Source organism: the organism of the source record quoted next, unplaced genomic scaffold (assembly GCF_019419815.1).
Source record: "Pyrus x bretschneideri cultivar Hongxiangsu unplaced genomic scaffold, Pyrus_bretschneideri_v1 Contig75, whole genome shotgun sequence".
Taxonomy (NCBI): domain Eukaryota; kingdom Viridiplantae; phylum Streptophyta; class Magnoliopsida; order Rosales; family Rosaceae; genus Pyrus; species Pyrus x bretschneideri.
In genome coordinates this window covers 1,816,192-1,888,280 of record NW_025999815.1, presented here as the reverse complement: position 1 = coordinate 1,888,280, position 72,089 = coordinate 1,816,192, and the positions used below count along the sequence as shown (strand labels likewise).

Genomic DNA, 72,089 nt, shown 5'->3' with positions numbered 1-72,089 from the left:
ATCAGCTGGCATAACCACATCCTCTACTATCACTGGACATCCTGGGTACACACAATCTACTATACATCTCTCCCCTCTAGGCATAGCGAACTCTAAATCATACCCTAGAGGTGTGGGGCGAGGTTGCGTCACTTGAGCAAATGTATGAGAAATCACAAAATGTGTAGCACCACAATCAATTAATACTCTAGCAAAATAACCAAGGATATTTAACGTACCCATGATCAAATCCGGATTGTTCTGAGCATCCTGCAGAGAAATATTATGAATACGCCCCTGGGTCTGCGATCGTCCACCTCGACCTCTACTCGTCTGGCCACCACGACTCTGTGTGCCACGCCCCTGACTGGGCTGACTAGACTGCCTCGAAGACCCAGCACTACTCGTAGCAATCTCTCCCTGCTGGAACTGTCCTCCCTGATACCACTGAGAACCACATACCGGTGTCGGAGGATACGACATATAGCCGCCAGAATACGGAAGATAACCACCCTGGGAATACGGGTCCTGGGGATACTGATATTGTCTCGGGGCATAAGGAACAGCATCACCCTGATAGTGGTAGGCACCACCTCGACCTGCCTGTCCATAATTACCCAGACCCTGAATCTGTTGAATCGGCGCAGGTGGCGGCAAGAAGACCTGCTGCGGGTTTTGCTGCTGACTCTGGGGACAATTTGCAGCCCGATGTCCCATCTGCCCACAAGTGAAGCAACCACTGCTACCACGCCTGCACTCACCAAAATGTCGGTTATTACACCTACGACAAACTGGGGCCCTGCCTCGACCACCATCACCCTGTCTCTGCCCTCTGGCACCACCAGCAAACCTACCTCCTCGTCCCTGACCAGTGGCACTAAAACCACAGCTAGAAGAGCTAGAACTAGTGCCACCCCTCTTGAAGTTCTGCGTCCGACGAGGTCCGAGCGACGCCTGACCTTTACCCTTATCATCTTTCTTCTGATTACCATCATTCTCTTCTTCCTCACTCTCGCTCGGCATGTTCTCTGAATCCTCAATCCTCAACAATATTTCGTAGAAATCCTGGTAGGTATCACAGTGGGTAGTGGTCGCCATCGAACGCCACTTCTTCTTAGTACCTAGGCGGAAACGACGAAGCATCTCCGCCGGATTACCCGCAACATCTGAATGGTAGCGAGACAGATCAGTGAACCTCCGATAATACTCATTCGCCGTCATCTTCCCCTGTTTCAGCTTAGTGAACTCCTGCTTCTTACGATCAATGTACTCAAGAGGCACAAACCTTCTCCTGAACAACTCCTCGAAAACATCCCAATCAGTCCTCTCAGCTAGAGTTAAACGATGAGATTCCTGCTCCCACCAAGCTGCAGACTCCTTACCCAGAAACCAAGATGTCGTCTCAACCCACCTCTCAACATGAAGGTTCCCCTGATTGTGCAACACATGAAAAGTCTTCTCAATATGCTACAACCATCTCTCTGCACCCTCATGACCCTCACTACCTTCAAACTTATCCAATTTCAAATTGTACATAGTCTTCAGAGGAGTCCTCTGAGGAGGGCACATCACCGACTGAATGGCTGTAGCAATAACTTCCCCCAGCTGAGCAACATCGGGGAAGCTAGGCTCAGTAGAGCGACGTGGCTCCCGACGAGGCGGCATAATTCTGACAGAAGACACCAAAACCAGTAAAATACTCACAAAAGCACAGGACTGCCAAACCTAGGCTCTGATACCAAACTGACACACCCCGATCGAGACCAGGGCACACTGGCCGTCACATGGAAGTGACGTAGCCATGTGCACAGTGCGAAAGCTAATAAAATAATAGTGGAAATAGTAATACGAATAAATAAAAACTGATTTTACAATAAGTAATAATAATAAGTGCGACGCCTAGTTAAGAGCATAAGCCTAAAGCAGTCTAAATGAAAATGATGCGACAACTGTACACCCGAAGGTGGCCCTACGCTGATGAATGTCTGTCAGAAATGCCGGGAAGCCCTCTGGGAAACCACCGAACCTGCTACTCAACTAGAACTTGGAGGGGCGCAAAACAAAAGCGTGAGTGGGCAAAAACAAAGTTTTTCGAAAACCATTAGTAAATACGTTCTAACCCCTCGCCGTAAAACCTGTATACTTCCCAGAAAATAGATATACGTATATATATATACCAATCATACTCAAGAATATGCCATGCCAAAACCTCGTAATGAAATGCAAGTGCTCAGGTATAACTCATATCAATAACATATAATCTGGCAGCCGAAGTCACCTAACGTGACCTGTACGGCTGCTGAAGGAAGATTTGTGAAAAACAAGTTCATTTGAGCAACATCAACAACATGCAATTAACAATTAAAAGGCGGAATCATGTTTATATGCACTCAAAAACAAAACTTAACCCATGAACTTCAAAGCCTAGTAGATAGGTGAACCAAGACTCAACTCAAAACAAAGTGAGTTGAGAAATCAATACCTTTGTAGATTCCTCTTTGCATAAGCAAAGGCTAATCACCCAAAGAGAGGGCCTTCATTCCTTGCATCTTAGATCCATGGATTTGGATGGATGAAAAGGTTTCTCCAAGTTCCCAAAATTGAGAACCTCTAAGTCTCCACACCAAGGCATATTGTAGAAGAAATGAGTGACCTTGGAGGAGTTTGATTGTTAGATGATCCCTCCAAGGTGGCCGGCCTCTTTGAGAGCAAAGGGAGGTTTGTGTTCTCATCTTTACTCCTTAGAAAAACCCTAAGGATGAAATGGCTATAAAGATGTCTTTATACCACCTCACAATGGAGTGGCAAACTTGCAATTAAGCCAAGTTCACTACCCTCCTCTAAATGGCCGGCCTAAGGGGATTTATTGGGCTATTTGGGCCTTTGTGAATCATTATTCATTAAGTTGTCATACAACTTAAGTCAATGGACTTGACGTTCGAAGCCCATTGGGCCTTAAGGTCCAAAACTATCCCGAGGTCTTTAACGAACTTATTCGTTTGATTAATTAACATATTAATTAATTCTTGCCATAAATAATTAAACCATTTAATTATTCTTACTCATCTTCGTTGAATCTTCAATCTGTACCTTACACGGTGTACGATCCATTAGGTTCCTTTTAGCGAGGCAGTGGGCGATTCAAACTCTTTCAAATCGATTGTGAATTGAAACTTACTTTCAATTCTCCCGTTAGTGATAATACACTTTTAGGGCTTCCACAAACCATGGTTGACGCCTAACAGCATGTCATGGTTACCCAAGCTAATCAGAAGAGGTGGAGAACCTATTCAGTTTTAGGATTACAAATGCAATACAGTCTTTCTCTAATACAATACTCTTGACCACATTGTTTGGTTTGATAGTTTATTCATGTCTACTATCCAATGTGAGTCTTGTGCTTATATGATTACCTTGAATTGGATTTGGAACACATTCCTAAATCTCATTCATACTTTGGCCAAAGATTCTTAATCATATCATAGAGTATTCTCCCTCAAACAGTTTGAAGGTTAGAGATCCCTTGTTGCGCATTCACTTGCCTCCATGGCTAAGTGGCTTAACCCCAACGATGCCGTGGACACCCTCCTGATGGAGTGATGATGCGAGAATTATACGCGCACAAATTAAACCCTCGTTTGACAATTGTAGTAGAATGGATAAGTGAGGGATCGTTCTAGACCAGGGATTAGGAGGGCTTGCTAAAACCTTCTAAATTGACTTAAAAACATAAAAACACAATATAAAACACTATTTAATGCTCGAAGAAAGCAAAACTAAAAATAAGAAAGATTAAGACTAAGACTTCAACGAAATAGGGGGGAATTGGATTTGGACGAATTTAAACTAAAATGAATACTTGGAAACAAAACCAATTGTAAATATGGTATTTGACGGAAATGAATGGATGGGAAGCTAGCTAAGGGTTCTTTCTCTACACATGATATTTATGCATATGAATCAATTTCCAGTTATTCCTTCATTGAATTATGAACGACAATGCCCCAAATTAACCGTGACATCACTAGTTAACCCTCAGATTTTCCTTATATTATTGGATTGGATGGCATCATTCGACAACCCAAAACATTCTCAAAAGTTCCCTACATGTCATCATAATAGAGATACAATCGAAGATCATTAAGAATAATGAAAACCATAAGCATTGACAAAGCATTTGCAACTATGACATCATGTTACTCATGCTAAGAATTAAACTTAACGCGATCGTAACAAGCGACCTTTTACTACTTTCAAGTATAAGTTAGTAACGATTATGTGAAACCTCCTTAAACTTTAGCCACATATTTATGCATGCTAATTAAGTGTCGACCCTCAATCAACAAACACAAATAAGTTAATCATCAAATAGTTAAGCCAATTGCATTCACGAATCAAGAGTTCATAACCGGAATTCATCAATTCATATCACATAAATAATCATGGTATTGAAATCACCCCTAGCCAAAAAGGGTTTAGTTCCTCATAACTTTGAAATCAAAGAAACACCTAAACATTCCAACAACTCAAACTTGAATTGTATGAACGTTTAGGCACTCTTCTCTTCCATTCCTCATACGTACAAAACAAAGAGAATTGAATTTAAACTTTGAAATCAAAGAAACACCTAAACATTCCAACAACTCAAACTTGAATTGTATGAACGTTTAGGCCCTCTTATCTTCCTCGTTATTGTAGCACAAGGTCTAAGGTGAGGTTTGGGGGATTATGGAAATGGTAGAGGAGTGGTTTGGAGGGTTGGGAAGTGGTGGAAATAGATAGATGGTTTTTGGATTCTAAGGGAGACTCACGGCTAAGAGAGAAAGGGATGTGTTTGTGGTGTGTTGTGTATGAAAATGAGATGTCCATGAATGAATGAATGCAAGGGTATTTATAGGAGTAGTGGAGGGAACATATGGCTATGTCATTTGTAGGTGAAGTAGGTGGGTGTTGTAGGTGAAGTAGGTGGATGTTGTAGGTGAATTAGGTGGATGTTGTAGGTGAAGTAGGTGGATGTTGTAGGTGATTATGAGTGATAAGTGATAAGTGTATGATATGTTAAGTGATAAGTGAATGATTATGATAAGTGATAAATGAATGTATGATATGATAAGTGGTGAATGATAAATGATAAGTGGTGATGATATGTGATAAGTAATGAGTGGTGATGATAAGTATGGAGCATGTGAATTAACTAATGAAGGAAATGCATGTGCAATGACAATGTGTTAGAATGGATGTGTGTTATGCATGGCATGATTGGGATTAGGAAAGGTTTTAAATGTCCTAAAACTAAAGAGAACAAGGTTCCAACACTTTGGTCTTCAATTAGGTCTTCAATTTCGTCCAACACTTTGGCTCCAAGCATAAGCTATCCATCCTTAGCCCAAAAGTGCTCCAAAAGTCTCCAAAATGTATCTTTTTGCTCCTTTAGCCCTTTGGACCTATAAACACACGAAAATAGCTTAAAGTACTAAAATAACTAAAGAAACATAACGTAAATGCACGAGAACAAGCCATTTAAGTCGCATGAATATGCTCCTATCGAATACCCCCACACTTATCTTTTGCTAGTCCTCGAGCAAAACAAAACAACAAAAGAACACGAAACTAGACAAAACGAACAAAACACAACCTACACCTTCCAACAATCGTATCAGGGACTTCCAATGCACATGACAAATTAAAAATCATTATTCTCACAGATTTGAGCCATCTTTACACTTAAGTACATTCTTACTCATAGTCACCACATACTAGTTCACAATTAAGCATTTAAAACCATGTTTTGAATGTAGTAACATGCCTTAGAGAATTCCCTCAATTTCTTACTAGATGTACTCTCGTTTTTCACACAGATTTTCTGACTACACACCCTACACTAGGTATATGTGAGAAGATTGATGTAAACATGTAGACGAACACTCACATATGTTATAATAAGGAAAGCATTTTCTGGAGTTAATAAGCATGTTTAGATATGATCTCATGAATGGAATGCTACTACTTAGACGCGAGAACCAGTGACACCATAAGCCCATACCAAGTTCAAACTCCACAAATTGAAATACACAACACTCAAGATAGAAGTCAAGGGTTGTAACGGGGCTTGGGGTATGTGGATAACAAAGAAGGGATATGGAAAACAAAGGTTTTTAAAGAAATAGTGAGCAAAGCATTTGAATCAACTTAGAATTCACTTTTGAATGAAAACTCAACTTTTGAACAAAAAGGGAGAGTTTAGACAATTTACACCCAGAATTGGTGTTTTGGAACCTTTCTTCAATCACTTATTCTTTCATTTTTTTCTTTTCTCTTTTTTTTTTTTTTGGGTTTTTCAAAAGATTTTTTTTTTCTTTTTAATCTCAAAACATCAACACTTAAACATTCTCTCCCCCACACTTATTTTTTTTCATAATGTAACTCAAAAGGAATTCAATTAAGTCATGCTCACTATCTTTTAAGAACAAGGGTGGGGATTGTCCTAAACTAGGCTAGGTGAGGAAAATGTGGGTAAACAAAGAATAAAGGCTAAACAAGGCTCAACGGGGTTAAAACTTACAACATATACGAAGTATGGGAAGTAAGGCTATTTGGCTATGGTGGTGGTCACTACACAACTTCTTCTTGAATATGTGTTATGCAAATCAATAACATGCTTTGAATGAAATGGGCATGAGTTCTAGCATTTGGAACTATATGATGAAACGCCTTCTAAGTAGTAACCAAGCAAAGAATAATGAGATCATGCAACGACTTTAGAAAACAAGAAATCACAGATTAAACTCTCCAAAGAACGTTATAGGCTCAAGTCTCTCAGGGTTGTAGCGTTTGTTTGAGTTCCTTCCTTCAAGCATGTTACAAAAACGAATTTTTTTTTCTTTTATGATTGCATGTGAAGTCATACATTATAACCATAACCAAGCATATACCAAGAGTAAATCATACTTTTCTCTATGTTTATAACTCTTTCTAACCGTCATGCAATTATAAACCAAATCCTTGTCATTGTGTTGGAAGGTATCCTAAGACACAAACACACAAAAACGACTCAAAACACTCTTTTTAGGCTTTTCAAAACAATTTTTTTTTCAAATTTTTATGGTATTTTCGGAGTTATAAAAACAAAACATACTAAAATACTCTAAAACAACTTAAAAACGCCTTAAAACAGTAAGGAACAACATTTGAAGTTATGGGTGATAAAATCTCACGAATTTGTATCAACAACATTAGTTACCCCCCCCACACTTAAATCAAACATTGTCCTCAATGTTTTAAGCTTAAAATCACACCAAACAAAAGTAAACATAAAAACAACAACTAAACATACTAAACATGGCAGAATGTAAATAACAAAGAGAAGAGTTTAGAGACGCAAATCTGGTTGTGGAATGTAAATTCCATCTTCTCCTTGTTGATTTCATTGAGGCTTGATGTTGTTGATTCCACAGGGGTTCCTCCCATCGTTGATTTTCCTTTGTGCTACTCTTGAACTGGGCAGCAGGATTCTTTTGGTCTCCCCCGGAGGTCTGAGCTTTCCCCTTTTATCTGTTTCTTTGTTCAATCTTTGCAGGAGTGGTCCCTTCTCTGGAAGTGTATCAACCGTTGAAGATGACTACTCGAGAGCAACGCTAGGTAAGCAATCAGGAAAAGATTTCAGGCAGTTGGCTCCAGATCGGAAGACTGGTTCCAAGTGCCGGCTGATTGCTTCTTTTACCTTGCCATGCGAGTAAGAACAAGGACAAAGAAAAAGACAGGGAAAGAGCATGATATGAGATACTTTTGCTTTTGACCTTGATGATATGAGATACCTTTGCTTTTGAAGAAGCGGTGAATGAATCAGCACATGTATTTGTTGTGCTGTTTCCTCCTGGGTCATATGTACTCCAGACATCTGGTATCATCTTTGGGGAAGAAGAAAAAATTGAGTAATTCGAAAGGCTTTGCTGGGAGTGCGCCCTCAGAGGTGAGGGAGAGTTGGGCATTTTCTTCAGGTTTGCCCTGCCATAAAAGACGAAGGTCGACATATATAGAGATAATATCAAGTGGTGGTACTTTTTACCTTTGTCGACAAACGTTTTGATCCCGCAAATCTGGCTTTTTGAAATAATGGCGCCTCTTCGATCTCTGAACACGCCTCTTCGATTTCTGAGCAGGCGCCCCTTCGATTTCTGAACGACGCCCATTTGCTTTCTGAACGACTGATAGGAGCATATTTATGCGACTTAAATGGCTTGTTCTCGTACATTTACGTTATGTTTCTTTAGTTATTTTAGTACTTTAAGCTATTTTCGTGTGTTTGTAGGTCCAAAGGGCTAAAGGAGCAAAAAGATGCATTTTGGAGACTTTTGGAGCACTTTTGGGCTAAGGACGGATAGCTTATGCTTGAAGCCAAAGTGTTGGACGAAATTGAAGACCTAATTGGAGCCAAAGTGTTGGAACCTTGTTCTCTTTAGTTTTAGGACATTTAAACCTTTCCTAATCCCAATCATGCCATGCATAACACACATCCATTCTAACACATTGTCATTGCACATGCATTTCCTTCATTAGTTAACCCACATGCACTTATCACTTATCATCACCACATATCATATCACTTAATCACTTATCACTTATCATCACCACTTAACCACTTATCATATCATAACCACATATCATATCACTTATCACTTATCACTTAACATAACATCCACCTACTTCACCTACAACATCCACTTCACCTACAACATCCACCTATTTCACCTACAACATCCACCTACTTCACCTACAACATCCACTTCACCTACAACATCCACCTATTTCACCTACAAATGACATAGCCATATGTTCCCTCCACTACTCCTATAAATACCCTTGCATTCATTCATTCAAATTCACATCTCATTTCATACACAACACACCACAAACACTTCCATTCCCTCATTGCCGTGAGTCTCCCTTCCCTTATAATCCAAACACACCACTCCTCATCCATTTCATCCACCTACTTCACCTACAAATGACATAGCCATATGTTCCCTCCACTACTCCTATAAATACCCTTGCATTCATTCATTCAAATGAACATCTCATTTTCATACACAACACACCACAAACACTTCCATTCCTTCCCTAGCCGTGAGCTTCCCATCTCTCCCCTTATAATCCAAACACCATTTTTCCATTCCCCTTCCACTTCTCAACCTCTCCTCTTCCATTCCACACTTCCATCCCCCAACCAATTATCCCTAGACCTTATGCTACAATAAAGAGGAAGAGAAGAGGGCCTAAACGTTCATACAATTCAAGTTTGAGTTGTTGGAATGTTTAGGCATTTCTTTGATTTCAATGTTTAATTTCAATTCTCTTTGTTTTGTATGAGGAACTAAACCCCCCTTTAGCTAGGGGGTGATTCGAAATATATGTTTATACTTGCAATATAATTTGATTACTTCTAATTGCGTTTCATAAGTTGTGGATTCAATTTGTTTAACCGTTTGATTGATAACTTATTTATGTATGTTTATTGAGAATGCGCGCTTAATTTTCATGCATAAATATGACGCTAGAATATAAGTGAGTTTCACCTAATAGTTACGAACTTATATTCACAAGTAGTGGAGGTTGCTTATAAACAATCGCGTTAAATGAATTCTTGGCACTAGTTTCATGCGTATTCCATAGTAACGAATGCCTCGTCAACACTTATAGTTTTCATGATGCTTAATGATCTTTGATTGTATCTTTATTGTGCTTTTCACGTAAAGGACTTTTGGAGAATGTTGTGAATTGCGTTGCGCTAACCCATCCAATTCATTAACTTAAGGAAAACTTGACGGTTAATTTAAGCGGACCTAATTGACCCAGGGCGTTGAGAATTAATGATTTGTTGAAACGCAATTGGAAATCTTTTTATTATGCAAGTGTAACATGTGTGGAGATGAACCCCTTGGCTAGCATTCATTCCATTTATTCCATCATCCATATTCACATTTACATTCTGCTTAGTTTATTAACTTGTTTTGTTATTTCAATTTTCGTCAAATCAAAACTCTCCCCCCCCTTTTTCCTTATTGTTCAATTTAGTTTATGTTTTAAAGCATTTTGAGTCTTTGGTTTGTCTTAGTGATTTAAAGTTTAGTTTTGCATTCTTTGAGTCTAGTATAGCGTTTTATATTGTTTTTACGTTTTTGTGTCAGTTTCCAAGAGATTTGCAATCCCTCCTAATCCCCGGTCCAGAACGATCCCTACTTGCATACTTACTACAATTGACAAAAAGAGGGTTTAACACAAATTAAACCCTCTTTTATCAATTGTAGTAAGTATGCAAGTAGGGATCGTTCTGGACCGGGGATTAGGAGGGATTGTTAATCACTTGGATTTGACTCAAAAACGTAAAACAAACGTTAAAAACACTAAACTAGACTCAAAGAATTCAAAACTAAAAATAAGAAAGATTAAGACTAAGACTTAAACGAAATATGGGGGGATTGATTTTGGACGAATTTAAATTAAATAAACAAATTGTAATTAAAGCAGAATGTAAATATGAATATGATGAAAATATGGATGAATGCTAGCTAAGGGGTTCATCTCCACATATGTTACACTTGCATAATAAAATGATTTCCAATTGGTCTTTCGATAAATTATGAAACTCAACACCCCGGGTTAATTAGGTCCGCTTAAATTAACCGTCAAGTTCTCCTTAAGTTAATGAATTGGATGGGTTAGCGCAACGCAATTCACCACATTCTCCAAAAGTCCTTTACGTGAACAGCACAATAAAGATACAATCAAAGATCATTAAGCATTATGAAAACTATAAGTGTTGACAAGGCATTCGTTACTATGATGAGCATGAAACTCGTGCCAAGAATTCATTTAACGCGATTGTTTATAAGCAACCTCCACTACTTGTGAATATAAGTTCGTAACTATTAGGTGAAACTCACTTATATTCTAGCGTCATATTTATGCATGAAAATTAAGCGCGCATTCTCAATAAACATACATAAATAAGTTATCAATCAAACGGTTAAACAAATTGAATCCACAACTTATGAAACGCATAGAAGTAATCAAATTATATTGCAAGTATAAACATATATTTCGAATCACCCCCTAGCTAAAGGGGGGTTTAGTTCCTCATGATTACAAAACAAAGAGAATCAAAATTAAACATTATAATCGAGGAAAAGAAACACCTAAACATTCCAACAACTCAAACTTGAATTGTATGAACGTTTAGGCACTCTTCTCCTCCTCTTCGTTGTAGCATAAGGTCTAAGGGATGTCCTTTCCTAATCCCAATCATGCCATGCATAACACACATCCATTCTAACACATTGTCATTGCACATGCATTTCCTTCATTAGTTAACCCACATGCACTTATCACTTATCATCACCACATATCATATCACTTAATCACTTATCACTTATCATCACCACTTAACCACTTATCATATCATAACCACATATCATATCACTTATCACTTATCACTTAACATAACATCCACCTACTTCACCTACAACATCCACTTCACCTACAACATCCACCTACTTCACCTACAACATCCACCTATTTCACCTACAACATCCACCTACTTCACCTACAACATCCACTTCACCTACAACATCCACCTACTTCACCTACAAATGACATAGCCATATGTTCCCTCCACTACTCCTATAAATACCCTTGCATTCATTCATTCAAATTCACATCTCATTTCATACACAACACACCACAAACACTTCCATTCCCTCATTGCCGTGAGTCTCCCTTCCCTTATAATCCAAACACACCACTCCTCATCCATTTCCATAATTCCCCAATCCATTCAACACATCAACAACATCCCTTAGACCTTATGCTACAACGAAGAGGAGGAGAAGAGTGCCTAAACGTTCATACAATTCAAGTTTGAGTTGTTGGAATGTTTAGGTGTTTCTTTTCCTCGATTATAATGTTTAATTTTGATTCTCTTTGTTTTGTAATCATGAGGAACTAAACCCCCCTTTAGCTAGGGGGTGATTCGAAATATATGTTTATACTTGCAATATAATTTGATTACTTCTATGCGTTTCATAAGTTGTGGATTCAATTTGTTTAACCGTTTGATTGATAACTTATTTATGTATGTTTATTGAGAATGCGCGCTTAATTTTCATGCATAAATATGACGCTAGAATATAAGTGAGTTTCACCTAATAGTTACGAACTTATATTCACAAGTAGTGGAGGTTGCTTATAAACAATCGCGTTAAATGAATTCTTGGCACGAGTTTCATGCTCATCATAGTAACGAATGCCTTGTCAACACTTATAGTTTTCATAATGCTTAATGATCTTTGATTGTATCTTTATTGTGCTGTTCACGTAAAGGACTTTTGGAGAATGTGGTGAATTGCGTTGCGCTAACCCATCCAATTCATTAACTTAAGGAGAACTTGACGGTTAATTTAAGCGGACCTAATTAACCCGGGGTGTTGAGTTTCATAATTTATCGAAAGACCAATTGGAAATCATTTTATTATGCAAGTGTAACATATGTGGAGATGAACCCCTTAGCTAGCATTCATCCATATTTTCATCATATTCATATTTACATTCTGCTTTAATTACAATTTGTTTATTTAATTTAAATTCGTCCAAAATCAATCCCCCCATATTTCGTTTAAGTCTTAGTCTTAATCTTTCTTATTTTTAGTTTTGAATTCTTTGAGTCTAGTTTAGTGTTTTTAACGTTTGTTTTACGTTTTTGAGTCAAATCCAAGTGATTAACAATCCCTCCTAATCCCCGGTCCAGAACGATCCCTACTTGCATACTTACTACAATTGATAAAAGAGGGTTTAATTTGTGTGCGTATAAATCTCGCATCAAATTTTGGCGCCGTTGCCGGGGATTAGAAAATTTGCTAATTCCTTGGATTGTTCGTTTTTATTATGTATTTTAGTTTTAGTTTCTGATTTGTGTTTTGTTTCTTGTTCTAGGTACTAGTTTATGACTCGGAGTTCTCATCCGATTCGTGAACATATCCTGGAGTGATTGGGTTCTTCGTCCGGCTGCAAGACGTAAAAGAAAGCGCTACTTGGGAGGCAACCCAATGCACTAAATAAAACAAAGCATTTCATAAAAAAAAAAAAAAAAAAAAAAAAAAAAAAAAAAAAAGGATACTAAACATGGAGAAAGATGGAGCTTCACAAAGGTTGTTTACGTGAAGCCCCACTACGAGGCGTCGGAGCGGAAGGCATAGGAGCGGGAGGCATAGAAGCGGGAGGCATCGGAGCAGAAGCCATCGGAGCTAGAGCATTCCAGGCCTCAATACTTGGCCAAGCGCTGGATGACCCAGGAAAAATATGCCTCTGGAAGTAAGCCGCAAGCCTTTGACGGTCACTTTGACGGTCACTTTGCATACGACCATTGGATTCTTGCAGCTCATCAAGCTTCCTCTTCATGCCCGTCGAATAGTTGTTTGCAAGCACATGCAAACTTCTATTCTCGTACTTAAGCAGTTTGATCTCTTGCTTAAGACTTTCCACCTCTGCCATCAATGATTCCACCTGACGGGAGCGGGCAAGCAGGCGTTGGCCCATGTTGGACACAGAACTCGCACACTGAACACTAAGTGTGAGGGACTCTTGAACGGCCAACTCATCGGACCGTCCTGACAGCAGCCTACTATCTTTTGGAGTGAGGAGGTTCCTAGCTACTATTGTAGCTGTTGTGGCGTCCTGCATCACAGAGTCTTCACCTGAAAGAGGACCGTTAGAAGATAAGAAAGAAGGGCGCCATACATTACCTTGACGCGGCGCGGCCGTATCACTGCTAAGGCTTAATTCTAAGCTAAGGTTCGATGAGTTTGCCATTTTTCAAAAGTGTTCAAAGAGATGGGGTGGATGGAAAGAATTCTAAAAGGGCCGGAGTCGATTTTCAAAGAATGGGAAATCTTCAGAGTGTGTTTGTTGCGGTGATCAATGCATCTATAAGAAGCCAAGGCGACGCGTCCATCAATTCAAAAAGCCGGAATTTCCGGCGTAAGTTAGGCGACGCGTTCTCGGCTTTTCAGAAACGCGTTCAACTTTGTCAAAAGTTCACGTGGAGGTCATCATCGCAGCTACACTTTTGCCGACAAGCGTAAATTTCGGCGACGCTTTCTCTGCTTTTCAGAAAACGCGTGCGACTTTGTCAAAAGAGCTCTGACTGAGCCGCATACGCACTACTACGTGTCGTTCAGAAATCGAAGGGGCGTCGTGCAGAAATCGAAGAGGCATCCGTTCAGAAATCGAAGAGGCGTCCGTTCAGAAATCGAAGAGACGTTTGTCGACACGGGTAAAAGAACAATACCACCACTTGATATTATCTCTATATATGTCGACCTTCGTCTTTTATGGCAAGGCAAACATGAAGAAAATGCCCAACTCTTCCTCACCTCTGAGGTCGCACTCCCAGCAAAGCCTTTCGAAATACTCAATTCTTCCTTCTTCCCCAATGATGATACCAGATGCCTGGAGTACATATGACCCAGGTGGAAACAGCACAACAAATACATGTGCTGATTCATTCACCGCTTCTTCAAAAGCAAAGGTATCTCATATCATCAAGGTCTAAAGCAAAAGTATCTCATATCATGCTCTTTCCCTATCTTTTCCTTTGCCCTTGTTATTACTCGCATGGCAAAGTAAACAAAAGCAATCAGAGGCACTTGGAGTCAGTCTTCTGTTCTGGAACCGACTGCCTGGAATCCATTCCTGATTGCTTACCTAGAGTTGCTCTCGAGTAGTCATCTTCAACGGTTGACACACTTCCGGAGAAGGGACCACTTCTGCAAGGGGAGCAAGCAAGGCAAGTGAAAATGATACATTGAAGCATGTGGAGACAAACATAGGCTGAGTTATCCTCCAACTCTTTTCAATACGAATTGGAAAGATTGAACAAAGAAACAGACCAAAGGAGTAAGCTCAGACCTTCGGGGGAGACCAAAAGAAGCCAGCTGCCCAGTTCAAGAGTAGCACAAAGGAAAATCAACGATGGGAGCAGCGCAGTTCAAGAGTAAGCCTGTGGAATCACAAAGATCAAAGCCTCAATGCAATTACCAAGGAGAAGATGGAATTTACACTCTATAACCAGATTTGCGTCTCTAAACTCTTCTCTTTGATTAATTACATTCTGCCATGTTTAATATGTTTAAATGCTTTTTGTATGTTTACTTATGTTTTGTGTGAATCTATGCTTAAAACATTGAGGACAATGTTTGATTTAAGTGTGGGGGGGTAACTAATGTTGTTAATGCAAATGCGTGGGATTTTATCACCCATAACTTTAAATGTTGTTCCTTGCTGTTTTAAGGTGTTTTTAAGATGTTTTAGAGTGTTTTATTATGTTTTGTTTTTATAACTCCGAAAAACCCATAAAAATTGAAAAAAAAAAAAAAAAATTGTTTTGAAAACCCAAAAAGAGTTGTTTTTAAGTTGTTTTTGTGTGTTTGTGTCTTAGGGTACCTTCCAACACAATAATGAGGATTTGGTTTGTAATTGCATGACTGTTAAAAAGAGTTATAAACATGGATGAAAGTTTGATTTACTCTTGGTATATGCTTGGTTATGGTTATAATGTATGACTTCACATGCAATCATAAAAGAAAAATTCGTTTTTGTAACATGCTTGAAGGAAGGAACTCAAACAAACGCTACAACCCTGAGAGACTTGAGCCTATAACGTTCTTTGGAGAGTATAATCTGTGATTTCTTGTTTTCTAAAGTCGTTGCATGATCTCATTATTCTTTGTTTGGTTACTACTTAGAAGGCGTTTCATCATATAGTTCCAAATGCTAGAACTCATGCCCATTTCATTCAAAGCATGTTATTGATTTGCATAACACATATTCAAGAAGAAGTTGTGTAGTGACCACCACCATAGCCAAATAGCCTTACTTCCCATACTTCGTATATGTTGTAAGTTTTAACCCCGTTGAGCCTCGTTTTGCCTTTATTCCTTGTTTACCCACATCACCCCTTACCTAGCTTAGAGTAGGACTTTCCTATACCCTTGTTCTTAAAGTTTAGTGAGCATGACTTAAATGAATTCCTTTTGAGTTACATTATGCAAGAAAATGAGTGTGGGGGAGTAAAAGTTTGTTCTTACGTTTATATGTATGTTTTGAGATTCAAAAGAAAAAGAAGAAAAAAAAAAAAAAAAAAAAAAAAAAAAAAAAAAAAAAAAGTTGAATATGGCCCTAAGTTTTGTGTGATTTTCCCTTGGGTGTTCAAAGTTGACTTCTGCGTTCTTAAGGGAATTCTAAGTGTCTAATTCAATACTTTGCTCACTATTGCTTTAAGAATGTTTGTTTATCCTTCACCTTTCATTGTTAGCCAATACCCTAGCCCCGTTACTACCCTTTGACTTCTATATTGAGTGTTATGTATTTCAATTGTGGAGTTTGAACTTGGTATGAGCTTATGGTGTCACTGGTTCTCGCGTCTAAGTAGTAGCATTCCATTCATGAGATCATATCTAAACATGCTTATTAACTCCAGAAAATGCTTTCCTTATTATAACATATGTGAGTGTTCGTCTACATGTTTACATCAATCTTCTCACATATACCTAGTGTAGGGTGTGTAGTCAGAAAATCTGTGTGAAAAACGAGAGTACATCTAGTAAGAAATTGAGGGAATTCTCTAAAGGCATGTTACTACATTTGAAATGTGTTTTAATTGCTTAATTGTGAACTAGTATGTGGTGACTATGATTAAGAATGTACTTAAGTGTAAAGATGGCTCAAATCTGTGAGAATAATGATTTTTAACTTGTCATGTGCATTGGAAGTCCCTGATACGATTGTTGGAAGGTGTAGGTTGTGTTTTGTTCTTTTTGTTTTGTTTTTCTGTTTTGCTCGAGGACTAGCAAAAGCTAAGTGTGGGGGTATTTGATAGGAGCATATTTATGCGACTTAAATGGCTTGTTCTCGTACATTTACGTTATGTTTCTTTAGTTATTTTAGTACTTTAAGCTATTTTCGTGTGTTTGTAGGTCCAAAGGGCTAAAGGAGCAAAAAGATGCATTTTGGAGACTTTTGGAGCACTTTTGGGCTAAGGACGGATAGCTTATGCTTGAAGCCAAAGTGTTGGACGAAATTGAAGACCTAATTGGAGCCAAAGTGTTGGAACCTTGTTCTCTTTAGTTTTAGGACATTTAAACCTTTCCTAATCCCAATCATGCCATGCATAACACACATCCATTCTAACACATTGTCATTGCACATGCATTTCCTTCATTAGTTAACCCACATGCACTTATCACTTATCATCACCACATATCATATCACTTAATCACTTATCACTTATCATCACCACTTAACCACTTATCATATCATAACCACATATCATATCACTTATCACTTATCACTTAACATAACATCCACCTACTTCACCTACAACATCCACTTCACCTACAACATCCACCTACTTCACCTACAACATCCACCTATTTCACCTACAACATCCACCTACTTCACCTACAACATCCACTTCACCTACAACATCCACCTACTTCACCTACAAATGACATAGCCATATGTTCCCTCCACTACTCCTATAAATACCCTTGCATTCATTCATTCAAATTCACATCTCATTTCATACACAACACACCACAAACACTTCCATTCCCTCATTGCCGTGAGTCTCCCTTCCCTTATAATCCAAACACACCACTCCTCATCCATTTCCATAATTCCCCAATCCATTCAACACATCAACAACATCCCTTAGACCTTATGCTACAACGAAGAGGAGGAGAAGAGTGCCTAAACGTTCATACAATTCAAGTTTGAGTTGTTGGAATGTTTAGGTGTTTCTTTTCCTCGATTATAATGTTTAATTTTGATTCTCTTTGTTTTGTAATCATGAGGAACTAAACCCCCCTTTAGCTAGGGGGTGATTCGAAATATATGTTTATACTTGCAATATAATTTGATTACTTCTATGCGTTTCATAAGTTGTGGATTCAATTTGTTTAACCGTTTGATTGATAACTTATTTATGTATGTTTATTGAGAATGCGCGCTTAATTTTCATGCATAAATATGACGCTAGAATATAAGTGAGTTTCACCTAATAGTTACGAACTTATATTCACAAGTAGTGGAGGTTGCTTATAAACAATCGCGTTAAATGAATTCTTGGCACGAGTTTCATGCTCATCATAGTAACGAATGCCTTGTCAACACTTATAGTTTTCATAATGCTTAATGATCTTTGATTGTATCTTTATTGTGCTGTTCACGTAAAGGACTTTTGGAGAATGTGGTGAATTGCGTTGCGCTAACCCATCCAATTCATTAACTTAAGGAGAACTTGACGGTTAATTTAAGCGGACCTAATTAACCCGGGGTGTTGAGTTTCATAATTTATCGAAAGACCAATTGGAAATCATTTTATTATGCAAGTGTAACATATGTGGAGATGAACCCCTTAGCTAGCATTCATCCATATTTTCATCATATTCATATTTACATTCTGCTTTAATTACAATTTGTTTATTTAATTTAAATTCGTCCAAAATCAATCCCCCCATATTTCGTTTAAGTCTTAGTCTTAATCTTTCTTATTTTTAGTTTTGAATTCTTTGAGTCTAGTTTAGTGTTTTTAACGTTTGTTTTATGTTTTTGAGTCAAATCCAAGTGATTAACAATCCCTCCTAATCCCCGGTCCAGAACGATCCCTACTTGCATACTTACTACAATTGATAAAAGAGGGTTTAATTTGTGTGCGTATAAATCTCGCATCAACGACGCCCCTTCGCTTTCTGAACGACACATGGTAGTGCAGATGCGGCTCCTTTTGACAAAGCTGCACGCGTCTTCTGAAAAGCTGAGAAAGCGTCGCCGAACTTTGCGCTTGTCGGCTAAAGATGTGTAGTTGCGATGATGGCCTCCACGTGTTGTCTGAAAAGAAGAACTCTTTTGACAAAGTTGAACACGTCTTTTGAAAAGCTGAGAAAGCGTCGCCTAAATTACGCCGGAAATTCCAGCTTTTTGAATCGGTGGACGCGTCGCCTTGGCTTCTTATTGAGGTATCGATCACCGCCACAAACACACTCTGAAGATTTCCCATTCTTGAAAATCGTCTCCGGCCCTTCGAAATTTAACTCCATCCACCCATTCTCTTTGAACACTTTTGAAAAAAATGGCAAACTCATCGAACCTTAGCTTAGATTTGAGTCTCAGCAGCGATCCGGTTGCGCCCCGTCAAGGTAATGTATGGCGCCCTTCTTTTTTTTCTTCTAACGGTCCTCTTTCAGGTGAAGACTCTGTGATGCAGGACGCCACAACAGCTACAATAGTAGCTAAAAACCTCCTCACTCCAAAAGATAGTAGGCTGCTGTCAGGACGGTCCGATGAGTTGGCCGTTCAAGAGTCCCTCGCACTTAGTGTTCAGTGTGCGAGTTCTGTGTCCAACATGGGCCAACGCCTGCTTGCTCGGTCCCGCCAAGTGGAATCGTTGATGGCAGAGGTGGAAAGACTTAAGCAAGAGATCCAGCAGCTTAAGTACGAGAATAGAAGTTTGCATATGCTTGCAAATAACTATTCGTCGGGGATGAAGAGGAAGCTTGATGAGCTGCAAGAATCTAAGGGTCGAATTCACAGTGACCGTCAAAGGCTTGCGTCTTATCTCCAGAGGCACCTTTTTCCTGGGTCATCCAGCGCTTGGCCAAGTATTGAGGCCTGGAATGCTCTAGCTCCGATGGCTTCCGCTCCGATGCCTCCCGCTTCTATGCCTTCCACTTCTATGCCTTCCGCTTCTATGCCTTCCGCTTCTGCGCCTCGTAGTGGGGCTTCACGCAAACAACCTTTGTGAAGCTCCACCTTTCTCCATGTTTAGTATCTTTCTTTCTCTCTGAGTTAATTTTTTTTTTTTTTTTTTTTTTTTACATAAATAAAATCAAACGGCATGGAATTTATCTTTGAATGGGCGGTGATACTTGAAATGATCCGGTAATAGTTTAAATTCCAGATTGGGTGCCTGAATCATTAACCACATGTTAGTATAAAAGAAAATTGAAATTCGGGGAGGCGGCTTACCTGTGTGCTCCAAAATGAACTCCAGAATAAACACCCCTTCGAAAGTTATGACTTGTCCCGTGTCATAAAATCCAACTTCCTTAGGAATTGTGGTTTCAAATATGTCCTCTTTGATGCCTTCTACATCTTCTCCAGCCACTACCTTCTCTTGAATCATTCTTCTTGGTGTACAAAGTCCTTTGAAGAATTCAACACCATCTAAAACTTGCTGTGTTGCACCAAGAATTTGAATAGCATTTTGCTCCTTTGGGAAGGCTTCCACGATGTCCTTTTTACTCTCTTCTTGGTTGGGAATCAAAAACCTGCTAGGAAAAGGGACATTGGGTGGAATAACATCAGAATAACATGGAATTGGGACGTCCTTACTGGTGGTGGGTGGTTTAGAGGGCTTAGGGGGCTGCGGCAAGGGTTGTTCTACCCTTGCCGTGTGCATGTCTTCTTCCTCCTCCTCAATTAGCAGCTCTTCATCCACTTTTAGGCTATGTTTGGACATTTTTAGGTCAGCTCCAACCTCCATAGCACTTCCCAAAGTGATAGCATTATGGATTTCAAAATCTTCCTTCGAGTTTTCAATAGTTGAGTTGGAAAGTTCACTTTGCTCTTGAATTTGTTTCATGAACTCCATAATCTGCCCAAATTGCTCGTCCAATTTACCCAACTTCTTGTCTTGATTTTGTTCGTCCTGCGTCAAAGAGGTTAGTAATTTATCATTATCCATGGACATACTTGAACTTGATTGGAATTGTTGTGGGGGAGGTTGTGGTGGCTGCATAGGTGTTGTATTGAACTCCTCATATGGTTGCCAATATGCTTCTTGTTGAGCCTCCTTGGCTTGATTTTGTGACCCCTGCGCCAAAGAATTTATTTCATTAAGAATTTGAATATAATCTATTGGCGAACTTGAATTTAATTGAGCATATTGCATATGAAGTTGTGGTGGCTGCATAGGTCTTGAATAGAACTCCTCATATGGTTGCCAATATGCTTCACGTTGAACTTGTTGATCTTCCCACCATATAGAGTTTGAATGATCCCTCCAATCTCTTTGTGGACATTGATTGGCTTGAAATCCTTGCCTATATGAAGCACCAAATGTAGGGACACTCTGCATTGTGGTCCTTTCGGCATACGGCGACAATTTAGAAGTAAGATTTGCCAATTGAGCTTGAATGCTAGCAAAATCCATATCTTACTTCTCTAGTACCTAAAATCAAAGAAAGAGAACTAAATCAAATATCAAAAGTAACAACAAACAAAGAAAACAACACTAAGTTAGAAACTAAAACGAAAACAACTAAACCAAAAAAAAGAAAAGAACCAAGGGATTAGCAAAGTTGCTAATCCCCGGCAACGGCGCCAAAATTTGATGCGAGAATTATACGCGCACAAATTAAACCCTCGTTTGACAATTGTAGTAGAATGGATAAGTGAGGGATCGTTCTAGACCGGGGATTAGGAGGGCTTGCTAAAACCTTCTAAATTGACTTAAAAACATAAAAACACAATATAAAACACTATTTAATGCTCGAAGAAAGCAAAACTAAAAATAAGAAAGATTAAGACTAAGACTTCAACGAAATAGGGGGGAATTGGATTTGGACGAATTTAAACTAAAATGAATACTTGGAAACAAAACCAATTGTAAATATGGTATTTGACGGAAATGAATGGATGGGAAGCTAGCTAAGGGTTCTTTCTCTACACATGATATTTATGCATATGAATCAATTTCCAGTTATTCCTTCATTGAATTATGAACGACAATGCCCCAAATTAACCGTGACATCACTAGTTAACCCTCAGATTTTCCTTATATTATTGGATTGGATGGCATCATTCGACAACCCAAAACATTCTCAAAAGTTCCCTACATGTCATCATAATAGAGATACAATCGAAGATCATTAAGAATAATGAAAACCATAAGCATTGACAAAGCATTTGCAACTATGACATCATGTTACTCATGCTAAGAATTAAACTTAACGCGATCGTGACAAGCGACCTTTTACTACTTTCAAGTATAAGTTAGTAACGATTATGTGAAACCTCCTTAAACTTTAGCCACATATTTATGCATGCTAATTAAGTGTCGACCCTCAATCAACAAACACAAATAAGTTAATCATCAAATAGTTAAGCCAATTGCATTCACGAATCAAGAGTTCATAACCGGAATTCATCAATTCATATCACATAAATAATCATGGTATTGAAATCACCCCTAGCCAAAAAGGGTTTAGTTCCTCATAACTTTGAAATCAAAGAAACACCTAAACATTCCAACAACTCAAACTTGAATTGTATGAACGTTTAGGCACTCTTCTCTTCCATTCCTCATACGTACAAAACAAAGAGAATTGAATTTAAACTTTGAAATCAAAGAAACACCTAAACATTCCAACAACTCAAACTTGAATTGTATGAACGTTTAGGCCCTCTTATCTTCCTCGTTATTGTAGCACAAGGTCTAAGGTGAGGTTTGGGGGATTATGGAAATGGTAGAGGAGTGGTTTGGAGGGTTGGGAAGTGGTGGAAATAGATAGATGGTTTTTGGATTCTAAGGGAGACTCACGGCTAAGAGAGAAAGGGATGTGTTTGTGGTGTGTTGTGTATGAAAATGAGATGTCCATGAATGAATGAATGCAAGGGTATTTATAGGAGTAGTGGAGGGAACATATGGCTATGTCATTTGTAGGTGAAGTAGGTGGGTGTTGTAGGTGAAGTAGGTGGATGTTGTAGGTGAATTAGGTGGATGTTGTAGGTGAAGTAGGTGGATGTTGTAGGTGAAGTAGGTGGATGTTGTAGGTGATTATGAGTGATAAGTGATAAGTGTATGATATGTTAAGTGATAAGTGAATGATTATGATAAGTGATAAATGAATGTATGATATGATAAGTGGTGAATGATAAGTGATAAGTGGTGATGATATGTGATAAGTAATGAGTGGTGATGATAAGTATGGAGCATGTGAATTAACTAATGAAGGAAATGCATGTGCAATGACAATGTGTTAGAATGGATGTGTGTTATGCATGGCATGATTGGGATTAGGAAAGGTTTTAAATGTCCTAAAACTAAAGAGAACAAGGTTCCAACACTTTGGTCTTCAATTAGGTCTTCAATTTCGTCCAACACTTTGGCTCCAAGCATAAGCTATCCATCCTTAGCCCAAAAGTGCTCCAAAAGTCTCCAAAATGTATCTTTTTGCTCCTTTAGCCCTTTGGACCTATAAACACACGAAAATAGCTTAAAGTACTAAAATAACTAAAGAAACATAACGTAAATGCACGAGAACAAGCCATTTAAGTCGCATGAATATGCTCCTATCAAGTGACTTTGACATAATCAAAGATTAAGGACCTAACCACAAGGCAACTGTGATGCCTCAGGTCAAAAGACTAATTTGCATTATCCCAACCATGAGTTCTCATGTGACATGAAAATGAGAACTCTTCGTTGATCGTGTTCAGTGAACTCATTCTCTATTGAGCACCTACGTACTTGTCTTGATGTCACACACACGAATGACTCGAGACTAGTCACTCTCCCTGAGAGAAGACATAGCACGTACTGATCTTAACGGACTGTCAATGCCCAATTGACAATCCTATGATCAGGAACGTTTAGGATGTGTCAACGAAAGAATGGTCTCATGAATCTAACTTCTTTATATCGCATTCTTCCAATCACATATTCCTTGGACTTATCGTTTAAGCATATAACATTTATATGAGACGGCTCAAACAATAATGTTTGCCCTTAATATTAAACTAGATTAGTTTAACATGTGAAATGTCCATAAAGTATCATCATATGATTGGTTTTAGGGCATATTTCCAACAGCTGCATCTAGAGCTCAAATCTCAATCTCACTAGCTGGACCTGCGCACGAGTCGGAACCACCTAAAGCGGTCTGTACGACAGGCCTGGGTGTAATACATGTATACGCTCTAGTGCTACGATCACGTGAAGGCTGGGCGAATAATCGCGGGTCACCTACGAGTCGGAACCACCTAAAGTGGTCTGTACGACAGAACTGTGCACCTAACTTGGATCCAAGCTGAGCGTGTGGTGCGGGAGGTGAACATCACGTGAAGGACTGTGCCCTACTCTGGGCGGGAGCACTAACACCGAGGGTCCAGGTTATGAGCTCTCTAAGCATCTCGAATCACTACTGAATGTAAACATGAATTACACTTACCTGGCACTTACCTGTGCGTCCGCAGCACCAATACATACACATATATAAATGCAGTAACCATGCATAACCAACGGCAATATAATATATGGCATATAGCGAATAAACAATCTAGATCATTTCCTGGGAAAATATAAGTATATAGGTATTGATTGGTGATTTTCCTTCTTCGTGCTAGAATATGTTTAGTATAATGGCACAAGTAAGGGTGTCGAATCCACAGGGACTAATTGGACCTATACAATTACTTGTTTTGCAAGAACTCTATAAGAGAAATAAAACTAATCAACTTAGGCAGATTTGTTGTTGTAACTTGAAAGCACAAGAAAATGAAGTAGACACAAATAAATGAATCAACAACTAATAAAATGAGATAGCACAAATGGAGATGAAGCTAGGGATTCGGTTTCACCATTGCTAAGCCAAGTCCATGCTTGTTGAATCAGATTATACTCATCCATCTACCTATTTCTTGGTTTTGTTTCACTTAGATATGATCAACCATATGATGTGTGGACTTGATCAAATGTTCCTAATCATGAACCTAAGTGTGATGTGCAACTTTGGTCCCTAATCAAGAACATGACACGCACAAGAAACTTTCATAAAACCAAAGGAAACACTCGGCAGGTTGTTTGCAAAGTATTCCCTTCATTCATTCACATATCCACCAAGAGTATGCATGATGTGTGCTTTACTCTTGGCTAAACAACCTGTGGTTAAATCAAATGGTGATCAAACATTAAAATCAACACACAAAGTCACAATTAAATCAGAGAATGAAACAAGAAATAGATGGATCAACTGAGCATTCTGAAATAACTACATGGCAATCTTGCAAGGCTACATCGAATCCCTAGAAAGAAATTAGTTACACTTCATGTTTACAGAATGTTTGATATAAAAATATACAACATGAATGAACATAGAATTAAGGAGAAAGAACCCTTGAAGCAAAACTGATGTCGAAATCCCTTAAGAGTTGCCTTCGGTGTTGGTGCTCCAAGTGTGTTGTAAATGAAGGTGGAGCGGCTAAGGTTGAATGGTTTCTGCGAATGGGAGAGTGTATGGAATGGAATGAAGCCGAGAAGAGATTGTGTAGAAATGGAAGGAGCTCACGGCAATGAGGGAAGATTGGATGTGTTTGTGGTAACTTGTGTATTGAAAATGAGATGTGTTTAGGTAATGGGAATGCAAGGGTATTTATAGGAGGAGTGGAGGTGTATATGGCTGTTTGTTTAAGGTGTTTGTGTGGAGGAATGATGGAAAAACAGCTAGGACAACATGTGAAAGCTGGAATTGCATGTGAAGATGCTGGAATTTCAATGTGAAGTGCACGACATGGGTGTTTTCGTGCATGTGTTGGCTGTTTTGTTTGTTGGTTAAAGCTTGTGTTTGCATGTGAATGTTGTTTGTGTGAAGTGTGTGTGAATGCATGTGGATTAAAGAGTGAATGGTGGTTGAAATAATGATGGAAAACAGCTAGGAGAAGTATGGAATGCATGTGAAATGTAAAGGGAAAAACTGGAAATGGCTAGGAAGGTCACGGCATAGACTTCTTTGGTGCAGAAATGGGTGTTGTTTGCATGTGAATTGAAGTTAGGGTGAATGATGATGAATGGATGTGGATTAAAGAATGAATGGTGGTGTAATGATGAAGTGTGATGGCTGAAAATGGCAAGGGAAATGCATGTGTTTGCACGGCAAAGAGGGAATGTTGGTGTTTTTGTGTTGGTTTGAATGGTTTAATTAATGGGAGTGCATGTTTGAATGATTAAAGTGCATGTGGGTGAATATGTGGCTGATTTATGAAAGGAATGCATGTGTTGATGAAGTGGAATGACAACTAGGTTATGAGGGGAATGCATGTGATGCATGGCAAGGTTTTAGAATGGGCTTAAAATAGGGTTGTTTTTTATGGAATGGATGGTTCTTTGCATGGCTATAAGGGAGAGAATAAGAGAGAATGGGCTAGGCCTTTTGTTGTATGTCCTAAATTGCATAAATGGCCTTCAATTTCGTCCATCCTTTTGGCTCCATGGATAAGCTATCCAATCCATGCCCAAAAATGCTCCAAATAGCCTCAAAATGCACTTTCTTGCTCCCTAAGCCCTTAGAACCTGAAAACACACAAAAGAAGCATAAAGAACTAAAATAACTAAAGAAACAAAACGTAAATGTACGAGAACAAGCCATTTAAGTCGCATGAATATGCTCCTATCAAATACCCCCACACTTAGCTTTTGCTAGTCCTCGAGCAAAACAGAAAAACAAAACAAAACAACAAAAGAACACGAAACTAGACAAAACGAACAAAACACCACCTACACCTTCCAACAATCGTCTCACGGATTTCCAATGCACATGACAAGTTAAAAATCATTATTCCCACAGATTTTGGCCATCTTTACACTTAAGTACATTCTTAATCATAGTCACCACATACTAGTTCACAATTAAGCATTTAAAACCATGATTTGAATGTAGTAACATGCTTTAGAGAATTTACTCAATTCCTTACTAGAATGCACTCTATTTTCACACAGATTTTCTGACTACACACCCTACACTAGTTATATGTGAGAGATTGATGTAAACATGAAAGACTAGTATCTCACATATGTTATAACAAAGAAAGCATTCTCTGGATTTACGATAATGACATGAATATGATCTCATGAATGGAATGCTACTACTTAGAATGAGAACCAGTGATTCCATAAGCTCATATCAAATCCAAACTCCACATTATTGAACACATAACGATCAAGATAGAAGTCAAAGGGGTGTAACGGGCTAGGGTATTGGCTAACAATGAAAGGTGAAGGATAAACAAACATTCTTAAAGCAATAGTGAGCAAAGTATTGAATTAGGCACTTAGAATTTCCTTTTGAATGAAAACTCAACTTTTGAACAAAAAGGGAGAACAAGCTCTTCTTTTTTTTTTTTTTTTTTTTCTTTCTTTCTTTCTTTTCTTGTCTATTTTTCTTTTTTTTCATATGTTTTTCACAATTTTTTTTCTTTTCTTTTGACTCTCAAAACATACATAAACACTTAAGAACAAAACATTCTCTCCCCCACACTCATTTTCTTTCATAATGTACTCAAAAGGAATTCATTTAAGTCATGCTCGCTATCTTTTAAGAACAAGGGTGTGGACTGTCCTACACTAGGCTAGGTGAGGATAATGTGGGTAAACAAAGAATAAAGGCTAAACAAAGCTCAACGGGGGTAAAACTTACAACATATACGAAATATGGGAAGTAAGGCTATTTTGCTATGATGGCAACTACACAACTTCATCTTGATATATGTTATGCAATTCAATGTCATGCTTTGAATGAAACGGATATAAGTTCTAGCATTTAGTTCTATCATGATACAATTGCATTCTAAGTAGCAACCAAGCAAGGAATAATGAGATCATGCAACAACTTTAGAAAACAAAGAATCACAGATTATAACTCTCTAAAGAAGGTAATGGCTCGAGTCTCACAGGGTTGTAGCGTTTGTTTTGAGTTCCTTCCTTCAAGCATGTTACAGAAACGAATTTTTCTTTTATGATTGCATGTGAAGTCATACATTATAACCATAACCAAGCATATACCAAGAGTAAATCAAACTTTTATTCATGTTTATAACTCTCTTTAACAGCCATGCAATTACCAACCAAATCCTCATTATTATGTTGGAAGGTACCCTAAGACACAAAAACAACTCAAAACACTCTTTTTAGGTTTTTTTAAAAAATGTTTTTCAAATTTTTTATGTGATTTTCGGAGTTATAAAACAAAACACACTAAAACAGTTTAAAAAAAAACCTTAAAACAGCAAGGAACAACACTTGAAGTTATGGGTGATAAAATCTCACGAATTTGCATCAACACATTAGTTACCCCCCCACACTTGAATCAAACATTGTCCTCAATGTTTTAAGCATAAATTCACGCAAAACATAAGTAAACACACAAAAAGCACTTAATCATACTAAACATGGCAGAATGTAATTAACAAAGAGAAGAGTTTAGGGACGCAAATCTGGTTATGGAGTGTAAATTCCCTCTTCTCCTTGGTGATTCCACAGGCTTACTCTTGAACTGGTTTCCGCGTCATCGTTGATTTTCCTTTGTGCTACTCTTGAACTGGGCAGCAGGATTCTTTTGGTCTTCCCCGAAGGTCTAAGCTTCCTCCTTTTATCTGTTTCTTTGTTCAATCTTCGCAGAAGTGGTCCCTTCTCTGGAAGTGTATCAACCGTTGAAGATGACTACTCGAGAGCAACGCTAGGTAAGCAATCAGGAATAGATTCCCGGCAATTGGCTCCAGAACAGAAGACTGACTCCAAGTGCCGGCTGATTGCTTCTTTCACTTTGCCATGCGAGTAAGAACAAGGACAAAGAAAAAGACAGGGAAAGAGCATGATATGAGATACTTTTGCTTTTGACCTTGATGATATGAGATACCTTTGCTTTTGAAGAAGCGATGAATGAATCAGCACACTTCAATCCGCCGTTTCCTCCTGGGTCATCTGTACTCCAGGCATCTGGTATCATCTTTGGGGAAGAAGAAAGAATTGAGTATTTCGAAAGGCTTTGCTGGGAGTGCGCCCTCAGAGGTGAGGGAGAGTTGGGCATTTTCTTCAGGTTTTCCTTGCCATAAAAGATGAAGGTCGACATATATAGAGATAATATCAAGTGGTGGTACTGTTCTTTTACCATTGTCGACAAACATTTTGATCCCGCAAATCCGGCTTTTTGAAATAGCAGGCGCCTCTTCGATTTCTGAACGACGCCCCTTCGATTTCTGAGCAGGCGCCCCTTTGCTTTCTGAACGACACGTAGTAGTGCGGATGCGGCTCTTTTTGACAAAGCTGCACGCGTTTTCTGAAAAGCAGAGAAAGCGTCGCCGGACTTTGCGCCTGTCGGCTAAAGATGTGTAGTTGCGATGATGGCCTCCACGTGTTTTCTGAAAAGAAGAAATCTTTTGACAAAGTTGAACACGTCTTCTGAAAAGCCGAGAAAGCGTCGCCAAAATTACGCCGGAAATTCTAGCTTTTTGAATCGGTGGACGCGTCGCCTTGGCTTTTTATAGAGGTATCGATCACCGCCAACAAACACACTCTGAAGATTTCCCATTCTTGAAAATCGACTCCGGCCCTTTGAAATTTAACTTCATCCCTTCTCTTTGAACACTTTTGAAAAATGGCAAACCCATCGAACCTTAGCTTGGAATTGAGCCTTAGCAGTGATACGGGCGCGCCGCGTCAAGGTAACGTATGGCACCCTTCTTTCTTATCTTCTAACGGTCTTCTTACAGGTGAAGACTCCGTGATGCAGGACGCCACAACAGCTACAATAGTAGCTAGGAACCTCCTCACTCCAAAAGATAGTAGGCTGCTGTCAGGACGGTCCGATGAGTTGGCCGTTCAAGAGTCCCTCGCACTTAGTGTTCAGTGTGCGAGTTCTGTGTCCAACATGGGCCAACGCCTGCTTGCCCGCTCCCGTCGGGTGGAATCATTGATGGCAGAGGTGGAAAGTCTTAAGCAAGAGATCCAGCAGCTTAAGTACGAGAATAGAAGTTTGCATGTGCTTGCAAATAACTATTCGTCGGGCATGAAGAGGAAGCTTGATGAGCTGCAAGAATCTGAGGGTCGAATTCACAGTGACCGTCAAAGGCTTGCGGCTTATCTCCAGAGGCACCTTTTTCCTGGGTCATCCAGCGCTTGGCCAAGTATTGAGGCCTGGAATGCTCTAGCTCCGATGTCTTCCGCTCCGATGGCTTCCGCTCCGATGCCTCCCGCTTCTATGCCTCCCGCTTCTATGCCTCCCGCTTCTATGCCTTCCGCTTCTATGCCTCCCGCTTCGACGCCTCGTAGTGGCGCTTCACGTAAACAACCTTTGTGAAGCTCCATCTTTCTCCATGTTTAGTATCTCTCTTTTTTTTTTTTTTTCTTTTTTTTTTTTTTTTAATCAAATCAAACGGCATGGAATTGATCTTTGAATGGGGGGTGATACTTGAAATGATCCGGTAATGGTTTAAATTCTAGAGTGGATACCTGAATCATTAACAACATATTAGTATAAAAGAAAATTGAAATTCGGGGAGGCGGCTTACCTTTGTGCTCCGACATGAACTTACAAATAAACACCCCTTCGAAAGTTATGACATGTCCCGTGTCATAAAACCCTTTTTCATAGCAACCCAATAGTTTGTCTACAAACATAGCCCTCATATACATTCGTATTAGTAAGCAAAAACACACTTAACCACAACTAACACAAGGCAAGTAGGCAAAAAAATATGGAATGGTGACAACATAAACACAAAATGAGGAAAGAACACAAACCACACTAGGTTGCCTCCTAGTAAGCGCTTTATTTAATGTCTAGGCAAGACATGGTAGCTTGTTCACGGTGTTGTAAACTCAAGAAAATCTACAACTTGATAAACTTGCTCTTCCTCCACTTTCTCCAAATATGGTTTCAATCGCTGCCCATTGACTTTAAAAGAGGTGCCATTCTTCATGTTCTCTATCTCCACAGCTCCGTGGGGAAATGTTTGCAGCACCTTAAATGGTCCCACCCACCTAGACTTCAATTTACCTGGAAAAAGTCTCAAACGTGAGTCATACAACAGTACTTTCATACCTTGGTGAAACTCCTTCCGTAGAATGGCCTTGTCATGATAGAGCTTAGTCCGTTCCTTGTAGATTTTGGCATTCTCATATGCTTCATTTCTGAGTTCTTCCAACTCATTAAGTTGGAGCTTCCTTGCTATTCCAGCATCCTTGTAATCAAAGTTGAACTTCTTGATGGCCCAATATGCACGGTGTTCAAGCTCTATTGGCAAATGACAAGCTTTCCCAAACACAAGGCGATAAGGACTCATGCCAATGGGGGTCTTATATGCTGTTCTATATGCCCATAGTGCATCATTCAACCTCAGTGACCAATCCTTCCTTGTAGGGCTTACGGTCTTCATCAAAATGTTCTTGATCTCCCTATTGCTAATCTCCACTTGTCCTGAGGTTTGAGGATGATACGGGGTTGCCACTTTGTGGTTGATGTTGTACTTCTTCATCAAGGATTCAAAGGGTTTGTTGCAGAAATGGCTGCCACCATCACTAATAATAGCTCTTGGGGTTCCAAACCTACAAAAAATCACATCTTTAAGAAAATTCAAAACAACCTTATGATCATTAGTTATTGTAGCAATGACTTCAACCCATTTGGATACATAATCTACTGCCACTAATATGTATAAGTAACCAAAAGAGGATGGAAATGGTCCCATGAAATCGATACCCCAAACATCAAAGAGCTCCATCACCAAAATGTTGTTCAATGGCATCTCATTTCTTCGGCTAATGTTCCCCATTTTCTGGCACCTATCACACTTAGAACAAAAATCAAAAGCATCTTTGAATAAAGTAGGCCAAAAGAAACCAGATTGTAAAACCTTTAGAGATGTCTTTTTGGCACCAAAATGTCCTCCACATGCCAATGTATGGCTGAACGTTAGAATGCTTTGTTGCTCACTCTCTGGGACACACCTCTTAATGATTTGGTCAGGGCAATATTTAAACAAATATGGTTCGTCCCAAACGTAGTGCTTTACCATGGCAAGGAACTTCTTTCTTTCCTGAAAAGAAAGGTCATTTCTAATTATACCACAAACAAGATAATTAACAAAATCAGCATACCATGGTTCTTTTTCTTGAATAACAAGGAGTTGTTCATCTGGAAATGATTCATTTAGAGGCAAAGGTTGTCCAACTCCATGGTTTTCATTGAGCCGTGACAAATGGTCAGCCACAACATTATCACTTCCCTTCTTATCTCGAATTTCCAAGTCAAACTCTTGTAGTAAGAGTATCCATCTAATTAAGCGTGGCTTAGCATCCTTTTTTGTCATCAAGTACCTAAGGGCTGCATGATCAGAAAACACAATAACTTTAGATCCAACAAGATATGACCGAAACTTCTCTAAGGCAAAAACAATAGCAAGCAACTCCTTTTCAGTTGTGGAATAGTTAAGTTGAGCATCATTTAGAGTCCGGCTTGCATAGTAGATCACGTGTGGGAGCTTGTTCACCTTTTGCCCTAAAACTGCACCAATAGCATAGTCAGAGGCCTCACACATTAATTCAAAAGGTAAAGACCAATCTGGTGCCATAATAATAGGGGCCGAGGTTAATTCATGTTTCAAAGTTTTGAATGCATCCATACAAGCTTTATCAAAATGAAATACAACATCTTTAGCTAACAGATTGCATAATGGACGAGTGATCATTGAAAAGTTCTTAATGAAACGACGATAAAAACCCGCATGTCCCAAAAAACTTCTTACTCCCTTAACGGTTGTGGGAGCTGCCATATTGGTGATGATGCCAATTTTGGCTTTGTCCACCTCCATTCCTTGGCTAGAGATTACATGCCCCAACACAATTCCTTGTTTCACCATAAATTGGCACTTTTCCCAATTGAGAACCAAATTTGTTTCCTGACATCTTTGAAGTACTAAAGAGAGATGGTTAAGACATTCATCAAAAGAGGAACCAAACACTGAAAAGTCATCCATAAATACCTCAATGAATCTTTCTACCATGTCAGAAAAGATTGCCAACATGCATCTTTGGAATGTTGCTGGAGCATTGCAAAGTCCAAAAGGCATTCTCCTATATGCAAATGTGCCAAACGGGCAAGTAAAGGTAGTTTTCTCTTGATCCTCCGGAGCAATTGCAATTTGATTGTAACCTGAGTAACCATCAAGAAAACAATAGTGTGAGTAACCTGCCAATCTCTCAAGCATTTGATCTATGAAAGGCATAGGAAAGTAATCTTTTCTAGTGCTAGAATTCAACTTCCTGTAATCGGTGCAAACACGCCAACTAGCCGTGGGCTTTGTGGGCACAAGCTCTTTGTTTTCATTCTTCATCACCGTGATTCCCACCTTCTTAGGTACCACCTGAATAGCACTCACCCATTTGCTATCAGAAATGGGATATATGATCCCCACATCTAACAACTTCAACACTTCATTCCTCACAACTTCCTTCATGTGTGGATTGAGCCTCCTTTGTGGTTCACGGGTTGACTTTGCTCCTTCTTCCAAAAGAATCCTATGCATGCACATGGTAGGGCTTATTCCCTTGATATCTGCAATAGACCAACCAATAACTGATTTGAACTCTTTTAACACCCTAATTAGTTTATCTTCTTCATTTGGGGTGAGGTCAGAAGTTATGATAACTGGAAGAGTTTCAAATTCAGCTAGATATGCATACTTTAGATGTGGTGGAAGTGGTTTAAGTTCAAGTTTTGGTGCCTTAACAGTGGAAGGGGTTAAATGTGACCTCGATGGTTCTAAAGGCTCTAAAAGAGGTAAAATATTCAAAGGATACGGTGCCAATGCTTCCAAGGCAGCTACCTCTTCCATGAGTGCATCTTCTTCATCAAACTCATCTTGAGATTGACTCAAAACAGTTTGTAATGGTTCATTAGATTGTGCCTGCAAGAACTTAGAGAAAACAAGCGAATCAAGCACATCAATGGCATAACAATCAAGAGATGAAGAAGGATGTGAAAGAGACTCAAACACTTTGAATTGAACGGTCTCTCCTAGCACTGTCATAGTGAGGAGTCCATTTTGCACATCAATGATGGTCTTGGCCGTGGCCATAAACGGTCTCCCAAGCAAAATAGGCAACTCTCGATCATGTATAGGAGCTTCTTCCATGTCCAACACTACAAAATCCGCAGGCAAGATTAGTTTATCAATTTGAACTAGAATATCCTCTACTATACCTCTTGGATATTTCACGGATCTGTCCGCAAGTTGTAATGAGATGGTGGTGGCTTTCAATTCCCCCAAACCTAGTTGAAGGTACACGGAATAAGGCATTAAGTTGATGCTAGCACCTAAGTCAAGCATCGCCTTCTCTACCTTCTTGTCCCCTATGGTGATGTTGATAGAAAAACTTCCTGGATCCTTGAGCTTTGGTGGAAGTTTTCTTTGCAACACGGCACTTACATTCTCGGACACCACTACTTTCTCATGTGGTCCATACTTCCTTTTGTAGTTGTTTAACTCTTTGAAGAACTTCTCATAAGCTGGCATGTTCCTAATGACATCAAGCAAAGGTAAGTTAACATTCACCTTACTTAGAATATCAAAAATCTCCTTAAATGACTTATCCTGCTTGCTCTTGGCAAGTCTTCCAGGGAATGGTATTGGTGGAGTGTAAGGTTTCTCGGCCTTGTGAAGATTTGGTGCTTCAAACGAGGGAGTAGCATGGCTTGGTTCTTCATTTGGTTTCTCATTTTCTCCTTGAGTAACCCCTGCATTCACATGATCAGATTCATTAGTAACTTCATTGCCAACTCTATTATTGATAACCTTACCACTTTTAAGTGTAGTGATTGCTTTGGCTTGCTCTTGGTTCCTTTGGAGTATCACGGGTTGGCTTGGAAACTTTCCAACCTCTCTTTGGCTCAAGGCATCTACAATCTGCCCCAATTGTGTCTCCATTTTGGTTAGAGCCGCCGAATGTTGTTGGAGAGTGCTATTGGTGGTTTGTTGGAATTGCAAGGTATTTTGGGTTAACAATTTAACCGTATCCTCAAGAGTAGGTTTTGGTTGGAAGTTTTGGAATTGATTGTTGTTCTTCCACGAAAGATTGGGATGATCTCTCCAACTTGGGTTATATGTATTGGAATACACATCATTCCTTGGCCTTTGATTGTAAGAATTCATGAGGTTCACTTGCTCTTGGACATACTCGGGGTAAGCCTCCCTAGATGGACATTGATGAGTAAGGTGGCCTGGTATGTTGCAAATGGCACACACTTCACTTGCTTTTGGCACCATGTTGAGCACGGATTCAAGCTTCTTTTCTAGGTTAGCTACCTGCAAAGAAAGATCATGATTAGAGCTTGTTTCATACACTCCAACTCTCTTACCCCTTACATCTTTGTGTTGAGCATTAGATCCCAACATCTCATAAATGTTATATGACTCTTGAGCATTCTTTTTCTTCAAAGCTCCACCTGTTGCATTATCAACAGTTGATTGACATGTTTGGGTTAGTCCATCATAGAAAATTTGCATTTGTAAGTGAAGAGGTAACCCATGGTGTGGACATTGCAACAAAAGGCCTTTAAAGCGCTCCCAACACTCATTGAAAGGTTCTCCATCATCTTGTTTGAAGTTGAAGATTTGTCCCCTTAATGTGGCTGTCTTTTGAGTGGAAAAGAACTTTTCCAAAAACTTCTTAGCCACGGCATCCCATGTGGTGAGTGAACCAGGTACTAGAGTCATTAACCAACCCTTGGCCCTATCTTTCAAGGTGTAAGGGAACACTCTCATCCTCAGATTTACTTCACTTACTCCCTGTAAAGGTAAACCACTCACAACATTGTAAAATTCTTTAATATGAGCTAAAGGATCTTCATTAGGTAAGCCATAAAAAGAAGGAAACATATGGAAATGTGAAGATTTAAGATCATAGTTTCTAGCTTCTGTGGGCAGCAAGATGCATGAAGGTGAATTTGGTATGATTGGTTGAGCAAAATCCTCCAAAGCTTGAAGATCATCTTGGTTGCCCGCCATCTCTTCTTCTCTTTCCCAATTAAAGTGCTCAGATCCTTCACTTGTTGGACTAGACGGTTTCCCTTCCTCTTCTTCACGGACAATGGAGGAACTTGTTGGCACAAAGCTTTCCAAAGTGTTGCCCTTTAACCGTTCAATTCTTTGGCCTAATTCAGCAAGTCTATTTGACATATACTACCTGAAACAAGATAAAACAAGTTTGAATAAAAATCAGAAATCTACTTAAAATGAAAAGAACAAGGTTTAATATCAAAACAAGCAATTATAAGGGACTGAAATCAGTCCCCGGCAACGGCGCCATTTTGATTGGTGATTTTCCTTCTTCGTGCTAGAATATGTTTAGTATAATGGCACAAGTAAGGGTGTCGAATCCACAGGGACTAATTGGACCTATACAATTACTTGTTTTGCAAGAACTCTATAAGAGAAATAAAACTAATCAACTTAGGCAGATTTGTTGTTGTAACTTGAAAGCACAAGAAAATGAAGTAGACACAAATAAATGAATCAACAACTAATAAAATGAGATAGCACAAATGGAGATGAAGCTAGGGATTCGGTTTCACCATTGCTAAGCCAAGTCCATGCTTGTTGAATCAGATTATACTCATCCATCTACCTATTTCTTGGGTTTGTTTCACTTAGATATGATCAACCATATGATGTGTGGACTTGATCAAATGTTCCTAATCATGAACCTAAGTGTGATGTGAAACTTTGGTCCCTAATCAAGAACATGACACGCACAAGAAACTTTCATAAAACCAAAGGAAACACTCGGCAGGTTGTTTGCAAAGTATTCCCTTCATTCATTCACATATCCACCAAGAGTATGCATGATGTGTGCTTTACTCTTGGCTAAACAACCTGTGGTTAAATCAAATGGTGATCAAACATTAAAATCAACACACAAAGTCACAATTAAATCAGAGAATGAAACAAGAAATAGATGGATCAACTGAGCATTCTGAAATAACAACATGGCAATCTTGCAAGGCTACATCGAATCCCTAGAAAGAAATTAGTTACACTTCATGTTTACAGAATGTTTGATATAAAAATATACAACATGAATGAACATAGAATTAAGGAGAAAGAACCCTTGAAGCAAAACTGATGTCGAAATCCCTTAAGAGTTGCCTTCGGTGTTGGTGCTCCAAGTGTGTTGTAAATGAAGGTGGAGCGGCTAAGGTTGAATGGTTTCTGCGAGTGGGAGAGTGTATGGAATGGAATGAAGCCGAGAAGAGATTGTGTAGAAATGGAAGGAGCTCACGGCAATGAGGGAAGATTGGATGTGTTTGTGGTAACTTGTGTATTGAAAATGAGATGTGTTTAGGTATATGGCTGTTTGTTTAAGGTGTTTGTGTGGAGGAATGATGGAAAAACAGCTAGGACAACATGTGAAAGCTGGAATTGCATGTGAAGATGCTGGAATTTCAATGTGAAGTGCACGGCATGGGTGTTTTGGTGCATGTGTTGGCTGTTTTGTTTGTTGGTTAAAGCTTGTGTTTGCATGTGAATGTTGTTTGTGTGAAGTGTGTGTGAATGCATGTGGATTAAAGAGTGAATGGTGGCTGAAATAATGATGGAAAACAGCTAGGAGAAGTATGGAATGCATGTGAAATGTAAAGGGAAAAACTGGAAATGGCTAGGAAGGTCACGGCATAGACTTCTTTGGTGCAGAAATGGGTGTTGTTTGCATGTGAATTGAAGTTAGGGTGAATGATGATGAATGGATGTGGATTAAAGAATGAATGGTGGTGTAATGATGAAGTGTGATGGCTGAAAATGGCAAGGGAAATGCATGTGTTTGCACGGCAAAGAGGGAATGTTCGTGTTTTTGTGTTGGTTTGAATGGTTTAATTAATGGGAGTGCATGTTTGAATGATTAAAGTGCATGTGGGTGAATATGTGGCTGATTTATGAAAGGAATGCATGTGTTGATGAAGTGGAATGACAACTAGGTTATGAGGGGAATGCATGTGATGCATGGCAAGGTTTTAGAATGGGCTTAAAATAGGGTTGTTTTTTATGGAATGGATGGTTCTTTGCATGGCTATAAGGGAGAGAATAAGAGAGAATGGGCTAGGCCTTTTGTTGTATGTCCTAAATTGCATAAATGGCCTTCAATTTCGTCCATCCTTTTGGCTCCATGGATAAGCTATCCAATCCATGCCCAAAAATGCTCCAAATAGCCTCAAAATGCACTTTCTTGCTCCCTAAGCCCTTAGAACCTGAAAACACACAAAAGAAGCATAAATAACTAAAATAACTAAAGAAACAAAACGTAAATGTACGAGAACAAGCCATTTAAGTCGCATGAATATGCTCCTGTCAGGTATATACGGAAAACCAAAAGCCCACTCACTGATATGTGGAATGGTCGTAGCCCCCCTGCCTTGAGTGACCACGCTCGTCCTCGGGATAGGTATCACCTATATGCGAAACAACTACAAAAACGTCAATTTTAAAGTACATAACCAACCTTTAGAAATAACTTCTCATACAATGCTCAAATGGGGTATATGAATATACCAACGTGATCTACTCAACCTCAGGAACATCCCCATATTTTTAAAATAATTTTTCACCGTCGCACGCGCCCCCACGCGCTGGCCAAGGCACGGCCACACACACCGGCCACGTGCAGGCACGTGCCTGGCACGCTGCCGACGTCAGTTAACGCCGTTAGGAATATTCCGTCAGTTTTAACAGATTTCATTAACGGCGTCAGGAATATTCCGTCAGACTTGACGGAATATTCCGTCGTCTTCTCCGGCGAGCCTTCGGCGCCGGCGCTGGAAAACTGGAAAAATTTCAAACTTCGATATCTTCTTCGTTTTTCAACCAAATTTCACAAAATTGGTACCAAAATGAAGCTTAGAACTAGAGGAACACATTCATACCACTTTCAAGTGCTAAAAACCACGAAATCTCACCTGCAAAATCACCCCAATTCCGGCCAACCTCGAAACTCGTGATCCCGACGTCCAAAACCTTCAAACGAACCACCCCGAGCCTCCTAGGGACCTCACCAAGCTTCCTACAAGCTTGAAATTCCCTAAAACGTGAGAAATCACGTGTGCATGAACAGTACCCGAAATCGGGCATCGTGGATTCGACGTGAAAACGAAGGTGTTCTTACCTGAAATGGGTTTGGTTGGACTCCTACAAGCCTCACGAGCTCGAATATGTGCTTGGATTCCACGATCTGTGAAGGTTTGATGTGTTTTGGGTGTGGTTCGTACAAGGAAGGGAAAATGGGAAAGGGAAAGGCACGGGGGAAAGGTGCAGGGATAGGGAGAAAGGGTGTGGGGTGTATGTTAGTGTGTGTGTGGCACAAAACATGCCAACAAAAACCCAAAAACACACACACAACGTAAAATGACGCTAGGGGTAAAATCGTCTTTTCACGCGTACGTTTTTAAAATTCTCGGGACGGGCTGTCACAACGTCAAATCCACCCTAAACTACTCTAGGATCTCTATGGAGTTGATTAAGAACTTCCTTAAGCTTTAAAATTTCATGGAATGTCCACAATGACAATGGAGCAACAAAGCACCTCGTCGGAGCCCGTGAGTTCTCAGGTTTCCGACGTCTATTCCTCGACCTAATGGTATGGATGAACTCATAACCTTGAGAGGAGTATGATCGTAGTATCAATAGGGTCAATCCGTGGAAGTTTTGGTAAGTTTGAGAGTGATGCTCATACGGTGTATGGACGAGGGAAATTAAGAGAAGATGAGGGAGAGGGTGAAGGGTTGCACATGTGTATGTGTGTGTGTGTGTGGGGTCACGAGTTGGCCAAAATAAAAGGGGTCACAAGCCCTAATTGGGCTATGGGATTTAGGGTCTAATTAATTGGTCCAAAGGAAATAAAATAAACCCAAAAATTCTAATTGGGCTCAAGGTTGTAAGAAAGAAGATAACTGGTGGATATGTGATAGGCAACCAAAAAATTAAATCTTACCCAATCTCGCTCTTGAATTATCGTAATACTTTCGTTAGGAATCGAATTCGACCCTAACTTGCATCGACGCGCTCGTGACGTCGAGTACGATTTAATTACGTCAGCAAGGAAGATAACTTAAAACTGCATATGAACATCCACATCACAAAACCACAAGGGCATTATTGTCACTTTACATACTCAGGGATAAAAATATATAATAATTCGGGACGGGTCATCACACAACCATCTATGTGTATTATTTTAAATATTTATATTAATAAATTTATTGAATCGAACAGTTAAGATCTAATATGATCAAATCTAATGGTCCAAATTTAAACTCAACGGCTAAAATAATTTTAAAAAATATTTCATGCATTCATATTCTTTCATAGTGTTCCATGTAGGTTTAGTAATTTTTCAATATGTACTGAAATCTAAATTTTTAGGTTAAAATATTCATGAGATTAAATTGGGATAGCCTACAAATTTTTTTTTAAAAAAAAAAAAAATACCTAAATTCATTCTTTAATAATCTCAGACTAAAAATTTAACCTAAAGAATTAGAGCAGAAAACCTGCTTTTGGATTAAAACCTAAATTTTCTAGGTTAAATTTTTAACTCACGATTGGAAATGGTTCCTTTTTTATTTTTTTATTTTTATTTTTGTTGAGAGAGAAAGAAAAATAAAATAAAATAAAGTTAGCCTTGAAGGCTTGAAGTAGAACAAAAAGGAAAGCTCAAGTGTGAAAGAGTTCTGTGGGTTTTAGTCGGCTTTTCTTAATCATAAACCCAACAACGCAGACGAAACGAGAATGGCAGATAACGTTGCGAAATTCTTCGAATCAGTTGGCAATTTCTTCTCCGGCGGCGATCAGATCCCATGGTGTGACCGCGACCTCATCGCCGTAAGCACTTTCCCTGCGATTTTTTGTTTATTCATTTCTTATCTGTTTATATTTATTGTTGGTATACATGTGATGTGATGTGAAATGAGATTGCACCTTTAGGGTTTCAGAATTCGATTATTTAGTTTTCTCTCAGTGCGTAGGTTTTCAATCATTAGGATTTGAAGTTCTGTTGATACAATTCTTTGGGTATTTCTTTGAATTATTTAACGAAATAATGGAGAGAGATATATCATTAAGATTTAATCAATTGGAGACTAAATTAGATAAATATAGTAATAATATTACTAAATCCCCTGTAAGGCATCTTTGTAGGGATTTAATCAAGGGGTTTAATCAAAGGAAAATGATTCATTTATAATGTTGATGAGAGTTTGGTAAGATGGTCATGCTGAATGCCAGACCTGGCAGATGTTTTCGTGTGATTATATCTTTCGAATGCATGCTATGACAGGGTATTGAGAAAGAGGTTGCTGATGCTCAGAATGGTTCCCCTGATCACGTTTTCAAAGAATGTCTTATGCGATTATCATGGGCTCTTGTTCATTCAAGGCATCCAGAAGATGTGCAACGTGGCATAGCAATGCTTGAAGGTTCTCTCGCTCTTATCTCTCACACACCTATACGCCCGCACATCCACTAACATACTAACATACAATACATACACAAACACTTTATTCTGTAGGTTTTTTTAGATAACACAGTGTGCTTGCTGTAACTATTTTGACCATATGATGCCTTTTCCTAAGCACTTAACACTGAACCTCCTTCGTGCTGTTCAATTTACTGTCTTTTGTACTTTCTCTCTGACTTGATATGTTGCAGAGGTTAGGAGGGATCCTACTAAAGCCCCTCGGGAAGTGAGAGAGCCGCTATATCTTCTTGCTGTTGGGTATTACAGAAGTGGTGACCATACCAGGTGCAGGGAACTTGTAGAACAGAGTTTGATGGTATGATCTTCGTTTAGATTTGATTATGCAAACATTATCAGAACTTAATGCATGCCTATGTACTTTGAAACTACTTGCTCTGCACGTGTAGGATAACTCTTTTCTTTGTAACTTGTAAGCATCAATGGTGAAATTTAGAAAGGAGACGTAGAGCAGCTTCTCAGGAACTATGGGTGGAAAATACTCGGTTATTATCTCCTGTTTGCCTTCACATTCTATATAGTAGTCCAGATTGTATTAATTATGTTGACGCCATTAGATATGCATGCTTATGGAATTGTTAGTTTTTTCTTTTATCTCTTTATGCTTGAATGTGCTTGTATAGTCTGCACTAGATTTACCATGACATGGTTCTTTTGTAGGTTGCACCTGATTGGAGACAGGCACTGAACCTTAAGAAAATGAATGAAGCCAAGATAAAAAGAGGTAGAAATCAATCATCTCTCTCTCTCTCTCTCTCTCTCTCTCTCTCTCTCTCTCTCTGTGAAACTGACAATACTATCCCTCCTCTGTTTGAATGCAGATGGTGCGATTGGCATAGGGATAGCAGCGACTGCTGTTGGACTGCTTGCTGGTGGAATTGCAGCGGCTGTGGCTAGGAAGAAGTGATCCGGTATGCTTGACCTGTGAGTTGCCTGTTCATATAAATTTTACATTAGATGTAAAATTGGTACAATTGTTCGCTTAAACAAACTATTGTGAAGAAAGTTCCAAGAGTCGGATAATCTTCTTTTTTTCTCTTTTAAGAGAGTTTACTTGAATTATAACATGTTAGAGTTATGAACTTGCTATATGCCCTTTCTTTTTCGCTTTTTCACTTTTTCAGTCATTTGTTAGTAACAGCCCAAAATTTGTAACAGACGAATATGCGACATGGATTAGACTTAGATGGACTAGGATCCTCTCTGGATCCTTCTCTGGATCTCTTCCAGAGCATTGAATCCTGGCCGTTCAACCCTAAACTTGAACAGCCAGGGATCAATTTTAAATTTTCTAAACTATTTTCCACGCAAAACAAGAAGCCAAACTCGCCTTTCCTCCTTCTTCATGTTGGCGAACACGCGCCTCCCTATTCACCGACCTCTAAGATCTCCAACAAGAAGAGGAAAGCCTCAGCCTCCATCAACGTGATAGTGTCCAATGACTACCATAAGTGGGTGTGCCATCCTGGGAATTTCATCTTTTCATCTTTAATTTATGGGTACTGAGATAGTTATGGCTTTGTCCTAATCGCTTCTCTGTCCTGCAAGTGGATTCTCATTCGACTTCTAAGTCTAACTTATAAATTGGAGGGTCCTGGCTCATGCCACACTAGTCTGACAAGGTCTTAACATGTCTGCTCCTTTCTCGGTTGCAAAACCGCTTTGGTAATTCTACGCTTGTGTGGAATTTGATTCCATCACAGTTTTGTTTTTATGTACCGCTGCCTAATTGTACACGGTTTACTACCAAGAAAAATTCAAATATAAAGCACAGACAGTGGATTATACTCAAAATACCATGTATTAAGTAGGGAATTTTGTTAACCTCAAAAGAGTGCAAAAGTAGGAACGAAATACGCATTATTTACAGAGCATCCTGAAAGAAAACGAATTACACAGATAAACTGTGAATCAGATCCGGGAAGGGATCAGAGGGATATTGTTCTGCAAGTATGCACTGGCAGCTGCAACTCCGCTTCCGAGTTTCACTGGGTATCCGACATCCCTAAGCACCATCTCCACACCAGCGAGACAACCCAACAGTTGCAACTGGAAACACAACAATTTTCAAATACCACCAAGTGAGAAGGTAAAAATGAAAGGGATGTATTTAATTATAACAGATCCCTTTTACTTGCATTGCAAGATTTCCCAACGCTATTCCTACTTAGCGTATTTGAGAGACGGAGGTTCAAAAACTAGATTTCTACCGACTCTATTCCACGTTAAGCTAATAAACGAGACCATTTTCCTTTTCACTTCCAAGATCCAACCAATTTGTAATAAGAGCTTGGAATATGTAAACAATGTAAGATGCAAAGAATCGACATTACCTCGTTCAGGTTGCCAAGATGCCCTATACGGAAAACCTTGCCGGCCACTTTGTTCAGGCCTAGGCCTAAGCTCAAATTGTACCTTTTCCATGCCCGTTTCACAATATCGGTACTGTCAATGTGTGGAGGAACAAGCACAGCAGTCACTGTGTCACTCACCCATTCCTCCCTTTGGGTGCAGTTCTTCAAGCCCCAAGCCTCCACAGCAAGCCTGTATTTCCAAGTTGTAAGCAACGTTCAAATCCCCCGATAAATGCAGTCAAATGTAATTGGGACACGAATAGTTGTAAAACAAAGCTCTACCTTGTTGCTTTGCCCAAACGGCTATGTCTTGCAATCACATTGTCAAGTCCTTCCTCAAAAAGAAGATCGAGTGCTGTACGTAGCCCATACAGCAACTGGATGGAAGGGGTGTATGGCCAGTATGTTCCCAACTTATAGAACTTCAAGTAATCATTCCAGTCAAAGAAAACTCTCACGGACTTTGCAGTTTTAGATGCCTCCAGAGCTTTGGGGCTTGCACACACAATCCCAATTCCAGTGGGGAGGGAAAGAGCTTTCTGAGACCCAGTTAAAGCCACATCGACCCCCCACTCATCCATACGGAAATCAATAGCACATATGGAAGATACTCCATCGACAAGGAAGAGAGCCGGATGCCTGTAGTTATCTGAGAGTTCAATGAAAAAAAAATGAGACGCGTTCTATAAAGGTAACTGACAAAGAAGAGAGAAATATACAGCATGAAAAGGAATAAAAGTGACAAGACTGCCTTCGGCGTGTCAAATCTAAACCCTAGTAACTAAGGTACTAGACAAGCTATATTCGAAACTCAAGTACTCTATGGTTCGGCCTCGGATAGATAAATAGAGAGCCACATACATATGCATATAGACAACCATTTTAGAACTGATAATAAAACATGTACAGAAGCAGATTTATGGATACTAAAACGAAAGCTAATTCAGGCACAGCAGAAGACAAGCTTACTAAGTATTTTTCTGACTTTAGCCAAGTTGTTGGTGACTCCAGTGGCTGTTTCATTGTGAACAATGCATATTGCCTTTATGGTGTGGGCGGTATCTTCTGCAATTTTTGATTCTAGAATGTCGAGGTTGGCACCTTGGCCCCATTCACTTTCTACGACATCCACATTGAACTTGAGGCGCTGCTGCTGATCGATCCACAGCAAACTGAATTGGCCAATCAGGAAAGATACAGTCCGGTCTCCAGGAGATAATGTGTTTGTAAGAGCACTCTCCCATGCACCAGTGCCTAAATAAAATTTAAAGTAACATTATTGAGTGAAAAAAAAAAAAAAAAAAAAAAAAAAGTCATTCACACTGAATTCACTTAATCATGAACGTAAGATCGCTTCTAGTTGTTCAAACCATATAATACTTTAGAAACAACTTTTTCTTAGCAGATCACAAAATCTTGTAAAGGAACTTGGTGTTCTTAATACTCACATATCCATCCACAAGATGTTATTAAATATATATAAATGAAAGGAAAAAACTGAGACCATAATGGTTTGAGATACCTGTGGTAGGGATCATAAATGGAGTTCCAGTTGTAGTTTTGAAAATCTTCTTCACATCCTCGAGCAGAGTTTTGGTCATTGCTGGAACAGCGGGAGAACGGTAATCCTCATTGTTTCTGTTCATGGACCGAAGGACTGCCTCCGGAATATTCACCGGGCCTGGAACAAAGAGATGGTTCCTTCCTGGTCCATTAACGTAGTCCATTTTCGCCTCCCTGCAAGTTCACAAATTGAGCCGACCCTCAGCTGCATACAAATTAAAAGTTAACCTCAGCCACCAGAAAGAAAAGAAAAATGGTAGTCCCCATCTATTGCACTTCCCAGTTAGAACTTAACCTCAGACCCATTAAAAGAAGTAATCCACGGCTACCAGAGAAATGTATGATTTCACACAAACACACACACACAAACACAAACACGTCGATATCATGTTTCTATAGGGGAATACATATACATGTGAATTTTCTAAATCGAAGGTCACATAAGTTCAACCAGTACTTCCCGGCACCACCTATGCAGCTGCTATACATAATACGTAAATAAATATAAGCCTTGATTATCCTTAATTTTCTCTAGTGTTTCTAAAGTGTTATCCGAACCTTATACATAAGTACACATAATACATGTATCATTGTATTATTAGTTACTATGGAGAGAAACAACATTCAGGGCTCGTTTGGTGCCTGAGATTGGAATTGACTGGGTTACTCTATAAATTCAAGTATATTGAAGGACTGAGATGAATGAGCTTTCATTTTGATGGGATTAGATATGAAGGAAACTTATCCCTTCTAATCCTTAATGCGTAATCCATCTTCTACCTCCAAGTTGGACACAATTTTTCATTTCTTCCTTGAACAAACCCTTAAACATAGTGGCTTATCTACTCCATTCCAATCCAAAACACCAAACGGAGCCTCAAATTGCATTTTATATCTGAACCCAACTCCAAATAAACTAAGAAAAACCTCCACATAACACGGAAAAAATAAAGATTGGAAATATTTTGTAATTATATTTTGAATCAAAAGTAAAGCTAATATAAGGCTCTATTAAAATTTCGGGTCAAATAACACACACACGCACATAACAAAATTGAAATCAGCAAATTCATAAAACAGATATAATTATAAACGACCAGAGAAAATATCCATACATGAACACTAACTGATCACTAGAAACATGTCGATATATATAAATATATATATGTATATGTACATAATCAATGAAAAGAGAAGAGAGGAAGAAGAGGAGTTTTACATACCCAAATCCCAAAGGCAACAAGTGGAAGAGAAGCAGAATTCTCTCTTCTCCGTGGGCACCCGTCCTCTCTTCTTTGGACACACAGAGAGCAATGCCAAACTGTTTTATATTTCTGCAGAGGGAGGTGCAAGTGGAAGGGGACCCACTTTTCTCAAACGTGGAAGATAAAGAGCCACGCCAGTGGCGTCACTAACAAGAGGAGAGGAGGATTATCTTCCCTCCTATTACCATCCCCTTCCATAAATGAAGAATTCAAAACCAAACTATTGATGAACCATTATGTGGGTGAATCTAATTCCCTATCCAAATATTTTGTATAAAACTAGATGCTTATTTTAATTTCGTTCCGTCTATTCGAGCAGTATTTAAGTCTAAACTATAAATAGAATTTAGGTGCATAAAGATACACAATACTCTAATCAACTTGATCGCACTTAATCTCAAGGTTAACAAGGACTTCAATGAAAATCAAGGACTGTAATTGGGGAAATTGCTTGCAATATCTAGGGAGAAAGAACTTAGGCGTTGTTTGGTGTGTTACAGCCAATTAAAATGGATTTAGTCCAATTTATTGTTTGTTGTATCAAAATGTGAGTTGACAGAATTAGATATGATGGGTTATGAATATAAAATAGAGTGGGATATTTAACCTATCTTATACATGGATTACAAGTCTAGCTTACATATCTCTAACAATCTCATATTATCTCTTAGACCTAATCTTATCCAGTCTACCAAACAGACCCACAACTAAGAAAGAAAGAAAAATAAAGACCAAAGAATGTAAGGCCAAACAACCAGCTGGATTGAAGTAGGATAATGTATAGTAGACAATTCAGTTATAAGAAAACACTTGAAAAATGTATGGACAAGAAATTACTAGAATATGGAAAATAAAGGAATGGATTTAGACACATAATAATTTTTTTTTTTTTTCTTTTGAACAAAATGATATTATCTACATTCAGGGAGTGGGAGAGTAGGAGAGTGGGTCAAGCCTCACACTGGGCTACCTATAATAATGTGGTTCAAATTCATATTTGATGAAAATCGAACTTAAGATCTCTCGTTTACAAGTAAAGAGGAATACACTACTAAACTGTAATACAAAATGACAAAGACATAATAATTCATTAGAATTAAATTTTTGGATGATAAAATGAAGGTCGCGGTTGAGAAAGGAAAGTGAAAGATAAAGTGATAAAGGAAGCTGCACACCACACCTATTTTGTAGGAAGCAACACCACACAGGCCTTTTTCATCTTTGTATTTTACCAAGTTTGTTTTCTTCCAATGTTTTGTTCTGTTTCGCATTCATGTCTGTCTAACTATAAGTTTATGGGGCATTCTTATTTTTTAAGATTTTTCTTCTGTACTATGTATCATTAAATAATATGAAAAATAAATGATTGATATTTCAAAATAAAAAATCTAAACGATTGTGAGAATCAAATTTAACAGCCAAAGCTTCCATAACATTGAATGATACGTAGTATTTGAAGCTGCACCCCCTTTTTTATCATCTTTTATTTAATTTCTTTTTATTTTCTCAGTCAAGCAATAAAAAGCGGTTTGATAAAAATAAAAGTTCTACTTATTTTAAAAGCACTGGCCTCTAGACAACAGCTTTTAAAGCAGCTTGCAAGTTACTTTTATAAAATTAAAAAATTAAAAATTTAAAAATAAAAAGAGTTAAGCCATTATTGAATATTTTTAAGTCCTGTAATACTCCCATTCATTTTTTAAAATTACATTATTTATCCTTCTACACAAATTCTCTCCATTAGAGCATCGCCATCCGTTAGTAGAAGATATGGGCAAGGAAATTGCCCTTACTATCACTTTAAACAGTAATTGTCTTTGTACAAGTCCACTCGTTTAGAAGAACGAAGGGCAAGGGTAAGGGCGATTACTATTCACAAATATATATATATATATATATATATATATTCTTTGTCTTATCCTCCACATGTTATTATTGTCATAGATTTTTGTTAAGATTATCGACCATTCATGTAGTGCCACGTATCATTATTCATTAGTAATATCCCAAGTGTGTGTTATCAATTAACCTTACATCACTACCGTTATTACCACCACCATTGTTGTAAACATTGTCGCTACCACAATTATCACCAACGCCATCACCGCCACCACCAGCAACACCACCAACACAACCACAACTGTCAGTATCACCAAATAGTTGTCACACCTCCGCCATAATATACTGCCACAACCACAATTACCGCATATGTCACTGAATTGTTACCTCTACTGCCTAACCACCACACCCTATTATTGGGGCACCAACACTATGCCATCACTGTTGTCGTAGCCATCACCACCCCCCTTATTATATCCATTTTTGTTATTATATGCAATTACATTACTTTTACATTATAGTTTACTAAACGCTTTTACACTGCTTTTCAAACTCACCACACGTTTAAAAATATAATTTATCAAATACTTTATTTTACAGGTGATTATTCTTAAAGTAGAACAGAATAAGTATTTTTCCGAAAACACAGCAATCCAAAACCGGCATACTTCCCATTCCACAAGAATTGAGTAGTGTAGTGGGTCTGGCGTCAACGAGGTTCCTCTAATCAGTTCATAAGAAACGGAAACAAAAATTGCCAAGACGAATGAAAAGGAAACCCGGAAGCGGATGCGAGACCAAACCAGAACCAACCAACCAACCAGGCTGACTGACTGAGGTAGAAACTTTCCCATATCCTAAAGCCATTTCTTCTTGCTATAGAACCAATGAACGGTAAATAGAGATATTGTAAAGTATAACTACCAATAACTCAATATAAAAATATAAAAAATAATAATCTCAGGAGAATAACAAAAAAAACTACTTCAAAATTGATATTGTACACTTTCTGAAGGCGTTAATACATTCTCCTTCTGTATGTATACATTCTGTGAGTACGAAAACCGTTTTGCTAACTGGCCCTATTTACGTGAACACAGTACCAACCGAGCTCATCTTCAGAAGAAAATAACAATTGTTGCAAAATTCCACCAACCTTGCAGATGACAGACAATGCTTCGGGTCGTCAGCTCAGCGGCTCAGCCATGCCTTGTACAACGGTGCAAATCCCATTTGGTGGATAACTTGTTCCGATCATCTCAGAAACCCAAGTAGGATCTCCAAAAATTTATTCCCATGGTTGACGTAAAAAAATCCAGAGAATATATGTATGGGCAGTAGTTGTAAATGCCTAAGCGAGAGCCAGTAGACTTCACATCTTAAGCAGCCGCTTTCTTCCCACCAATTTGTATGCCGAACTACTTAATACGTGATGTAAAACCTTGTTTTGTTGGTAAACCTGCCTGCCGCGTCCTGTAAGGCCTTTCATTCACAGTACGTTTATTTTCTGATGGTCCTGCACCAAGAATCCCTAATGAGCTTGGATCAGTTAACCGGGTACCATTATTCATATTTCTTTGAGATGGGGCCTGAACTTGGAAATTACTATCAGCTTCCCCTCTCCTCCTCCGTTTCCATGCTTCAAACTTGGCTGTATCATGACCTCTTTTCCTGTCCGAAGGGAAGGAGAAGGGAGAAGGGTCACTGTCTCTGCCGAAGGGGCCAGAAGCGGAGCCGTTCATGTGGGAAGGGCCAGCCTCCACATCCTGGTGCTGTTTAAGTTTTGAATATATTTGATGAAGTCTCTCCCCGGACAGATTTGAAAAGGTAGAAACATATTTCCACAAGCGCATGGTCATCCCTGTAGATGCGCACTTCGTTAATCTATGACCTATTGGCTCCAATTTAAAACATACCCCATGAAAAGGGAAAACAAATTTGTCATATAAGCAGTCCAAGAGCTTGTCTAATGTAGGATCAACTATTCACGTAAGACATTAACCTAATCAATTAAACTTAAAACATCTAACAATAGCAGAAACAGAAGCAATCAGCAATGACAAAAATAAAGCATACAAGGATGAAGCACATACTATCTTGTCCATATGGTTCCTCCTCATTTTCTAAAACAATTTGATCTATCGTTCGTCCAAGAAGTTGTAGATAACTTCGAATCTTGGAAAGCACCTGAAAAAAAAAAGAAAAGAAAAAAAAAAAAAAAAAAAAAAAAAAAATACCAGCATGAAAATTATGATCTAACAACGGCAGAAAGACAAATTTATGATCTAAGCTGTACCTTTTCCTTTGGAAGATTGGCACTAATTGTCTGCAACCGTTCAAGACTTTTCAAGGTTTTAGTTTCATCCTTCATCATCTCTTCACACCATTCCATCCATTTCTCCTCCTTGAACTTCTCATACACTTCATCATCATCCGACATTTCACCCTCCTCTTTCACTAAAGGTTCAACTTTCTGGGGTTTCAGTGGTCTACCCTTGTTCATTTGAACATTAACTCTAGAAGAACCAGTTTTTCCTTTCTTTAGCCCACTGCGAGCTAAAGAAACATTGACAGTAGCTTCCCTATCCCTTGAAGACTTACGACCCACTTTAGCATTTGCATTCTTTCCACCAAGGGCTGCAATTTCCTGGTTACAGTCGTTTTATTCATCAACTCACACGATATAGGAGCCAAATCATTTACTCACACTATTCAAGAAAATCAATCACATTCAGAATGGATACAAAACACACACAAACTAAAGCACAGGCAAATAAACAGATGACAAGAGTTAAAAGCATTAGGATGGATAGGCTTCGACAATGGAGGATTCATCTTAGACCTAGCAGTAAGTTTGACACAAATTCACAAGTACTTAAAACAACGATCATCTCGGCACACTCATAACGTTTCCACTAAATTTCACACAATCCGGTCAAGAAAGAATCATTTTTCTTTTTCAATCCTACTTCCTATTTCAGAAAGTATAAGCACGATTCTAAGTTTATTGCATACCATTTCCAAAAGAGCGTTAGCACGATCTCTCAAATTTGGAGCACGGGGTAAAAATGTTTCATGGTGTTGAAGTTCCACTGGAGCAATTTTCTTTGTAAGGCCAAGCCTTTCATCTAAACGTATCTTTTCCCAATTTCCAAAGCCATGGTAGTATATTCCAATAAGCAATCTTGCATCATCAACTATCCAGAAGGCAAATATCAGCAAAAAGTAACCAAACTACTGTCTTTCTAGATGGATGGGGAAAACTTAAATTATAAGAAAATAAGTAATACATACTTTGATTCCAACCACAACCTTTCGACCAATTTGAAGGTTTGAGGTACATCAAGACACGAAACTGAGCAATGGGATCGTCATATCGACTAATGCGTTTTGCCAGGTACTGAAGTTCACGAACACGATTGAGCAGATCACCAGCTTTGACAGGGACACCAAAAAAATCCAGCAAGGGCCCCTAAAAAGTACCACAAATTTGTAAAATACATCAGTCAGCAAGTACTCACCCGCAACAAAAAAAAAAAAGAACAATTAAACATAGGTATTCAAGAAATTCGAAACAAATATATATATGAATAGACATTATCTAAAACAACCTTCGGGTCCAGACTCCCCACTTCCACTGCTTCTGTGCAGCCATCAATCAATGCATTAAAAAGCTCAACCTGTGCTTCAGTTGAAGCTGCTGCAACGGCACCACCAACCTCCCCAACTATCAAGGCAATTTGGCTCTCATTCCCAAATTTCATAACCTAAAACAAAAAGAAAGGGCATTGTTAAGATAATTATACATAAAAATATGCATAAATTTATGAAGTGGCATTTGACCAAATATGTGTGTGTGTATATATATATAAAGTTGCACAACATTTTCTTATCAGTTGTGCTGCCTTGCCCTTTTCTTTTCTTTTTTTCTGGGTTTTTGTTGTTACTGGTTTGTAAGTTATTTTTTCTACTTTTTAGTTGGTAACTTAGTGCTGCTTGTATCTTTGATATTTATGCCTGCCTCGTGGGATGGCATTATAAACAATATTTGAGAAATATTTGATAATTTCTTCTGTCATAAACAGTTTTTGAGTAAATATATCTGTTACAAGACACTATGGGCTGGTTTGGTATTGCTGTGCTTTGAAAAAAAGCTGCTTTTGCTGTGCTGTGAGAATAAGCAGCTGTAAAATAAAGCAGCAGAGTGTTTGGTAAACTTTTTTGTAAAAGTGTTTTTGAAAAAACAAAGCAGTATTAGAGTGTTTGGTAAACTTTTATGTAAAACAAATGTGAAAAAAAGCCGGTTTTTCAAAGCTAGGTTTTGCAGCTTCTTGTTTTTGGCTTTTTTTCACCCAAAACTGTGAAAAAAAGCTGAAGTTGAGTGTTTACCAAACACAAAAACAGCTCCCAGCTTTTTTTGATAGCAGCTTTTTTCAGAATCACATCAGTACCCACCAAAAACCACAAAGAAAAAGTAGAAGGAATGCACCAACACTTTGCACTTATTTTCCTGACAAAATATATTCACAAGTTCCATTTTTCATCCAAAATTTCCATTGTCTGCCCCTTCACTTGTACTGATCAATACTTCAGTTGATATTTCTGAGTTTCCAGACCCTTAATATTTCAGTTGATACTTCTTTGTACAAAACCTAATTAATGAACCACAACTACTCCTGCCCCCTTCTTTTCCTATAAAGAGAAAGACAAGCCCAACCCAACTATTATTAAGTCTAAAAATGTTCCAAAACCACTCAAAATTAGGTTAATCATTTATTACTCCAGCCTGACAATTTAGTAATGAAATAGCAAATTATTTATTTGCCACCGAAAAGGAAAGGCTAAACCACATAAAATGCCAAACACAATAGTTCTCAAAGAAAGTGGACTTTGATCATAACAATCAGCAAGAATACATCGACATAAAAGCACGGTACATTTTCTCGCCACTTTGATTCTGAAATACATGTATCATAGGAAACAGAACAATCTATAGATATAATTAAGTAAGGGAAATATATTATAGCAATGAGATGCACCTAAAAGAAACATCTGAAAAGAACAAAACCATTTGTGAGAAGGTGTCCAATCAGATCAAATCTAAGAAACTGTCTTCTGATAAATCATAAAATATGCTGATCTTTCGTATTAAAACCACAAAGTTAAAAAACAAAAAAAAAAAAGAAAAACAAAGAAAAAAACAAAAAACAAATATCCAAGAGGGACGGGTTAGTGTTGTAAAAAAATACAGGCCATTTCAATCCAAAAGTGAAATGCTCCCCCCTACCCCAGTGCATTTTCTTTTCTTTTTTTCAAGCAGGTAAGAGTATGTAAGTACCCTTTCTGTATATATATTTGGGTGCTACACATGAAATATTATGAGCTTTCTCAGACAAGAAAATATGTGGTTATGGGTGGTTTGGATGGAGAGAGAAGGATTTTCGAAAGTTACTGCAAGGTTATGACTATAAAACCATGCACAACAAATATACAACTTATAAGTAGGAGCTTACAGCACGAGAAAATCGCAATGCATCTCTCTTTGATAAGTTCCCAGAAGACCATCTCCTAACTTGAGCCGATGCTCCGCCAATCATTGGTGCTGAGGTAACTGTGTAATCTGATTTTCGCCTTTTCTGGACTCTTTCCTGAGGCTCAGATTCTTTCTTTTTTCTTTTATTAATTCTATCAGGCTGATCGGCTTCTGCATAGCTCTTAGTATTCCTTGTAGCACGAGGAGCAAGTGCTTCCTAAAAGAAAGTAACAAATACATCATTTTATCCTGCTGATAGAATACTGTTATAGTAAAACAGTATATAACAGAAGAGATTCATACTTCGGCTTGGGATACTGCTTCTGGCTTTATCCAACGACTCCAAAAACTACCATCATCTTCACCAGTACCAAAATTTGCAACCTGGACATATATGTACCAAGAAAAAACAAAGATGAATATGCCTTAACGTGAAAGTAGTAGCAACTATACAACATCCCTCCATCACCATCTTTACTCAAAATTACCCCAAACCCAAGAAGTCCTGTGCCTTTGATTTTGGGCCACAGTGACATTGTATTACAGAACAAAAAAATAAAAAAAAATAAAAAAAACAAACAAACAAACAAACAAACAAACAAACAATAAAACCAACAAAAAGCAAAAACTCCTGTGGGAGGGAACTCAATCAAAGTAAGGGAACAGAGCACAATGAAAAAAACATGCCTTAAAAGCACTCAACAATTCATTCCCTTCCTCTGCAGTTTCCTTCTCTTCAACCTTTTCTGCTCTTTCAAGAATCTCATCAATATCCATACTCAAGAGTCCTTTCTTGCTCTCTTCATCATTTTTGTCTTCCTTGAAAAGTTCCTCAGCCCCAAATCGTAGAATAGCAGACAGCTCATTCTGCAATTACAAAATCAAAAAATCAGATATATTGGTTATGCTCATAGAAAGAGAACAATTGGCGTACGGTAAAACTATATATGTGTGTGTATATAAATATATATACTGTTCCCCTTGAAGGTAATATATGTAGAAAGAGATCCATCTATAAGTGGAAAACCACAAATAATCTTCGAATCTTTCTGCTTACATTTTCCCCACATTTACAAGTCCCCATATAACCCAACTGAATTCAGCACGATAAACAATTAACTCAAGTCCTTACTTTGTCAAATAAAGTCCCCTTCTTAGATTCTTTCTTCTCCAACCTACCCTCTGCATTTAATTTTTGAATCACCAAATGGTCAAGCACCTATGGAACACATTGGAAAAAACAAAACATATTAGATTGAATAAATGAACTCAAGCAAGAAATTGTATGCATAATGCATATGCAGATACTATATGTACAAACTGCACAGTTCAAATTTATAAATCATATCTCAAGATAATGTCATGTAATGTACCATCCTTTTCTTTTCAAATTTATTTATCATATCTCAAGATAATGTCATGTAATGTACCATCTTTTTCTTAGCTCTCTCCAGAATATCTTCCTCGACACTTTTGCTTGTGACAAATCTATAGATGTTAACAACTTCTTGTTGCCCTATTCTGTGCGCTCTGCTCATTGCCTGATTCATAGTCATTGAGAAGGTGAGGTTCAAACTCAGGTCTTCAGTGTGAAAGTTACACTAGCATGTAAAAGTATGCCCATTGGTAGGGTTAAGAAAAATTAAAAGTCTTTTAAATAAACCTGAAGGTCATTTTGGGGATTCCAATCTGAGTCAAATATTATTACTGTATCCGCTGTGGCAAGGTTGATACCAAGGCCACCTGCTCGAGTTGAAAGGAGGAAGCAAAAATCTTCACTACCAGGCGCATTAAAATGTTCCATTGCTTGGTGGCGTAAATCGGCCTTTGTACTCCCATCAAGCCGCTGAAATTGAAAACCTCTAATTGACATATACTCCGCCAGTATGTCCAACATTCTTACCATCTGCAATAAATGATTTCAATGATTAGTAGCCATAATATCTCTGTATCAACCAATTAAAATGATATCTCTGTACCAACCAATTAAAAGTAATATAGCGTAATCTTGGAAATCTTGTCCCCTAACTAGAGTAAATAATATGCAGCATTATATTGCATCAGATTCACTACAGGCTGGGGGAAACAGACCAATATGCCCGGTACCTAAGCTGCCTGAGTAACTTTGTAGTCGTTAACTATTAACACATGCAATACTCCAGCATGTGGCCAACTGCTACAGAAACAAATAGACAAAATATGTTGACACAGACACAAGTCATGTTTCCACACGAACAGAGTCACTCCCAAATCAAAGATCAAGACACTAAAACCATGGCAATTGTAGAGATTAGATAAGTGGCAATTCTAGGAACAGTAAAAGCATGGCAAGAAAGAAGGCCAGAAGTGTTATATCCTCAAACAACCAACCAATGATATTTCCCTACAAATAGCAACAGATATGGATTCCAACACTGAATTGAGATGGAATAAAGAAAACTGTGAAATTAGAAAGTGCATCAAAAACAACTCAACAAGATGAAAGTATGAGCAAACATTAAATCCATCTAAATAGTAAATAAACCTGGGAAAATATGAGAACACGGTGCTTTGTTTCATGCAATTTCATAAGAAGCTTATCAAGTATAACCAACTTTCCGCTGCTTAAAATAATCCTCTCCAATTTACTGCCATCTTTACTACTTGAGTCCCCACCATAACCATGGTCAGCACTTTCAAACAGAAAGGGATGATTACAACATTTCTTCAACTCTACCACAATATTCAACAACGAAACCTGCAAAGGAAAAAAATAAGGTAAAAGAATGAAACCGCTATTATTTTAAACAATCACCACACAGAAGAAAGAGATAGTAAGGGTAAAGCGGGTATTATTCAACTGATTACATTTTCTATCAGGAGAAATATTGCCTATAATCTCATGTTCTTTTAATATGGCAATATTTTGGCAACTTAACTCCTATTATCATTAATTTTGATTATGTTTACTACCAGGTTTCAAAGATGGGATTAAAGGAAGAGAGTGTTGTGAAAGTTTCAACACCAATTTTGGTGCAGGATTTCTTGCTGTACTTGAGTAAACTGAAAAGGTTTCAGTAATTAGCAGACCTCATAAGAAAAGTGAAGGGTGGCACTCAAATGTTGTGAGTTAAGAGACGAGAGCAAATGTATTTTGTGACATTTCAGTCTTTTTGACTCTTTTCAGAATAGAGGAAGAACTGCTGAGTGAACATAAAAAAGGTAGTATCAATGTACATAAAATTTGACAGAGATAATTTCTTTTATCAAACTATTTATTAGCATGTCAGGCTTTTCCAAATTTCTCTTTTAACTCTGACGGTGTTTGGAAAATAATCATCCCCACATACCAAGACAAACAATCTTCAATTTTCACCACAACAGTTCATTTCATGCAAATGATTGAGTTAATTTAAGGTTGAAAGATAAAACACAAATACAGTTACAGTTACAATTAATTCTACACAAGGCAAAAAATTATTTTGACTGATATGCTAATTGCAAACTATACAGTTACAATTAATTCAACACAAGGCAGAGACAATCAAAGATCGAGTCAAATTTGCAGTTACAATGCCAAATTTTTTTTTACTAATATGCTAATTGCAAACCTTACAGTTACAATTAATTCTACACATGGCAGAGGAATGGGGAAAAAAACCTGATTCCCACGAACTCCTTTGTTCAAGTTATGAAAGTTGCGTTCCAAAATCCACTTATAGTACCTAAATTAAATAATTCAGAACCAAAGAGCAGAATGTCAAATCAGCTGAAAAGAGTTAATAAAAGACCACTTCATTACAAGTTCAATCACGTACTGTTTCTGAAGAGGAGACATTTCAACCCTAAGAATTCGTTCAATTTTAGGAGGTAAAGACTTTTCCACATCCTTGATAACTCTTCTAAGAATGTGAGGCCTCAATTCCATATGCAGATTAGCAAGCTAAACATAAACCCAAAACAAATATTAATTCATGGTATAGATATAACAATAGTTATCAACAAAGGCGAACATGAAAAATCCAGGTGCAGAGAGAATGTAAATAAAGTTTCACTGGACAATACCTCAATCTCATTGAATGAACTGAGATTCTTGTAATTCTGAACAAAATCATCTTTATTCTTGAACTTATCAGGGTCGAGGAAGTGAAGCAGAGCCCTGAACAATATTTGAAATTTACCAAAAAAGAAGAAAGAAAAAAATATGGAAGGCATTGGAAAACTCATGCATGACCCATGGTATCGGTGCTAGTCAATCAACTCTTTCAGGAGAAGATGGGAAAAACAAAAAACTCAATGAAAACAATGGGAGGGTCTATTTGAAACCAAAGAATTAGTCAGCACACCATTTATTTTGTTGTAAAACTAAACAAAAAACTTTACCCTTGCCAGAAAACAACTCAAGAAACGATTGTATTTAGGTCAAAGGAAACAACAAAGAGGTTGATCAAGAAGACCAAACCAGAAAACAGAAAACAAACACGCCTTAGAAAGCTAAAACAAGAAAACACCCTGCACAAACAGACACTCGAAGCCATTAGAGAACAAATGCTATCCAGTCTTGCCTAAGCAGAGAGGGGGAGAGAGAGAGAGAGAGAGAGGGAGAGAGAGAGAGAGAGAGAGAGGGAGATTCCCCTGAAGTAAGGAAACAGATAAGGTCAGCCAGAAACAAAACTCAATCCGAAAGCTCCGCAAAACCAGCTCTCAAAATCCTTAAAGACCCCCAGATAAAATAAATCCAAAATTTACTCAGATAGAAAGAAAATTATCTCTATCCCTCTATTTCTCCCATCCCCTCCATTTCATCATCACCCAACACCATCAGCATGTTGTTCTCCTCATTCTCTACCTCCAGACAATCAGAAAGAAGCATCTCCCCTCTTCTCATTTTCTATCCTCTTTCTCTGACACTGAATCCAAGGGGTGGCTGAACACCTCGGATCGGAGCCGCTCATGGCACCAATTGGATATGATACAGAGGAAAACGAGAGTAAGTTTCTGAGAAAATAATATGTAATGGTTAGGGTAAGTGATGCAGGCCAAGAGAAAACCGCTCGCAAACATGTTCAGAAGGATCCCATGTGATATGAATTGTGCACACATGAATGCAATGCCCAAACCCCCACCCCTCGTAACGTATACATAGGAGAATAGAGTCACTTTTGGACCCAAATGCTTAACCAAGCACACACACATGAACATAAGCACTTAATAAAAAATAAAAAAAATAAAAAAATAAACAGAATTAATGCATGCACAAGCAGAAATATGAGAATAAGAAAACAAATCAATTACCATAACTCCTCTACGCTGTTCTGCAAGGGAGTACCAGTTATAAGCAACTTGTTCTTCGTGCTAAATTCCTGTCAAACCAGGAACGCAGCATTTAGTGTAAGACGAGATTAAACTTGATAAAGGTGTGACAAATGATTGGCTGACTGCATACCAAGAGGGTTGTGTACAACTGTGCCTCACTGTTCTTTAATCTATGAGCTTCATCAACCATTAGATAATTCCACTTGATCTTGGAAAGAACAGCCTTATCCTTTAAAACCACCTCATATGTCGTCAATAGTGCATTGAATTTTATAGGCCGGCCTCCTATTTTATCATTATTAAATTCATACTGTTGACAAACCTACAATCAAAGAAAATAACAAACAGATCAATAATTGATATATGAACCTCATACATGTGCACAAGAAAGCATGTCTTACCTCTCGGCTTGCACGAGTACCAACATACACAATAATATTCATATCAGGGAGCCACTTCCTAAATTCTTTGGCCCAGTTAGACAAAGTGGATAATGGTACAACAATAAGAAATGGCCCGTTGATCTGTTGAGCATTCTGCAAGAATGCAAGAATAAAAAATAAAAAAAGAAAGGCTATAATCTCATGTAAATTACAATCTCACGTTCATTTGAAACTATGCTAAATAATAGAACACTTTACAAGCTAGTAAGCAAAGAGTTTGGATTTCATCTTCACCTGTAAAAAACCAAGCATTGAAACTGATTGAACAGTTTTACCAAGACCCATTTCATCAGCTAAAATGACATTGGTATCATTCCTCCAACTGCAACATGCAAGAGCTGCTGATTAGAAACTTTCCAAGAATGGCATATTAAGGAATCCTTTTTCCAACGATAAATGTGAGATAGAAGTAATAAACAAGCCATGCCTATTAACAAGAAAATTCAAACCCTCAAGCTGATAATCACGAAGACTTCCTCCCTTCAACCATTCCGGCTGTTCCTCGAGCTTCCGTAGACTTCCTAAACATCATTACCAACAATTTTAAAATAAAAGAAAAATGATCACAGTATGTCAAGAAGAGCAACAAAACAAATCAATACATTGCAAGAAAATGAAAGGGATGAAAATGGAAAGAGAAAAAACTAGAGGAATTGGGTTAGTGCCTAGTGAATAGGTTGCAGTATTGTGCCTGGTCAAGGGGGATCCTTATGGTAGGTCAGGTGACTCGGAATATACTTTAGATAGTCTTCAGTATCTGTCAACATCAGGCCTCCAGATAAGGCCAAGGAGTTGGTTTGGTAGTCCTAAGTAGTATGTGACTTTTCCAGAATTTGAGACATTGATATGAAATAGCGCGAGGGAGTATTTCCTTCCAGGAAATTCATGTATTATTGTCAGCATACCAATATATCCTAAATACTGTATAGAATCAGATGAAAATGCAGACATTTAATGTTATTATTGAAAGGTATTTCACCAAAATGAATAAGACGAAAAAGAAAACAAAGATGATGAGGAAGAAGAAAATCAATTATCAAACCCAGAGTGTGGGAGTTAAAAGACAAATAACTTTGAACAAGACATGAACTGTGTAACTATTAAATTTCTAAGACAAGAAAGAGAATAATCCCTGAACTCATTCAACATATGATGGCCAGCATCTAACTCTGCCCTATAGTTCATCTACTCCCACTCCCTTATAATCTTAAAAAAAATCTTCAATTACACACCAACCAAATGTTTCAAAAAACTGCCAACACCAAACAGCCCCACAAAGCTCTAGCTTCCCCCCCCCCCCCCCCCACCCCTCCCCCCTCTTCCTAGAAATTCTAAAAAATTTCTAAGCCAAGCATTTTTCTATGATTGGTGAGGGGAATGAGAATTGAGCACTGATGTGTCAAGTACGTATTTTAAGATGATTTTGGTTTTTTTAAAATAAAATTAAGTAACTTAAACCTTATACCAAATCTAAAACAAAAAAGTAGCACTCAAGTAATGAGGTCAATTAAGATTTAGGATCAATGACCCATTCACTGCTCAGACTTAAGAAAATAAAGTAAACACCGCCTTAAGAATTTTAAGGTCATTGCCTTATTTAATTGATACTAAATAAACAGAAGTTATGAATTAACTGCAATGTTTTTCCAGCCATTTCTGGTTGTATGCTTAAAATTTGATGTTCCTATCAAAGAAAGAGAATGCAATGACTACCTTGCTAGCAAAAAAGAGGAACAAGAAAATGCCATGACCCAGGCAGTGAGAATTGAAAACAAAAAAAATATGCAAACGAGAAGATAAGCTAGTTCAAACACTAAAGCCCAAACCTTTGCTCCTCTTGCGCTGGAGATCCACCATTTTTCCTTGTACAGCCATTGCAGCTTCACGAGCCTGCTCATAATAACAATCCACAACCAAAGTTACAAGCATTAGAAAAATCTAATGATGTGCACCTATGTCCACTCATGAAAAAGTTCACCACACACAGATAAGTACTAAAAAAAATAAGGGTAAAGTACAAAAAACTATCTCAACTATTGGTGTCACGACACTTTCATACCTCATCTTTTAAAGTTGACAATGTCATACCTCATCTTTAGAATTTGGTCCAATGTTATACCTTCCGTTACTTGGCCGTTTACTTTTCAGTTAAATGCTGACGTGGCCTGATTCGGAACCCACTTTCTATTAAAAAAAATTAATAAAATATTATTAAAAACTAAAAAAAAATTATTTAATTTTTTTTAAATAATACAGAAAAGTAAAAATAAAATTAAAATAAATCCCTCTGCGGAAGAAGGAAAAAAAAAAATTTGAAAACCCATCAACCCCCCCCCCCGGGAAGAAGAGGAAGGAGAAGGAGGAAGAAGAAGAAGAGGAAGGAAAAAAAAAAAAAAAAATCCAACCCAACCCAGTTCCCGCCCCCCCCCCCCCCCCAACCCCCTGCAGCCCAAAAAGAAGCAGGAAGAAGAAAGAAGAAGAATAAGAATAAATAAATAAATAACCCAGTTCGTGTACCCCCCCTGCCAACCCCAAATCCACCCCTCTCATCCATTCTCCCCATCCTCCACCCAACGGGATCTGGGTTTTTTTTTTTTTTTTTTTTTTTTTTCCTGGGTTGCTGGAGGAAGAAGAGGGGGTGGGGAGGGGAGAAGACAAACTGAGGGTGGGTGTGGGGGAAGACATGGGAATTTTTTTTTTTTTTTTTTTTTTTTGGGTTTGCAGGTGGGGGGGACGAAGATGAAGATGGGGAGAAGAGAGAGGAGGGAGGAGGGGGAGACGAACTGAGGGTTATTTTCTTTTTTTCTTTTTTTTTTTTTTTACTTTTTATTATTATTTTAATATTTAAAAAATATTAAATAATTTTTTTTAGTTTTTAATAATATTTTAATGATTTTTTAATAGAAAGTGGGCCCGAATCAAGCCACGTCAGCATTTAACTGAAAAGTAAACGGCCAAGTAACGGAAGGTATAACATTGGACCAAATTCTAAAGATGAGATATGACATTGTCAATTTTAAAAGATAAGGTACGAAAATGTCGTGACACCAATAGTTAAGGTAGTTTTTTGTACTTTACCCAAGAAATAACCATCAAAGTTCAGGTGACCTTCAGATGCATGAAAATTAAAAACATGAAGATTGAAGATAGAACACTACCTTGAACTCATCGATAGCATCTTGTGCAAACCCAATATCTACATCCTTCTCCCTACCATCAGATACCATTGACAAATATAAGCATTCATTATTACAATTAAAACTGAAGAAAAAGCATAGCACCAGAGAGTCAAACACTATTTAGGATAAAGCACTGGAAACTTGTACACTTAATTTAGCATGAATAGTGCAATTTTAACATCCCAAGCATAAACGAAAGAGATAGGCATGAGATACAAAATAAGCAAATAATCTGCAGTACTAGACAGAATATGATTTTCAATAAGTCAAGCTTAACTTACCATGTTGCTTCAGCATAAGACAACCCTTGCCACTTGACTAGATATTCCTGACCCACATCACCAGAGCTATCTTGCCTGATGCGGTCTGCAATTATTCTCTCCACCTGAGAATCATTAACAAACCATTGTAAGCAAAAAAGAAAAATGTGCATTCAGGAAAGTAAATCAAAATTGTGAAATGTAGGAAAGCAAACCTGACTATTCTGCTTGATGAGATCTAAGTCCATTTCCTTGCTCACATCATGAACCTCAATCTAGCAAGCATATACATAATCCCCAAAAAAAAGATAAATGAGCTACTTCACATGACAATAAAAAATAATAAATAATAACAAAAACCATAAAATCTTATGCGATCTATTACATGGAAAGTCAAATATCAATTATGCATGGGAAAAAATCATGAGCATTTTATAAATGAAACATTTCCACAGAACGTGTATAATTTAAAGTCAATAGACTTAAATCGGATTCTTTGACAACAAACTAATGCCAAAGTCAAAAGAAATTCTCAAGGTGGCACCCAATTAACAACTATTCTTAAGAGACAGAGAATCTAACTTTCACAATATTTAGTTAGGAACAGGGTTTAAGTGTAAGTCCTTTCAAAATTAAAACAAAATCTACAGTTTCTGGTCCACTAAATTTCAACAGAAAAACAAACAGTAAACACAAAAGGACATTGACAAAATTCAACGTCTAATGCATCACTCCTTATCCATTTCATATATTCATGTTTTGAGCACCATATTCTAATAATATTACAGAAAACACCTCATACTTGCCCTTACAAACCCGTTTCGAAATTTAAGGCAGAATATGACTAGGTATACTGCTTTTTTCTTTATATCACAGAGCCCCATTACAACAACTACAACAAAGACTTTTCCCACTAAGTGGAGTCAGCTGAAATAAAAATAAAAATAAATTTATAATACAGGGGTCAAGTTGTCCAGTGGTCAGACTAGGGAAAACATCATGTTTTTCATCAAGGAAAACAAAAATAGGGAAAACATCATGCTTTCATCAAGGAAAACAAAAATAAAGCAGCGGTCCAATCATGAAATAAAACCTGAAAAGAACTATCCCTAAACTCAGAAGATACAACACCAAAGGGAAGCCCAAAGGTCCCAAAAAAACTCCACTTCATCAACCCTGTGCTTCCTCAAATGTATTCCTCTACATTCCCACAACCCATAAGTATTTTTTTTTACAGTAAATGTTAAGCTATGCCCCTGTACTATATGGAAAAAGGGAAGCGTTGGCAAACATTTACTGAGCAAAAATACTTCAGATTAAAGAATTACATTTCAATGAAAAAGTTTGTATCTTACAACAAATATGTCATTTTAAAAATTTGTACAGCGCATAGTGAGCCCTTCTTGATCCCATCTTAAATATAAAAAACATAAAACAGAAAGAAAAAGGAAAAAAACAGTGGCATGTTCACCATATGAGTACTTCCGAAAATAAATCCATGTTGAAAAAGGAAAACAAGTACCTCCTCACGTGATATTGTGTTCCTGTACCTGGCATCTTCCATCACCTTTTTAGTGTAATTTAAAACTTTCTTAAAACCGCTAAGCTGCAAAATAAAAACCAAAACGTAGAGCATCTTGAACAACAGATTGTATGAAAAATCCAAAAGATAAAGTTACAACACCAATTACATTTGACATAATGTATCTAATAAATTAACTCAATCCAGTGCTTGTGCATAACCAAGAAGAAATACTATAAAGCATTACATTTTGTAGCTCGGAAATTGATTTCCACTGACAGTGCAAATGGGACTGCCCTTTCCATTTAATCAAGAACTCCACAGTATTCCAATCTGGCTCAGAATCAAACAGGTGACTTAATAGGATAGGATCCGTTGATCTATTGTTCCTGAGGGCATCTTCAGCCATGCCTTTAGGCTGATGCCAGAGCACCTTTTCAATATAGTCACCATCCTCTTCTTCAATCTCCTCCTAAAAGAACAGATACAAAATTAAATGAATAAATCAAGCATCAGAAATAACAGAACAAAATTTTTAACATACAATCAATGAGGGATAACCCAAACTAAAGCAGTTAGATGCTAGCAACTACAGAAATAAACAGATACACAATAGGCATAGAGCATCAAGTGCAAGAAAGTTCCCTGCCCAGTTACATGTTCTTTATGGTCTGGAGCATTCCATTATGTAAATAGAGAGACTCACACGCACTTCTGCTCAGACACATTCATAGTAGAGGTAGCACCATTAATCAGATGGAGATCAGGAGATCTTGGATTATTATAACAGGGGATGATCAAGCTAAAGAATAAAAACCAGCAAAAGCTTCTTTTTTTTCTCCTGACATGAACTGAAAAATATAATGTAATAGAGAAAGATGAGTTACAAGAGGTCCGTCTCAGCATAACAGACTACCATACCATCACAAGAATTAAATTACCTTCAAGTCAACACTCCTATCCGCTCAATACGAATTATAAATTCACAATCAAGGGAATATCCTATTCAACCCCATTATCAAATATACTTGTATTTATTCAAAACAGTCCACATAAAAGCTGAACCTGGAGATCACCAATGAGTGAACCCTTCCTCATGGCCCCAGAACCCAAAAGATCCTTGACCAGCAAAGAGACCACAATTTCATGGCCAAATGCACCACTAAATACAAATTTGCAACGTGGAAGAGGAAGGCCAACACTCTTGCCAGCATATTTTAACAAATATACCACATCACAAAGACACTGAGGGTCTTCTTTCTTGCTGCACATTGCAAGTAGTTTTCCTATGTGCCACCACATGCAAGAATTTGGACTTTGAAAGTCTTCCAAATCATCCTATCCTGGATTAGCAGAGAATCATTCTAATCTAGAGTAAAGAGAAGATTACAAACAGAGGAAAACTAAATGGAACCCTAATATGCAACATATTCAAAACTTGTCCAAATTTTTTACCAAAATACAAAAGCTCTAGTGGAATTTAACCTGAATATCACCAGCTTCACAATTTTATTACGTCCCAATTTTTTATGAGATGGAGAGAACCAATTACATGACCTTGTCCTTCTATTGATGATTTGATATCCATCAATGCAACATTAATATCCGTATGCCTAACAAATTTCTTAAACTTCAATGATGCACCAATTACCACCCAATCTCTAACTCGTTCCAAAGGGATCGCTGTCTTTAGCAAAAACATGCTAAGGAACCAAATTCCACTAAGACTAGCCATTCTAATATTTAACGTAATGAGACACTTGAACATAAAGATTCATCGTAGAAATCCTTGAGCTCTTTGCCTTCCTTTCCTTTTTTATTCTTTTGTGAATGAAATCGTTGTCTAACCTATCTTACAATGCACACAATTACACATTCATCCAGTACGTTCCTTCGAATGTTCTAGAAACAAGCTGCCTATACACATTAGCCTATGAGTTTAAACTGTTTTAAACTACATCTCCACTGCACTTTTAGAAAAATTAATCAAACCAGCAGTCCACCTTATTGCCAAAAGAAATTCCAAATTCATTTGCATTCTAATTTCTTTGTTATGTTACTTTTTCCAACTATAGCTTTTGACAGTAGATAAGTAGCAAAACAAAACAAATCATTACATGACAAATCCTTAACATAAAAACAAATCTTATTTCACTTATAAGGATGTCTAGGCTCAGTTTTCCCCATGTTGCATAATTTCCAACGTGAGAATCACACATGCAAATAAAAGATGTGATCCTAAATGGTACCAAAATACATGGATGTTAGATCACAGAAGTAAACAGATACCTTCTGGGACTTCTTTTTCTTTCCTTCTTCCACTTCATCGCTTCCATCACTTTCAACATATGAGACCTTCCTAACAGACCTAGTAGAAGTTCGCACCTCACCATTTTGTCCAAGAACATTTCTTCGGCCGTTACTTTTGCGGGTATGTACACCTTTCCTTTTGATACCTTTAAAATCCTCGTCACCATCACTCTCAGAGTCCTCCGCTGAGGACTCATCATCATCAAATGATGACTTCCCTCTTCTTTGGCGACTAGATGAATGATATGTTTTGCGTTCCCTCGTCGATTTAGCATTACCATGATGCCTCCTCTTAGGTTTCTTTCCATAATAAGAATCATCTTCATCTGAAACATCAAGCTCATCATCACTATCATTATCTTCATCAGAATCTTCACCATTCCAATTTTTATCCTGGTGTCATCAAAGAACAACTTCATTAGTGTACAGTAGAACGACAAAACCACTGAATACATCATCCAACGCAAAAGACAGAGAGATGGAGAAAGTGAAAAATATACATGAAAAAAAAAAAACAAATAGAACACTATTCAAAGTAAGTCAACAAATAATATAGCTGATTTTTTTTCTTTAAAACTGCTCTCTTGAAAATTATGCACTACAAATTGCAAATAATCTTCCAAGGTTAATTGACCATAGGGGTGCATGTAAAGCTCTGTCCCTTATCAGTTAAACACTCAAAAGTAAAAATACAAAGTTAGAATTGGGAAAATAAAGTGAAAATGGCAGTTGCAAGAAGTGAGACTCTGGCAGAGCGTAGAGCCGTCAGAACCAATTTTTATATAATAACTTCTGACAACTTCAAGCCAGTAAACTAATAACGTAAATTTACTAATTAAACTGATTATCACCTTCTGTGCAGTGCGACCACTCCCAACACCATAGTCAGGTTCAAAATCTGCATCATCAGGATCATCTTCTGCAAAGAAGGAGAATGATGAAGAGAAGTAAAAAATTAGTACATCATCAAAATATTAAAATGATATAAGGTATATAAGAAATGAAGGATCCAAATTCCTGCCCAACAGCAGCAAATTCTAATAAAACAAAAAGATTTGCAAAGCAAATTACCATCTTCGTCTTCTTCATAATCAGCATCAGCAGCATCAAGATCTTCGTTGGCATCATCACCATCTTCAAAATCTTCAATATCATTTCTAGAAGTTCTATGATGTGCATGGTTACTGACTGAATTAGGCTTTGATTGTGGCCTAGAATTTGACCCAACGGAATGATGAAACCCTCTATAGTGCATCGATTCACTTTGTTCTTCCCCATCCTGCTCATAATATTCATCAGATAGCATTTCATCTGCAGGGATGTCAGAATGGCCCTGTTGTCCCTTGCTTACTTTTGGCCTGCCATCATGTTCAAAATCTATTCTATCTTCCCCGACATCTGAAGAATTATCTTCAGATCCAACAGCATTTCTGTGGTCCGACCCACTTTTAGTTTCCTGACCAGAATCAGACCCACCCTGTGAGTGCATAGGCTGACAGTCCTTCCAAAAGGTCGAACCCCACTTTCCAGCCACAGTTGTCCTCCTCCCAGAAGAGGGCAAATTGGAAACTCTTGTACCCATACCCTCATCTGCTGCTACCTCATTGTGCAACCTACTAGCATTGTCATGTTCGCCTTCACTTTGATACTGCACATCCATGTTGATATCAAATTCCTTTTCACAAGATTTTACATCCACATCATCATTCCCCGTAGAACTGTGAATTCTTTCAACACTTTTTCCCTGGGTCTTTTCTTCGAGGACACTTCGTGAAACAGTGTCTTTAGAATAGTTCCTAAAAAAAGCCATCAGTTCTCATGGAAATTATATGGATTCATATTAGCAATGTCTGCACCTGCAAATAGCAAAAACACTAGTCAAAGTGGAAACAAGGTGTTTCCATCATTGCTCAATTCACAACAAATAAATTACTTCAAGTGTAGGCCAAAATAAATTAACATTCTACATATGAATCTGAGCATCAAAACTGAATACCTGGAGACCTATTCATATAACAATAAAAGCAAAAATTTGAACCCTCCATCAACCTGAGACAACTAAAGAAAACCCAAGAACGAACATCACAAACAGTTACTTAAAAGATAATGAATAACTTTAATGGGCTAGGACCAAACATAACATCTTGAATGGACCTCGTAAAATTACATTTATAGTATAATGATTGTATAAAAATTTTGAAATTCCTTTTTTCTTTCTTCCCCCACATATTCTCAGCATACAGGCTTAGTTTGTCAGTTTAATTACACAGTATTGACTTTAAAAACACCGGAAACAGTAGATACTTCGGACCCATTGCATAGACATAGAAAACAGGAAGAAAAACAAACTGAGTATATCAATACCGATACTCATTTAGTAGACACAACTAAGCACCTAAACCCCTGCAAAAATGCGAAAACTGACTAAAAATTCAGCAAAATCCAACTCGGTAACAAAAAATTAGTCAATGTCACAAGAACAATCATGAAATCAAGCCAAAAAGAGCAAGCAATAGATCAAAGACCGAACTCGCAGACTGGAACAGAATCAACCGCCAAAAGCCCTTTCAAATTTCTACAAGAAAACCCTAAATACGAACGGCAACCCTAAATCCGTGCCTAGAAACCCTAGTTTCAAACAATTCACATCGAAAGGAGAAAATCCAAACAAAGGAGCCGATGATTGAGAGCTTACAGATAGAGCCAGACTCACGCTGTAAGATCGCCCCCAGGAAACAAGGTCAATACGGGGAGACAGATATAGAGGTCTGCCGTGTGCGCAGGTTAACAATCGTGCGCACCTTTTCCTACGTGCACTCGCCGGCGAATGACCCGCCGGGAAATGGATACTGGTTTTTTTCGTTTTGGTTCTACGGGCCCCGTTATGGTCGGGCTTTGGGGTGGGGAAGCAGCGATGGCGGCGGCGGATAAGATGCGCCGGAGATTAGGTTACGACTTTAGGTGACGGCGTCGTTTCGGATTTATCACGACGACGACGATGACGACGGGGTTGTGGTGGCGGAGGGGGTGGGTTTTTCAGAGAGAGTTTATAGAGAGGGGGATATTATCAAACGAATGGGTAAAAAATGACAAAAAAAAAAATATTAGAAGGATATGCGAATTTTGTTTTCTTTGGAGAAACGTGTTTATAGAGACAGAGACAGAGAGAGAGAGAGAGTGTGATTTTTCATTTTTAACATGGCCAATTTGTGGGTTTAATGTTAGTGAAGGACCAATGGTGTTAAACCATGTGGCGAATTTTGTGCAGTTTGATCTTTTCTTTTTTGTTAGCGTCTATTTGGATTAAGAGTTGGCACAATTTGGTTTAGTTACGTTGGATGTTATTTGAGATAAAAAAACGAAATAAAATCAAACTATTTGGTTTGGCGATCAGGTTTCAAACGGTTTTAGTTTTGGTTTGCGCCTCACTTACAGGCTCATTTAAAATTAGCATTAATGCAAGTATTCAACATTCAAACAAATTCAAAAGTTCAAAATCTAACCACTTAGTAGTACAGTCTAGTGGTATTCCTCTTCACTTGTAAGTGAGAGGCCTTAGGTTCGATTCTTGAAAAAGACGAATTTGAACCATTTGCTAGCTCATTGTGAAGCTTAGCCCACCCCCTTCCTTAGTATAGATAATATCATATGTTCAAAAATAAAGTTCAAAATCTAATCATTTGTAAACTAATGTTTTATGGCACTAATACAACCCAATTGAAAACAATTTGAAGATGATCACCGTACTAAAATTCAACTTACAACAAAGTTCAACATCAAATACCTTATAACATTACCTAGGAGTGTTTAGTCTAATTGTCAAGGCCTTGGTTTTTTACCAAGAGGTCTGGGGTTCGACACCTCCCAAGTTACCCACCTAGCAATTGCTAGAGTTTCTTGCTTCCCAAATATTGTGGGGTTAGGCAGGGAGCCTAGTGATTAGTCAGGTCAAAGATCCAAGGACACTAGATTCAAAAAAAAAAAAAAAAAAAAAAAAAAAAAAGGGCCTTGTAACATTACTTTAGTATGAACGTACAACCCAATTGAAAAAGTTAAGTTTATCATACTATAAAAATAAAGTTCAAATAAAGTTTAACGTCAAAATGCCTTATGGCATTAGTACGACCCAAAAAAAATGAAATTGTTCATGCAATTTAACAAAAAAGTTTTGGTGTTTCAAGTCGCTACTTTGAATTGTTCAACTCTTTCTCAGTTCCTTTCTTTTAAGCACTTACTCTTTGAAGGTTTAGAAGGCCTTTGACCTTGAGAATGCGATGCTTGAGAAGACTTTGGACATTGTGACAGTAAAACCGAATAACTAATTACACTCCAATGCCTAATTAGGTATTAAATTATATAATATTTTATAGGGTAATAGAAAACCACCTCAACTCTGGGTCGCACTACAATCTCATACCTTATGTTTTGCAATGTCATATCTCATCTTACAAATTAGTTGCAATGTCAGACCTCAGTTAATATATTGTCAATTTACTGTTAAATGATGAAGTGGCAAGCTCGGGGCCCACTTCCTCATCAAACAAGTGAAAAATTAATTAAATGTTAATAAGTTTAAAATAAATTAACAAAATTAAAAATAATGAAAACTATATAAGCCCTAATTTCCCCACGCCACTATGTGGCTCCAAATTACGACCCACCACCCCCTGATTTTCCAATTCACATCATAGTCACAGGGTACCTAATCCACCATTCTAACTCCACCAACTCGAACTCCAACAAGAGCGGCACAACTGAATTGCAGTCGATCCTAACAAGTTCTTGTACCCGGTTTGAATCAAGTACTTGAATTGCTAAAATTCTAATTGGTTGAGACAGGTTATGCAAAATCGATCGGCGACCTAGAACTCTCTAAATGGAATTGGGTTTGCGACAAAGACAGGTTCTTTCACCTGGCGCTAGACCCGCCTCCCCCGTTTATCAAAGATAGTGAGGTTGCTAAGAGACGACAATGATGTCGAGAATGGCGCAGGAGTTGTGCCAATCAAAGGGGTGAGGTTGTTAGGTGACAACGGGGTGTGGTTGGGAAAGTGGATGGAGCGCAGGGTTTTTGAGACGGTTAGGTAAAGCCATCTCCAACCGAATGGTCAAAGGGCCAGAGGGCCGAAAATAGCCCAAAAATCGTCTC

At 38.1% G+C, this 72,089-nt stretch overlaps 3 protein-coding genes and 1 pseudogene across 8 annotated transcripts; 2 read left to right on the top strand and 2 right to left on the bottom strand.

The window, feature by feature from the left end:
* The first annotated feature begins 35,380 nt into the window (after window positions 1-35,380).
* On the top strand, window positions 35,381-35,491 carry LOC125472867 (annotated as a pseudogene).
* Window positions 35,492-40,542: 5,051 nt separating this feature from the next.
* On the top strand, window positions 40,543-42,468 carry LOC103930864 (mitochondrial fission 1 protein A-like). The gene is made up of 5 exons (XM_009340254.2): window positions 40,543-40,725; window positions 41,180-41,318; window positions 41,551-41,675; window positions 42,038-42,101; window positions 42,199-42,468. Exons 1-5 carry the CDS (start codon window positions 40,633-40,635, stop codon window positions 42,282-42,284), a joined length of 507 nt encoding a protein of 168 aa, XP_009338529.2. The 5' UTR covers window positions 40,543-40,632; the 3' UTR covers window positions 42,285-42,468.
* Window positions 42,469-43,162: 694 nt separating this feature from the next.
* Window positions 43,163-46,655, bottom strand: LOC103930865 (serine--glyoxylate aminotransferase). Its single transcript, XM_018643402.2, has 6 exons — window positions 46,518-46,655; window positions 45,254-45,499; window positions 44,701-44,985; window positions 44,014-44,380; window positions 43,711-43,921; window positions 43,163-43,426 (listed from the first exon to the last, which is right to left on the bottom strand). Exons 2-6 carry the CDS (start codon window positions 45,456-45,458, stop codon window positions 43,289-43,291), a joined length of 1,206 nt encoding a protein of 401 aa, XP_018498918.2. The 5' UTR covers window positions 45,459-45,499; window positions 46,518-46,655; the 3' UTR covers window positions 43,163-43,288.
* A 2,714-nt stretch (window positions 46,656-49,369) lies between these two features.
* LOC103930866 (protein CHROMATIN REMODELING 5) lies at window positions 49,370-70,044 on the bottom strand. Of its 6 annotated transcripts, XM_048574826.1 has the most exons (32): window positions 69,636-70,044; window positions 68,012-68,796; window positions 67,792-67,859; window positions 66,920-67,333; window positions 64,878-65,102; window positions 64,631-64,714; window positions 63,324-63,383; window positions 63,130-63,233; window positions 62,828-62,879; window positions 61,496-61,559; window positions 60,097-60,190; window positions 59,904-59,991; window positions 59,628-59,762; window positions 59,357-59,548; window positions 59,206-59,273; window positions 57,976-58,069; window positions 57,729-57,853; window positions 57,572-57,635; window positions 56,456-56,668; window positions 55,595-55,837; window positions 55,362-55,472; window positions 55,064-55,150; window positions 54,619-54,798; window positions 54,235-54,315; window positions 53,912-54,148; window positions 52,010-52,165; window positions 51,693-51,870; window positions 51,414-51,595; window positions 50,695-51,045; window positions 50,492-50,585; window positions 49,994-50,259; window positions 49,370-49,914 (listed from the first exon to the last, which is right to left on the bottom strand). In XM_048574826.1, exons 2-32 carry the CDS (start codon window positions 68,748-68,750, stop codon window positions 49,888-49,890), a joined length of 5,076 nt encoding a protein of 1,691 aa, XP_048430783.1. In that variant the 5' UTR covers window positions 68,751-68,796; window positions 69,636-70,044; the 3' UTR covers window positions 49,370-49,887. The 6 variants fall into 6 exon arrangements, with proteins under 6 accessions (XP_048430783.1, XP_009338534.2, XP_048430781.1 ...); XM_009340259.3 differs by having other exon boundaries at window positions 49,370-50,259; window positions 67,792-67,856; window positions 69,636-70,041; XM_048574824.1 differs by having other exon boundaries at window positions 49,370-50,259; window positions 68,012-68,814; window positions 69,636-70,039.
* Window positions 70,045-72,089: the final 2,045 nt, after the last annotated feature.

Bases quoted from the DNA above. Each gene is read 5' to 3' on its own strand.
- LOC103930864 (XM_009340254.2), top strand. From the start codon at position 40,633: ATGGCAGATAACGTTGCGAAATTCTTCGAATCAGTTGGCAATTTCTTC. The intron at 41,319-41,550 runs GTTCTCTCGCTC...GATATGTTGCAG, and splicing joins TGGCATAGCAATGCTTGAAG to AGGTTAGGAGGGATCCTACT. The intron at 42,102-42,198 runs GTAGAAATCAAT...GTTTGAATGCAG, and splicing joins TGAAGCCAAGATAAAAAGAG to ATGGTGCGATTGGCATAGGG.
- LOC103930865 (XM_018643402.2), bottom strand. From the start codon at position 45,458: ATGGACTACGTTAATGGACCAGGAAGGAACCATCTCTTTGTTCCAGGC. The intron at 44,381-44,700 runs GTAAGCTTGTCT...TTGAACTCTCAG, and splicing joins TAAAGTCAGAAAAATACTTA to ATAACTACAGGCATCCGGCT. The intron at 43,922-44,013 runs GTAGAGCTTTGT...TTGGAAATACAG, and splicing joins CGTTTGGGCAAAGCAACAAG to GCTTGCTGTGGAGGCTTGGG.
- LOC103930866 (XM_048574824.1), bottom strand. From the start codon at position 68,750: ATGGCTTTTTTTAGGAACTATTCTAAAGACACTGTTTCACGAAGTGTC. The intron at 59,992-60,096 runs GCATGGCTTGTT...TGCATGTTGCAG, and splicing joins TTGAATTTTCTTGTTAATAG to TTGGAGGAATGATACCAATG. The intron at 51,046-51,413 runs GTATGCAATAAA...GACTGTAACCAG, and splicing joins CTAACGCTCTTTTGGAAATG to GAAATTGCAGCCCTTGGTGG.